At 42.7% G+C, this 71,065-nt stretch overlaps 4 protein-coding genes across 14 annotated transcripts; 2 read left to right on the plus strand and 2 right to left on the minus strand.

Moving 5' to 3' along the window:
* Positions 1-532: 532 nt before the first annotated feature.
* On the plus strand, positions 533-7,448 carry LOC112260043 (G protein pathway suppressor 2). Of its 3 annotated transcripts, none has more exons than XM_024434823.2 (10): positions 533-657; positions 991-1,108; positions 1,253-1,362; positions 1,463-1,575; positions 1,993-2,072; positions 2,285-2,364; positions 2,624-2,828; positions 6,144-6,304; positions 6,520-6,615; positions 7,014-7,448. In XM_024434823.2, the coding sequence occupies exons 2-10, from the start codon at positions 1,015-1,017 to the stop codon at positions 7,104-7,106; spliced, it is 1,032 nt and encodes a 343-aa protein (XP_024290591.1). In that variant the 5' UTR covers positions 533-657; positions 991-1,014; the 3' UTR covers positions 7,107-7,448. The 3 variants fall into 3 exon arrangements, with proteins under 3 accessions (XP_024290591.1, XP_024290593.1, XP_024290592.1); XM_024434825.2 differs by having other exon boundaries at positions 2,654-2,828; XM_024434824.2 differs by having other exon boundaries at positions 560-633.
* Positions 7,446-18,063, minus strand: LOC112260044 (eukaryotic translation initiation factor 5A-1). 5 transcript variants are annotated; one of them, XM_024434830.2, is made up of 6 exons: positions 17,833-18,063; positions 15,267-15,436; positions 15,001-15,105; positions 13,835-13,966; positions 12,422-12,494; positions 7,446-9,026 (listed from the first exon to the last, which is right to left on the minus strand). In XM_024434830.2, exons 2-5 carry the CDS (start codon positions 15,432-15,434, stop codon positions 12,432-12,434), a joined length of 468 nt encoding a protein of 155 aa, XP_024290598.1. In that variant the 5' UTR covers positions 15,435-15,436; positions 17,833-18,063; the 3' UTR covers positions 7,446-9,026; positions 12,422-12,431. The 5 variants fall into 5 exon arrangements, with proteins under 5 accessions (XP_024290598.1, XP_024290597.1, XP_024290595.1 ...); XM_024434829.2 differs by having other exon boundaries at positions 15,267-15,439; XM_024434827.2 differs by having other exon boundaries at positions 17,679-18,062.
* A 1,902-nt stretch (positions 18,064-19,965) lies between these two features.
* LOC112260047 (Y-box-binding protein 2-A) lies at positions 19,966-24,914 on the plus strand. Of its 5 annotated transcripts, XM_042328441.1 has the most exons (10): positions 19,966-20,143; positions 21,358-21,421; positions 21,591-21,624; positions 21,853-21,954; positions 22,220-22,486; positions 22,874-22,956; positions 23,142-23,349; positions 23,444-23,602; positions 23,766-23,841; positions 24,354-24,914. In XM_042328441.1, exons 1-9 carry the CDS (start codon positions 20,065-20,067, stop codon positions 23,799-23,801), a joined length of 1,032 nt encoding a protein of 343 aa, XP_042184375.1. In that variant the 5' UTR covers positions 19,966-20,064; the 3' UTR covers positions 23,802-23,841; positions 24,354-24,914. The 5 variants fall into 5 exon arrangements, with proteins under 5 accessions (XP_042184375.1, XP_042184374.1, XP_042184376.1 ...); XM_042328440.1 differs by having other exon boundaries at positions 23,766-24,914; XM_042328442.1 differs by having other exon boundaries at positions 21,853-21,942; positions 23,766-24,914.
* Positions 24,915-24,917: 3 nt separating this feature from the next.
* LOC112260046 (solute carrier family 2, facilitated glucose transporter member 4) lies at positions 24,918-57,280 on the minus strand. The gene is made up of 11 exons (XM_024434831.2): positions 56,927-57,280; positions 53,253-53,348; positions 38,784-38,944; positions 29,698-29,822; positions 29,385-29,500; positions 29,042-29,204; positions 28,659-28,846; positions 28,355-28,459; positions 27,128-27,229; positions 26,752-26,955; positions 24,918-26,547 (listed from the first exon to the last, which is right to left on the minus strand). Exons 1-11 carry the CDS (start codon positions 56,957-56,959, stop codon positions 26,329-26,331), a joined length of 1,512 nt encoding a protein of 503 aa, XP_024290599.1. The 5' UTR covers positions 56,960-57,280; the 3' UTR covers positions 24,918-26,328.
* Between the last annotated feature and the right edge of the window lie 13,785 nt (positions 57,281-71,065).

Consider the following 71,065-nt stretch of genomic DNA (forward strand, 5'->3'; position numbering starts at 1 on the left):
ATCCAACTACCTACCTCATCCCCATATTGTTTTAATTGACTTTTTTTGCTCTTTTGCACACCAGTATTTCTACTTGCACATCATCATCTGCACATCTATCACTACAGTGTTAATTTGCTAAATTGTAATTACTTCGTTACTATGACCTATTTATTGCCTTACCTCCTTATTCCATTTGCAAACACTGTATTTAGATTTTTCTACTGTGTTATTGACTGTACTTTTGTTTATCCCATGTGTAACTCTGTGTTGTTGTTTTTTGTCGCACTGCTTTGCTTTATCTTGGCCAGGTCGCAGTTGTAAACGAGAACTTGTTCTCAACTGGCTTTCCTGGTTAAATAAAGGTGAAATCAAATAAATAAAAGTGTAGTTATTGGAGGTGCATCTTGGTCAGTTTAGCTCAGAACATGCAGCCCTAGTCAATCGGCCACCTAATCCTGTATAATGAGCGGGCCGGCCGTGAACTTCAGTCATTCCAAATAATATCATCTGATCAAGGTCTGGGCCACGCGCTAATTATAAACTCCCACGTTTCCCCTGAAGTCAAAACAGGAAGCTCCATTTCACACCGGAAGTGTATTGGTTGGGGTTAACCATGATTTAATTTTTTAAAATTTACAATACAGACAAAAAGTCAGTGTTTTTCGTAGAAAAACGGTAACTTTCCGCTTTATAATTATGCAAAACAACCTAACTCCAAGCGGAGACTCATAAAGCAACGAAAGTCTGTTTACAATTTAACGCCTGCTGGCCGTTCTTCATTGAGTTAGCAATTCTAGTTACCAACTAGCATAGCCAGATTAAACACAACGTTAGCTAGCTGATGGTTAATGCAATTAACTATAGCTATGATTATGTATTTCTATTAGCAACAAAGTAAATGTTTGAAGAAAACAACATGTTCAGTTCCTAGCTGGTAATTGTCACTTTTTCATTGCTGCATGTAGCTAGCTACTATTCAACATATTTTCTCCATTCTGCTGCATTCAGCTGGCCCCTCCACTGCCTGTCACCATGCCTGCTCTGCTGGACAGACCGAAGCTGTCCAACGCTATGGCTAGAGCCCTCCACAAACACATAATGAGAGAAAGGGAGCGTAAAAGACAAGGTGAGATATCACAAGGCTTTGCTTGACTACTGCATTCCTCACCAACCGTAACTGGAAGCCTGATTTGCTTCCACAGTTATCTTGTTGGAATTGGTGCACATTTCTCATTGTTCTCAAGGTGATTTATTTTCTTCCTAATCTCAGAGGAGGAAGAGGTGGACAAGATGATGGAGCAGAAGATGAAAGAGGAAGAAGAGAGAAAAAGAACAAAAGAGATAGAGGAGAGGATGTCCTTGGAGGAGACCAAAGAACAGGTCAGAGAAAGTCATAACAGCATACAAACAGATGGAGATCAATCAGAGAAATAACTTGTTCACCTTAACCGTCTCTTCCCCTCCCTTTTCCTCCTCACAGGTGATGAAGATGGGGGAGAAACTGCAGGGACTTCAGGAGGAGAAGCATCAGCTCTTCCTCCAGCTGAAGAAGGTCCTGCACGAGGAGGAGAAGAGACGCAGGAAGGAGCAGAGGTGAGAGGAATTGAGCCTCTATGACTCCTCAGGTGCATCTCAATAATCTTAAGTGGCTTTCTTTCCTTGTCTTCTTTCCTTAATATTTACCGACATGGAAACAGCTTAGGTGAAAACAGTTTGGATGCCTGGATGTGTCTAGAAATGAGCTTTCACCGGTCAAGCTTCCTTAACATAGTGTCCTTTTTTGTTTTTGTATTAAAGGCTCTTAAAATCCCATGTATTACTATTGTTATTATTATAATGTTTATGTAGGTGTAGAAAAGGTCAAGGTCAAGGATCCACTTTAGATGATTGAAATGCAATACTCCCAGTTTGGATTAGGAATGTGATTGTAGTAAGGCCATAGATATCAGGATTTGCTGATTGTTTGAGTTCTCCTGTCAGATATCTCACCTGTTTTTACCTCTCCTGCAGTGACATCACAACACTGACGTCAGCCAGCTACCAGCCCAGTCTAACCATGCACACAGGACAGCATCTCCTTAACATTGAATGTAAGGTTTAGTCTACATCTGTTCATAAATGCAATCTCCTATCAATTACATAATAATCATAATAATATGGTCATCTACCAGACCTTTTGATTTTCAATATATGTGGCACATTGTTTCTCTCCACAAATGTCTTCAGTGACTTAACTGACACCTGTCACTTCACTATACTCCTCCCTCATCCCTTTTTTTTTGTTCTCTCTTCCCTCTGTCAGGCAGTCCAGTCAGTCACAACAGGGCCGGGGGACTGCTGTCGGAGCGCAGTAAGCAGTTGTTTCCAACACCGGTCAACCCGGTGAGTGGCAACTGGCAAGCCCTCCGCATGTGTAATATCCTTTCTAACCATTTGAGAGCTTTCTATGAAGCACACTTTTCACTTGTGTCTGAGGAGCAATGTGGTCAATAAATGGAGTTCCAGACATCACTATTCGGCCCAAGCTGGAATCAAATTCTTAACTCTGTAGTTCCAAACACCACGCCCCTACCCACTGAGCCATAGAAAATGTCAATGATGCCAACAGACGCATAACCCGTGCTCTGTGTGATTTGCTTAGAGTGACCGTTTCACTCTCCTCGCTCCACAGGGCCGTCACTACCAGAACCAGGCTGGTTTCAGTGCGGGCCCGGCTGAGCATGGCCAGTTTGGGGGTAGTCAGTCGGTCCATGAGAGCTACGGCGTGGCCCAGACACAACACCCCTCCACCTACGCCCCCGGTCCCTCTGTACCTGTCAACTTCGCCAGCAGCTCCCAGATCAGAGGTAGGATGTGTGTGTGGCTGGGATTTTAAAATTTGAAATTCAGTTAAGTTGATTTTCGTTTTCAGACCTGATTTGCTGGTTTTTAATTTAGTTTTAGTTGTATAAAATATTTTGTCTTTGTTTTAGTGTAAGGGAGAAAACATTTGTGGGAGGCTAAGAGCCATTTGCGTTGAATAGTTTGTGGAGATATTGCCAGTGGGGGGTTGTAATACTTCAGGTGATGGGTCAGGTCATGGGTTAGGTTTGAAATATAAAGGAAATCTCAATGTGACTTGGTTTTAAAAGGAATAGCACTGAAGCTGGTGCAAAAAAATATGGTGGAAGGAAACTGAACATAGTTCATGATGGTTTTTATTTGATTTAGTTTTGGAGTGAAATATAATAATTTCAGTATAGCTCTAGTTTTTCAAATGGGTTTGTTAATTATCTTATTTCAGTTTACGAAATAGATTATAGCATCCTAACAGGTTTACTGTTGCCTTAAACTATTCATGTCCATAACGGACATTTTTCAATAGGGGAGAGTGGGATAGGTTCTGCCACTTTTTACATTCCGCATCACTCCGTCAAGGGAAATAAAGTATTCTTTCTAACAAAGATATCTATACTGAACAAAAATATAAACTCAACATTTAAAATTATCCGATTTTTCTGAGTTACAGTTCATATGAGGAAATCCGTCAAAATGAAATAAATTCATTAGGCCCTAATTTATGGATTTCACATGACCGGGATAATCAGATATGCATCTGTTGGTCACAGATACCTTAAAAACAAATATGGCCTCACAATGGGCCTCAGGAACTTGTCACTGTAATTTTGTGCATTCAAATTGCCATTGATAAAATGCAATTGTGTTTGTTGTTCGAAGCTTATGCCTGCCCATACCACCTCCACTATGTGGCACTATGTTCACAACGTTGACATCGGCAAACCGATCGCCCACACATCGCCATACACATGGTCTGCGGTTGTGAGGCCCGGTATAGTGCCAAATTCTCTAAAACGACGTTGGAGGAAGCTTATGGTAGAGAAATTAACATTGAATTCTCTGGCAACAGCTCTGGTGGACATTCCTACAGTCAGCATGCTAATTGCCCACTCCCTCAAATCTTGAGACATGTGGTATAATGTTGTGACAACTGCACATTTTAGAGTGGTCTTATATTGTCCCCAGCACAAGCTGCACCTGTGTAATGATCATGCTGTTTAATCACTTTCCAAATATGCAACACCTGTCAGGTAGATGTCTTGGATCTTTTATTTCAGCTCATGAAACATGGGACCAACACTTTACATGTTGCTTTATATTTTTGTTCTGTTTACATATATTTCAGAATGTTGTGAATCCTTGGAAATAATCAGAATTCATGTAAACAGAGTTTTGAAAACATAACTGTACAAAAAAAAGTGGTCTCTTGGCACAACTTACCCTGGGTATGGGGTAAACTGAGCCGTGGGACAGGGACAAGTTAAGCCACCTACAAATGTCTGTACTTAATTAAATATTACAACTACCTTTTTAAAACCATGTCTATGTTTTATATACAGTGTATTACAGTACATTCAGAAAGTATTCATACCCCTTGACTTATTCCACATTTTGTTGTGTTACAGCCTGAATTCATTTTGGTAATTGTATTGAAAATGTAATATAGAAATATACTATTTCCATAAGTATTCACAACCCTTAGTCAATACTTTGTAGAAGCACGTTTGGCAGTGATTACAGCTGTGAGTCATTCTGGGTAAGTCTCTAAAAGCTTTCCCCACCTGGATTGTGCAGCATTTGTCCATTATTCTTTTCAAAATTCTGCCAAATTGGTTGTTGATCATTGCTAGACAACCATTTTCAAGTCTTGTCATAGATTTTCAAGAAGATTTCATTCAAAACTCTAGCTCGGCCACTCAGGAACATTCACTCTCTTCTTGGTAAGCAATCCAGTGTAGATTGTTCCTTGTGTTTTAGGTTATTGTCCTGCTGAAAGGTGAATTAATCTCCCCGTGTCTGGTGGAAACCAGACTGAACCAGGTTTCCCTCTAGGATTTTGCCTGTGCTTAGCTCCGTTCTGTTTATTTTTTATCCTGAAAAACTCCCCAGTCCTTAATGACAACAAGCATAACCATAACATGATGCAGCCACCACTATTCTTGAAATTATGGAGAGTGGTACTTAGTAATGTATTATATTGGATTTGTCCATAACATAACACTTTCAGGACAAAAAGTGTATTACTTTGCCACATTTGTTTTACAGTATTACTTTAGTGCCTTGTTGCAAGCAGGATGCATGTTTTGGAATATTTGAATTCTGTGCAGGATTCCTTCTTTTCACGCTGTCAATTAGGTTAGTATTCTGGAGTAACTACAATGTTGTTGATCCGTCCTCAGTTTCCTATCACAGCCATTAAACTCTGTTTTAGTCACCATTGGCCTCATGATGAAATCCCTGAGGGTTTTCCTTCCTCTCCGGCAACTGCGTTAGGAAGCATGCATCTATCTTTGTAGTGACTGGGTGTATTGATACACCATCCAAAGTGTAATTAATAACTTTACAATTTTCAAAGGGACATTCAATGTCTACTTTTAAATAGATTTTTACCCAGCTAGCAATAGGTGCCCTTCTTTGCGAGGCATTGGAAAACGTCCCTGGTCTTTGTGGTTGAATGACTAGTGTTTGAAATTCATCGCTCGACTGAGGGACCTTACTATTATCTCTATGTGTGGGGTAAAGAGATGAGGTGGTCATTAAAAAAAAATCATGTTTAACACTATTATTGCACACAGTGAGTCCACGCAGATTACTATGTGTCTTGTTAAGCACAATTTTACTCCTGAACTTATTTAGTCTTTCCCTAACAGAGGTGGATGCCTATTATTTATCCTTTTAATTTTTAATTAATTTGTTAAAACAAATTCTAAAAACGTAATTCCTATGACAAAACCAATCTGAATGTAATCTATAACACAGCAAAATGTGGAAAAAGTCAAGGGTTGTGAATACTTGCTGAAAGACCTATATATGCTTTTAAACAATTTGATTCTTAAATGTATTAAAAAAAAGACATGCTGATCATTGGGAAAATTTGAACAAATAATTCTAAGCACAACTTTGACAGTGGAGGTATGATAGATGACGTCAATGTGGCCTGTCTAGACACTTGTACTAACTATGTTGAAACAATTTCATGAGTTTCCACCAAACAGAATTTGTTCTGTGGCACGTGTTGATATTGTACTAAAGATAGTACTAGGATGTGAATGGGTAGATAATACCCATTATACCCAATCTGATTGTTTCTGTCTCCTGCCTAGGTGTGTCTGCATTCCAGGCAATGCAGTACCTCCCTCATCAGCAGCCAGGCTATGCTGTTCATAGTCACTTCACATCCCAGCCTGGATTCATCCCTGGTGCTGGAATACCCCTTCAGAAGCAGTTGGAACATGCCAACCAACAGTCTGGCTTCACTGACGCGGTAAGACCACTGGTCAGACAGATAGGGGGGAAGATGCACTTTCAAGACGTGCCTATTATATAAGGTTGAGTTCTCTATTCAACCAATACACTTCGTTGTGAATCTGTTTTAATGTTTAAGTGCTTAGTGCACAAATGTCCATTCAAATTGGAGTCCTCACTCTTACCTCTTGTCCTTTACTTGTCTTTCCCTAAACTCCTCTTGTGTTTTTCCAGGGTGCTCTGAGACCCATGCACCCCCAAGCCCTCCATACATCCGCTGCTAGCCTGCTCCCTACTCCCTCCATGGCTGTCCAGATCCCCACTCCCAAGGTACACCTCATTACCCCCTCCCTACCCCACATCTTACTGTTACTGCCCACTGTTGATCCATCACCCCCATCAGAAATATGAGTGCCTCAGAAAGAGGTTATTTTGGAAAAAGTTGGTTATTGCTTTACTCGTGCTCTTTATTAAAGCATAGATTGAAAAGTGATTTGTATTTTTGTTTTCTTGCACAATTTGTCCAAGCTCTCATAGCCAAAGCCAGAGGAAAACCAGTGTGAATCTTGAGTATGAAATAATCTTAACAGTGAACGCAAACATCTTTAATGTGTCAACTATAATATTCAATTTCAATTATTACTTGGTCATTTAAAATATGCATGGTTTAGCTTAAAGGTCTTAGCTGTTGCTTGATAACATTTCATTGGCGTTGTTCCGTCCACCAGGCCCCTTTCCAGAGCCCTCCCCAAGCGGCTCCCCGCAACGCTTTCCTCCCCCACACCCAGAGTGGACAGAGATTCTATCACCACAGCAAGTAACCATGTTTACCTGCCCAAACTACCTTTACCAGGAGATCTTATCGTTGAGATTTCATAGGCTTCTAGAAGACTGGAATTATGGGACAGTAAAACTTGGATTTTGATGGTTGATTGTAAAGCCCAAACCTACAGGCTTGACTTTGTAGTAATATTTCTTGTATAGTTTATTTTGTTAGTGCTGTAGTACTTTAGTTTAAGAGGCCTAGGTGTTCTAGGAAACCATTTTCTCCACTGTGAAACTGTATCGTGTTATACTTTGTAAATTTGATTGTGTCTTTGGATGTAATTACCTTAAACTATTATGTCTGCGAAATAAATAAATAAAGCACACACCATTTCTAACAATTTGTGTCGTCTTTAATTTGTTTTGGGGCGGGGAGACATTCTGCACATTTTGGACTTTTGTGAATGCAAAAACCAAATGCCATAACTTTTTCTCATTCAGGAGTTTGTACAAAGTAATAATGGGTCAAAAACTTGATGCTTCTCTCTATAGGTGACCCAGTGTGTCTACTAGCTAGCTACCTGCCCTGTTGGCAGCCCCTGTCGATAAGGTCTTTGCCCAGGCTTTGAGGGTAATGGAAGATAAGGGGCCGATTGCGCAAAGAAAGGATTTAGTCTTGTGCACGGACTTGATCAGATATCTGAAAGACTGAAATTGACACTGGAATTGGGTTGCTAGTTTCATTTCTCCCAAATGCTACTGTGTGACACTTGTTCAACTCCTACTCAAAGAACTGGCCCCAGATTCACAAAACACTTACATAAGAATATTCTTAAGAAAAAAATTCCTCAATATCTTAAGATTTTATGATTTTCCTACAAACTTCTCATATCTTGTTAGTCTTCTTAAATTGGTTGCCTAGCAACAACATTTATCTAGCAAAGGCAATCCTATTTTCTACTGATATTACTGTTCTAGTATGTTCTTGGGTTTAAAATAATAAATACTGAAACTTTCAGATGAGTTCTGTGAGTGAATTAAACATGTTCAATTGCTTTCATGAGCTTTTTCTCTCACTGCCCTGAGTTCAAGACAAAGGGTTTAGCCATCTTGGAATTAGGAACAAATCCCCCAACTTTATATTCAATAATCTAATTTCTTCTTAACTTCTTACTTAAAAGGAGAAACCTAAGAAATAGCGCAAGTACATTTCCAATAACCTTTTTTGAGGAATAGCAACTGTTTATCTTTCATCATAAGTCTATAGTTAAGGAAAAAATGGCTGTTAAGACATTTCTTCTTAAGAAGGATTTGTGAATCTGGGCCCTGGTCCTAGCATGTAAATCATGACACGTTTTTTTTAACAGACAGGTTTAGGTGCTATACGTTACACAAAATATTGAACAAGACAGAAGGGGCTCATTCAGAAGGGCGGATCGCTCGGAACGTCAGATAGAAATGGAACGTATAGACCTGACACAATCTCCATGTTCTAGAACTGGCACCAATTTCAATGCTGTATGCTATATTTCTATTGTAACATTCCAAGCACAGTGCTCCCGCTGAATGAGCTCCTTAACAGAACAGCATCCATCACTCATGCATAGAGTTGAAGAAGCCCTTGATGAATCGGAAAAATGTACAAAACAAACATTTGTGAGATTCTCACCCCTCCTCCCTTGACTAGGTACAGTAGTTACTTACGCCCTGCCCTCATAGGCGGCAATTTGTGAGAAAACACTTTTTCTCTATTCTAACTTCTCTCTCCGTTTCATCTGTACAGGTGTTGACCTGTGTGTGTGGAGAGAATGTTTTGCCATTTCCAATTATTTATTGAATTGCGTTCCTAATTTAACCCAGAGAAGGGCGAGAAAGTACCGTGAGAGGGAGAGAGATTACAAAAACAAAAGTGGGAGAATAGCATTGACGTGGCCTTACTCCCTCCCTTTTCCAGGTCCAGTGCATCTTGTTAACTCCTGAAAGAGAGTGGGGAGGACAAGGAAAGTACAGGGGTAGGATAGGTAGAAAAGGGGGAAAAAGGGAAGATGAAGTGATTGAGGAAGAGACACGTAGGGATAGGAAGGAGAGACGGGAAGAAAGAAAAAAAAGTGGACAGGATCATTTAGTGTGCATCAATACAAAACAGTTCACAAGTGCATTGAGGTACCTACAGTATGGACTCCGAACATTCAAAAAATACAAAGATCCTTTCACATACCATCAAAATACAGTAACCCACCACACATTTAACAACCTTGACCTCACATAGTGCACATTTCATATACAGTGAGCTCCAAAGGTATTGGGACAGTGACACATTTGTTGTTTCGGCTCTGTACTCCAGCACTTTGGATTTGTGATGATACAATTACTATGAGGTTGAAGTGTAGACAGCTTTGATTTGAGGGTATTTTCATCCATATTGGGTGAACCGTTTATAAATTACTGCACTTTTTGTACATAGTCCCCCCCCCATTTTAGTATTGGGACAAATTCATACGTGCAATGATTAGTTAGATCAAGTTGTGACTACAAACTTGTTTGGTGCATTTGTTGTATGTTTTGGTTGTATTTCAGATTATTTTGTGCACAATAGAAATGAGTGGGAAACAATGTATTGTGTCATTTTTTGAGTCATTTTTATTGTAACTAAGAATAGAATATGATTCTAAACACTTCTACCTTAATGTGGATGTTACCATGATTACAGATAATCCTGAATGAATCGTGAATAATGATGAGTGAGAAAGTTAGAGACATAAAAATGCTAACCTCCGCTGTTATTGTAATGGTGTGAGGTTAGAATGTCTTGGTGGTATGATATTTGTGTAACTAGCTTTCTCCATCATTAATCATTATGCATCCAACAAGTTTGTAGAGTCACAAGCTTTGTGTAATCATTGGGCGCTAAGAATATGGAGCCAAATACTCAATTTTTGACCACTTTAATACACATAAGTGAATTTGTCCCAATACTTTTGGTCCCCTAAAATGGAGGGGGGAATATGTACAAAACGCTTTGTCATTTCTAAACGGTCCACCCGATATCAAAGAAAATACCCTCAAAATTAAAGCTGACAGTCTGCACTCTAACCTCATAGTCATTATCATTTCAGAGCCAAAACAACCAAAAATGTGTCACTGTCCCAATACTTTTGGAGCTCACTGTCCCAATACATTTGGAGCTCACTGTCCCAATACTTTTGGAGCTCACTGTCCCAATACTTTTGGAGCTCACTGTCCCAATACATTTGGAGCTCACTGTCCCAATACATTTGGAGCTCACTGTCCCAATACTTTTGGAGCTCACTGTCCCAATACATTTGGAGCTCACTGTCCCAATACTTTTGGAGCTCACTGTAAATACACCATTACATTCACACAAATACACCAAGCATTGGAATCTATATAAAACAACTCTTTATATATACATGTGCGCATACATAAATACTGTAAATAAATAACAACATATGTAAGCAAGTAATACGTGCATAAGGGGTAGGCAAGTCCATTGCTGTAACAGTACTGTACCTTTCACAGATTTCATATAATATACAGTGCATTCAGAAAGTATTCAGACCCCTTGACTTTTTCCACATTTTGTTACGTTACAGCCTTATTCTAATATTGATTAAATAGTCCCCCCCTCATCAATCTACTCACAATACACCATAATGACAAAGCAAAAACTGTTTTTCTAGAAATTTTAGCAAATTTATTTAAAAAAAATAAAAACTGAAATATTACAGAAACAAGATTCTCTGGTCTGATGAAACCAAGATTGAACTCTTTGGACTGAATGCCAAGCGTCACGTCGGGAGGAAACCTGGCACCATCTCTACTGTGAAGCATGGTGGTGGCAGCATCATGCTGTGGGGATGTTTTTCAGCGGCAGGGACTGGGAGACTAGTCAGGATCGAGGGAAAGATGAACGGGCCAAAGTACAGAGAGATCCTTGATGAAAACCTGCTCCAGAGCGCTCAGAAGGTTCATCTACCAACAGGACAACGACCCTAAGAACATAGCCAAGGCAATGCAGGAGTGCCTATTGGACAAGTCTCTGAATGTCCTTGAGTGGCCCAGCCAGAGCCCGGACTTGAACCCGATCGATCTCTGGAGAGACCTGAAAATAGCTGTGCAGCAACACTCCCCATCCAACGTGACAGAGCTTGAGAGGATCTGCAGAGAAGAATGGCAGAAAGAAAAGAAAGAAACTCCCCAAATACAGGTGTGCCAAGTTTGTAGCGTCATACCTAAGAAGACTCGAGGCTGTAATCGTTGCCAAAGGTGCTTCAACAAAGTACTGAGTAAATACTTATGTAAATGTGATATTTCAGTTTTATTTTGTATTTTATTTGCAAACATTTCTAAAAACCTGTTTTTGCTTTGTCATTACGGGGGTTTTGTGTAAATTGATGAGGGAAAAAACTATTTAATCCATTTCAGAATAAGGCTGTAAAGGTAACAAAATGTGGAAAAAGTCAAGGGGTCTGAATACTTTCCGAATGCAATGTACATGGAAAAACAAGACATCCCCAGTATATTGTATAGTACTCATAAACAATTCCCTTGTTTCAACATGTTTTTCAAAACAGACATATACTGTAGTGTGAATGAAGACTACAACCAGGTAAACCAACAGTAACATTTAAAACACAGGAGGCTGCTGAGGGGAGGACGGTTCATAATAATGGCACATTGTCCATGTGTTTGATGCCATTCCATTTGCGCCGTTACAGACATTATTATGTATTTGATACCATTCCACATATTCCACTCCAGCCTTTCCCACGAGCCCGTCCTCCACCAATTAAGTTGCCACCAACCTCCTGTGATATAAAAAACAAATAAATAAGTCGCCTGGGGGACCAGCCAAAGTGTTTCAGTGCGTCCTTAGGCAAAGTAAAACATGTACCTAAGCTTGGCTGATAAAAAAGACATTCAAATAAATAAGATACATTCAGAAAGACCTTGATCAACATTAACCATAACTCCTGTTGTGCCAACGTCTCTGTAGTTCAAGGTCTTGAATAGAGATGTTCTCCAAAAAGCAGTCTTGGAGTTGCCTTCCCCTTGGTCCATAGACATACAGTGTTATGTACGTGTAACCTGGCAATGCACGTGCATGTTAAAAAGTGTCCTGTGGCATCACACACACACACACACACACACACACACACACACACACACACACACACACACACACACACACACACACACACACACACACACACACACACACACACACACACACACACACACACACACACACACACACACACACACGTGTGTCCAGGCACTTTTGTCACAGGCAGTGTGTGTATGAGGTGACATGTAGTTCAGTTGGGATACAGAAAGCCTTTGCATTTACCTGCAGTGTCTTATTTAGCCATGGCCTTGATGGCAACTGCAGCCTCCTCATTCATCGCAGACAGAACAGTGATCTGGGAAACAAACAAAAATGCATTCATTTTAATTATCAGAACAGTGTAGTAGAAGTAAACTAGGTGTGTCTATCTTAGGCTGTGACATCATCCCTTTCCCTGAGACTTGAAGCAAGTGTTACCCCCAAACCAGTGGAGGCTGCTGAGGGGAGGACGGCTCCTAATCATGGCTGGAACAGAGCAAATGGAATGGCATGTTTTTGATTTCATTCCACCTATTTCGCTCCAATCATTACCACGAGCCTGTCCTCCCCAATTAAGGTGCCACCAACCTCCTGTGCCCTAAACCATAACACTTTGCAGGGTGCTGCTGAGAGCATGGTATCGATTCCCAGTAGAGACTGGTATGTGCTACATACTGTACAGTCTTACTCCCAAATTCCATGTATCCCTAGTCCTGCCAGTCTTCACTGATAAGTGAGGGTATTTGTGTACTTGTGTGCTAATTTTAACTGTTCATGACAGGGACATTCAATTCCCGGAAGTAATGTAAGTATACAGGTTCAATATGACTATAGCAGCTATAATACGTACAGAATCAGTGGTGGAAAAAGTACTCAATTGTCATACCTCAGTATAAGTAAAGATACCTTAGTGGAAAATGACTTATGTGAAAGTCACCCAGTAAAATACTACTTGAGTAAAAGTCTTAAAGTGTTTGGTTTTAAATATACTAAAGTATCAAAAGTTAAAGTAAAAAATATATATATTTCAAAATCTTTATATTAAGCACACCAGATTTTCGTGTTTTTTAATTTACGGATAGCCAGGGACACACTCCAACACTCATTTACAAACAAAGCATTTGTATTTGGTGAGTCCACCAGATGAGAGGCAGTAGAGATGACCAGGGATTGGTGTGCGAATTGGACCATTTTCCTGTCCTGCTAAGCATTCAAAATGTAACGAGTACTTTTGGGTGTCAAGGAAAATGTATGGAGTAAAAAGTACAATATTTTCATAAGGAATGTAGTAAAGTAAAAGTTATCAAAAATATGAATAGTAAAGTACAGATAGCCCCCAAAAATACTTAAGTAGTACTTTAAAGTATTTTTACTTAAGTACTTCATCCCATTGTATGGAATTTCCACCAAACACACACTGGGTAAATGGATCAGAAGAGGAATGGAAAACATGAATCAGATATGTTTACCTACACAACTGCTTATGTAGAGGAGGTACAAAGGACTGAATAAGGATAATAAAATCTCTGGACTTAAGCAAAAGTGCTACTCCCATGCAACACTGTGTCTTACAAAACCGCCATGCTTAATAGCAACGTAGGCAATTTCTTGTCGAAGGGAGAATCATTAAAAAGTAGGATGAGGAACACCACTGACCAGAATCTCCTCTCCAGCGTCGTACTTGGTTTCGATTTCTTTGCCCATGTCTCCTTCTGGCATCTTCAGGTCCTCTCTCACTTCACCGCTGTCCTGGAGCAGAGACAAGTAACCATCCGTGATCCCAATCAACTGCAGGGGGAAGAGAGGAGGGAGGGAAAGGAGGATGACAGAAAAGAGAGACGCATGAAAAGTACTCTCTTTTCATTTCTGACCCTTTTGTGACTGCCCAGTCAATCAATCAATCAATTAGAGCTCCTGTGTGCTCTCTAATCAACTCTGTCATGTCCACCCACAGTGCCAGAGTCTCCCGCCATGAAAGAGGGTAAAAATGAACGCAGGAGAAAAAACAGCTACCCACTTGAGGTTCCCTATCCGGCTCGAAGGACCATGAGAAAGTTTGGAACTTGTGCTGGTGTAGGTCAAAGGCATTCCATCCCAGAGTTTTACTAGAAACACCACTGTGATTACATTCCCCTACAAACTCCATTATGTGTTCCTCCACGCTCATTGACCTTTCCTCATGGCTTAAACAGCACTGGATTGGTACGGGAAAAATGCTAATGTCTCCACTGCCTATTAATAGGCTATAGCATGGTTCTCCAACTGGCGGCCAGCGGGATGAATTTGGCCCGTGGGTGGTTTTATTTGGCCCTCCAAGTTTTCTGAGCAAAAACATAACATTTCACATTTTCATTGTTGGACGTAAAAGACTGTAAAACACCAGTAAATCAGTTCCAAATTATTACATTTTTGGAAATCTGTTCCTAAGTATTCCCACACAGGCAATTTGCCGACTACAAACGATTTGTATTCATGTTCCGGCCCCCCGATCATCCGCTCAAGATAAAATCAGCCTGCGGCTGAATCTAGTTGATGATCCCTGGGCTATAGGGAGGTTCCACCATACTGCTGACACCTAGTCAATCCTCACAAATCTTCCAGTGTGAGTCAAGCAGGGGATTGAGTCAGGGAATTACAAATAGGGAATCAGAATGCACAAGGGACATCTATTACCAGTGACGTGGCCATTTTGTTTGAGAGTGAGTGTTACCTAATTGGCCATCTCACTCAAACCAGCAATACCTCTTTCTCACTACTTCTCCTTCTCTCCCTCTGTGCTTTCTGTCCCCCTCACTGCTTTGGCCATTCCAATGTCCTCTCACCTGGTAGTCTAGTCTCTTGATGTTGGGTACGTCCATGTTGTGGGTGGAGGGACAGATATCCTCATACTTCTTTCCATTGAAGATGTCAATACCAACCATGTGGACCTGCCCATAAAGGAAAGAAAACACAAACTGTTCAGGGAGTTGTAGACAATGCGTACAGACTCAGAAACAAGGGCAAGATAGTATGATGTCAGACACGCCTTCATGTCTGCACACCAGCCAGGGCTATACAAATGGTTACAGTCAAATCGGGCACCACTGACCTTAGCGTGGCCGTGTTTGCCGGTCTTGGACGTGGACATCTCCACGATCTTGCAGGGTCGTCCCTTCAGCACCACAAAGCCGTTCTTGCGCAGAGCCGAGCACTGCTGGGGGAAGGTGGCGGATGCCCCGGCATCGCCTGTCTGGAAGTCGACGTCTGCGTCTGCCATACCTGCTGCCGAGGCAATGATGTCACAGGGGGAGGGGGAATGTGGGAAGAGGTTGGGGAAAAAAAGAAAGAAAAAAAAGATTGCCTTTCATGACATAACACTCACACTTGACTTTTCCCTCCCCCTACTAGCACTGACTTTGCTGATAGCTACGTTATTGGGGGAAAATGAACTTACTATGACTGACATATGTGGTTGTCCAACCCAGCTATCTTATTAAGATGAATGAATGCACTAACTGTAAGTCGCTCTGGCTAAGAGCGTCTGCTAAATGACAAAATGTAAACATAAAATGTTAATGAGGAATAAGAACTGGTTAATGACACCGCTGGTAATGACATCACTGGTAATGACATCACTGGTAATGACATCACTGGTAATAACATCACTGGTAATGACATCACTGGTAATGACATCACTGGTAATGACATCACTGGTAATAACATCACTGGTAATGACACCCCTCAGATACTGAGGAGTCTTGGGATTGGGGCAAGGGGGTCCAATTACTCCAAGTGGTCTACTTACCTCTAACTCCATTCTAATACATATTAGTTATGGCTTATTCTTGGGAAACTACCTATTTGCTGATACATCTACAATAGATGTTGAAAAGGTTTTGCCAAAGAATAAATAAAAAGAGAGTGTATTCCTGTATTCCTATTTCTAGCAATAAACACATTATTGAGCAATAGAAAAATGATGGCCTACTGCACTTGATATGATGTTAACACTGTTTGCAGTGTAATGAAGTGTACAGTAGGCCTACACTGTCTCCTATTGTGAATTTTCAATAATCATTTTAAATGTGTCCAAATAACCACACTCCAGTGGAATACTTGCATATTTGACTTAATAACGTTAAGAAATGCAACATTATGAATTGAATACAAAAATGAATAAAGAGCTGGTTCACTGACATTAGGAGAAAGAAAAAGATAATATCGAGCTAAATAAAGTAACGAGATAGGGCACCTCTTAACTGGACCAGTCAGCCATTGCCTACTCACTATGAGCAATAGGATATAACACTTTTCTGAAAAATGTATAGGCCTTCTCTATGTTACTTTTGTGCAATCGCGGCGGAGGAATGCACGCGATTCAAGGAAAGGCCCCATGCCTGGCCAAAAGCAATGCACGCGTGCGTCAGCCTTGGTTATAATGTCAATAATATTATAACGGTCAACTTGCTGTTCTTGGTTGTAACGTCAAGAATATTATAACGGTCAACTTGTTGTTCTTGTTTATAACGTCAATAATATTATAACGGTCAACTTGCTGTTAGAATAATGGCAAAGGTATTGGTGGAAAGTTATATCCATTTAACAGAAAGAGCTACAAAAGTATTGCATCATATAGCATATTCCAATTAATTTACTGTGATTTAATTCGGTCTGCAGCAATAGCCTAGGCCTACTGGGAAACGACTGATTATACTGGTAGAGGCTTAACCACGGCGCTTGACACACACAAGGCCAATTTGAGACTATCGGTTGCACGTAAACACACATTCATAATAAGGATATGTTCATTGACATATTAGTAACAGACAAACTGTCGCTGTCACATTTTTATAACACGCGTGTCTTCTCCGCAGTGTAGGAGCCTAGCGCGGCCTAGTGCGCACAAAACGTGAACCGGCTGTCAGTGACGGCATCGTTGCATGCATGCGCACTGCTAGGGGGCTGAGGCCCACTAACTAATATGGGGGCTCCGCTCCAGCCGAGGCAAGTGTAACATTGTTGCATGAACCACACAAGGAGAAATCGTGGTCTTGATACACTGAAAAGGCTACGTCGCACATTGCTGATAGGAATGTAGGCTACTAGAGTAAAATGACTAAGCTAATGCGCATGATAAGGCTACGGCGAGCATAGCGGTAGGTTTGAGTTTCGGTCCCAAGTTATTTTGGTCAATCTCTATGTGTAAAATCGTCCCACCGAAGATATGCATGACATTATACATTTGATTGGCTGATAGGTAACGGAAACTTTATCAGTGGGCATTGAGCAAGGGCAATTTAACAGCGTATTGCTTATAGGCTATCAAACTTGATAGCCTACAATACAACAATGCAATGTTGTTTTATTGGTAGGCTATCATCTCATAATGCTCACAAGTGAGCAGCTATGTAGAATGAAAATATGGTGACAGCTATGAGCAGACGAGCATAGGCAATGTTAGTTAGTTTCACGCAAAATCACACCCGTTATATTCACGTTATGATAAGTAGGCTTAACTTACCCGGTGAACTAACGTTTCCACAATTTGTTTACTCTGTTCGCTTTACAAAACTGTCAAACCTTCCCACTTTTTTATGTCTTTCTTTTTCTCCCTTCGTCCTTAGCTACCGTTGTCTAGTTGGTGTCTACCGCCGCGATGCCTCTGTCTGTCGTACCTTATCTCCTAAATCAGCTCTCTTCTTCTCTCATTCCAGTCGCTTCCACTATCCTCCCTATTTTGTCCTGCGGCTCCGTCGAAATCGTTCTCGTTGGGGGAGGGGAGGGGGGGGCATACGCTTGGGTCAGCAGCCAGCCTAAAAAGAGTGGGAACCTTAAACCCACAATGTCCGTAGCCTAGCACTCTCCGCCTTTCGCTCACTCCCTCACCCAGCCTTTCCAAATACCCATGAAATGAACCTAGGCAATATTGTGCTTAGTGCGCAGGCGTGGTCAGCCTCAATTCTCAGATTCTAGAACAGGGAGGGGGCGCAATCACCGGAACATCGAATGGAACCTCTCATTCACTGAGCATGGGGCCTCTCTCATTCATTCTAAGGACCGTTATTTTGGGCATAGGTGATATGGGCGCTTTTACGCACCAAGTAAGCACTCTCGGATAATGACCGAAGCCTCAATAAAAATGGATCCCTTATCCTTCACCATATGTCACTTTCAAGGGAATATTAGGATTAATATTGTTTTTAACCTTTTTTTTAAAGTAGATTGTGCTTTTAGGGGGTTCTGGTTTTAATGCTCAATACATGTTTCTGATGTCGGCCTAATAACAGCGTCTCATCATTGCCAAAACTATTTGCTCTTTGTAATAGGCTACCCATGGTGGTATTGCCCCCATGGTGGTATTGACATGGCGGTAGGCAGTCAAAGTCAGTGCGCAGTGATTGGCAGTTCGCGGAGCCGCTGGGTTAAATTTAGCCCAATGAAACATGAATCCGATGACCTATGTGTGGAGGGCTCGAGGGCCAGATGGGAGCTAAGATAAAATGGAGGGATGGGGAGTGTTGAGAGACTGGTGGGCATGCGAGTCAGGGCATGGGTCGGAGCAAAGACGGGGACGGGGACGGGGGTGCTTGTGCTGACTGATTTGGCGCAGGGCCAACCATGTGTCTAATTTATCACTGACGGCTGCACGAGCTGAAATATCCGCAACAGAGAGACAGGTGCACACAGGGGAGTGGGCCTGTAGTGTGGCCTGTAGCAACAGACGAGACAAGCAGGATGTGGGGCTATTTAGCTTTATTGACTGACCAATTAAAGTACGCCTAAGTAGGAATTAGGCTAGCCGACTTTGTACATAATTGTTGCATTTAAAGAAATAGAAGCCATTTTCTCATAGGAGAGGGTAACACCTAGTAGGCATAGTAACCCATTATGATAGACCAGCACACATGAATTACACTTTTGACAATGGCATGCTATTGACAATTTCAGAATACTTTATCAATCATATAGGCTATGCCCTCTGGTCAACACAGCCACGAGAGGCTACATGCATAACACCCAGTGGTTTAAAGTACTTAAGTAAAAAATACTTCAAAGTACTACTTACTCATTTTTTGGGGGTATCTGTATTTGACTTTACTATTTATATTTTGACAACTTTTACTTCACTACATTCTGAAAGGAAAATAATGTACTTTTTACTCCTGACACCCAAAAGTACTTGTTACATTTTGAAATGAAAATGGTCCAATTCACACACTTATTAAGAGAACATCCCTGGTCACCCCTACTGCCTCTGATCTGGCGGATTCACTAAACACATGCTTTGTTAGTAAATTATTGTCAGTGTTGTAGTGTACCCCTGGCTATCCGTAAAAACAATTAAAAAACTAGAAAATTGTGCTATCGGGTTTTCAAAATATAAAGAATTTGAAATTATTAATTATTTTACTTTTTATACTTAAGTACATGTTAGCAATTCCATTTAATAGTGATACTTAAGTATATTTAAAACCAAATACTTTGAGACTTTTATTCAAGTAGTATTTTACTGGGTGACTTTCACTTTTACTTGAGTCATTTTCTATTAAAGTATGTTTACTTTTACTCAAGTATGACTTGTGAGTACTGTTTCCACCACTGATAACACCTCATTCAGGTTATCACCTGTCTAGTCGCTTTACAATCTAGTCGCTCCGCTCTGCGCGCTATCATTTGTTCTACTCTACCTGCTTTTATTTTAAACCTGTCTTTTTTTTGCGGCCTACGCCCTTCCAAATGGCTTCCTTGCTGATCTAATGAGGCTCCTGGATTGGCTACTATGAAACCAATGAGGGCGCGGTTAACATTGTGGATCCCGGGAGGTTGTCGGGATAAAAAGTTTGCGGTGGCGGCCAGAGCAAAGTTTGGAGAGGGGGATATTGTTGTAAACGTGTATCCGTGAGAGTATGACCGACGCAGAAGCGCAGAGCGCCCCACCGTCGGCTCCGGTGGAAGAACAGCCACAGCCGGAGAGAAAAATTATAGGTAAGTGAAGTGGAATTACTAGTGACAAAAATATCTTCGTTGATAAAAGTTAGCATAATTTGTGAGCGTTATAAAATTTGTGGATTTACCTATGCGTCATGGCCACGGACTAAAGCCAGAACATGGCTGTGCCTCAAATCATTGCTTAAAATATGTCTGTAGGGCTACAGATTGGGTGGTTGGAAAGTGCGTATGTTTCAGTGACTCATTTCGGTTTTGTAACTCTTGGAAGTTAATCTATGGGAGTAGCGCACATTGTACACCCTGGTCAAGTTGTGCTGATCCTAAGCAGTTTTTGGCGTTTCGTTTCAAGTTCCACGTGCCTCCATGTTTTACGCAAGGACTTGGCTGAATATCATTTTATTAAATGCTTACTCTATTTTAAGACTGACATTAATGTTGATACAAATATATTGTTCAACAAGCGCATATATTTTAATTGTGAGACTAAAAGTAGGACATTTGCTAAACTGACCCCTCGTGGGTTTGTGCGGTTGGTAGTGTGCCGGGCTGTTTAGATGCACACGCGTTATCAAGATTAATTACTTAAACCGACATTTTGAGTTGTCGAGAATGAAAGTGGTTGAATGTAGGCTAATGGTGTCACAATATGACCCTAATTTCACCTCATCAAATGTCACGTGTTCCAAGGGGGAGGGAGTTTGTTCACAGGTGAAAGTCATCTTGATCAGCGATTGACGTCTGATTTCACCACCATTGACCATTTAGGTCAAAATGTTAACGTGACGATAAAGCATTGACAAGTGAACTGGGCTTTCATTAAATGTTCAGTGCGCATTGGTGTAAATTATTTGACAAGTTTCCGTTATACGTTCCAATTGAGGTGTCAGTTGCCATTGATTTGTTACATCAACAAAGTTACTTGGTACGTTAATGTAGGCACTTATTCATCAACTCTCTACAATGTTAAAATGGTAACACCACAACTATGCACAGTAAGCACAACTTGTCCCACTTGACATAGTCAGTAGGTTTCTAGTCAAGTATTGTTAATGATTGGCACAATCACGGCATGTCCTGCAGCCTAGCTTGAACCGTTTTGTTTGATTAAAGTTGCGATGAGGGAGAAATATATTAGGTCGTATGGTAGACGTTCCCTTTCAAGACCTCACATGCAGCTTCACAATCATTGAGTCTTTCTTTTGACTTGACTTTGATGTTTGAGACAGTGTTTAATCAAGCTGTTGTTGCAGCCACTGCAGTCCAAGGCACCGTGAAATGGTTCAACGTGCGCAACGGATATGGCTTTATCAACAGGTACCCTGCTATGTGGTTGTGTAATGTGGCTGTCAGATGTGAAATTGAAAAGTACACTGATTAGCATCTAATTTGACACAATGCATATGCTCTGTAGTACTGGTATGACATGTTAACATGGATATGGCTTGATCATTTTGGATTTGTCATAACTAATCATCCCCCCCAGAAACGACACCAAAGAGGATGTCTTTGTTCATCAGGTAAGCCCAGCAAGATAAAGTCCGAGTGGCAAAGAGCACCTGCTGCTTCATACCACTGGGTTGCATTCATTAGTGCGCATCTTAGCAAAACGTTTTACAATGTGAAATGAAAACGAGGGTTTCTTGTTGGACAAGTTCAGGCAGTCCATCCCTGTTTTAGAATGTTATATTCTGTTTGGTGCCTAGTGAATACAACCCTGTATCACATCATCCAATCCATCTTTTTAGACTGCCATCAAGAAGAACAACCCCAGGAAGTTCCTTCGCAGTGTTGGGGATGGGGAGGTGGTAGAGTTTGACGTGGTCGAGGCCGCCAAGGTAGGCAAACCTGTAAGGACCATCTTTTTTTTTTTTCACCCACCGTATTAACAAGTCTTAAGGATAGTTCAGCCCAAAATAAAACTTTAAGATCTTTTTGTGCTTTTTACACCGTCCTATGCCAATTTCAGTTTCAGGCCATTGTGTAGCTGCTGCCTTATCCGTTTGTTACTTTTCAAATGAATTGGAAATATTAGCTTTTTGGTGTGAACTATCCCTTTTAATTTGAGTCACTGTTTGAATTGCAAATCATTGTTTTAAATATCTCTCCTACAAGCTCCCTCTCTCCCCCTCTCAGGGCTCAGAGGCAGCCAACGTGACAGGGCCTGGTGGTGTTCCCGTTAAAGGCAGTCGGTACGCGCCCACCAAACGCCGTTTCCGCCGGCGTTTGTCCTCTCGCAGCCCCAGGCCCGGTGACGAGAAGGGTGACGGCACCTCAGGCCCCACTTCGGAGCATGGAGGAGAGCACGACGGAGAGCGGCCCGGAGACAGGCCCCCACCGCGCCGGCGCAGGCCCCGCCGACCCAGACAGGAAGGGCAAGAGGTGATGAGTAGATGGCTAAAAAGCTGCAACCCTACATGTTTAAAGTCCGTTCTCCATTTTGACTTATTTGAAGAGGAAAAAACAGACCAACTGAAAGTAAAATGGTGAATGGAATTTACTGCCACTTTTTCCAGGAAGTTGCTTCCGCCTGTCCAGTTCCTAAATGGATGTCCCCACCCTAAACCCTACCCTTACCTTAACTGTATTAAATTGAAACTTCAATGGGGTGAAGTCAGTTGGGACGTCCCATGGGTCCCTTTTAGACTTTTCCATTCTTAAATGTTTGCAAATGGAGGCGTAGTTGAGGATTGGATTTCCCACCTGTGCATATCAGTTGTGTAATCTGTTTTCCCTCCTGAAATGTTGTGTGGTCTGTTCTCTCCCCAGGGCGAGCCAGGGGAACAGGAGGGAGGCGCAGAAGGCGACCAGCAGAGGCCTCCACCACGCAGGTTTAGGACCCAGTACCGCAGGTGAGACTGACATGGCATTTTTGTGTAGGCTTTTTTATGTATTTGGGATGTTCTCATGTCAATAGATCTTGGCAATTTGTGGATGACTTTTTAGCCCATAGGCTAGTATTCCAAGATTTGATTGAGTATTTTTGGCCCATTTGGCTGTATATTTGACTTTGTCCCATGCTATCTAACCTTCTCAGGCCATTCCGTCCTCGCCCACCTCCCGGGGAGGTTCAGGCGGGTGCTGCCACCTCAAAGGGCCAGGCAGCAGAAGGGCAGGAGGTGGTGAAGGAGGCCCAGGAGGGCCAGCAGACAAACCTTGAGCAGGCCAACGAAGACGGCCAAAAGCCCCGCCGACAGTTCAGCCGCCGCAGGCAGAGGAACTCCGAGTCTAACTCTGTCTCTAAAGTGAGCGGCTCAGTGCTTCCTATGTAATGTTGCGATACAAAATAATACAATGACAATATTATATTGCTACGTTTCCCCTCTGTTCATATCTTAGGATGGGACAGAGAAGCCCGAAAAGCTAGCCTCGGAACCTAGCACTCCCCTTCAGACAGCCAAGCCAGCCGACCTCAAATCCTCCCCCAAATCCTCCCCCAAATCCTCCCCCAAAATGTCCCCCAAAATGTCCCCCAAGTCCTCCCCCAAATCACCAGAGGTAAGAGGCACCCTGACGTCTATTCAATACTCCCTCTTGCTTTTACTAAATTGTATTAACTTGGCTATTTTACTGTAGGTATTCCTGCATGTAGTCATTATATTAAATTTGACTTAGTTATGTTCCAACAAAGTTTTTTTTAAAAGGGGTCCTTTTTTTTCAGCCACCTGCCACGACAGTTCCCGCAGACACAGAATGACGCCCATGATGGGACGGTGTAACGTGACCCCAGACAAGAGGTGGGACCCCGCTCTAAACTGGCGCATCCTTTAAGGGTTTGGGTGGAGGGTTGCGCTTCTTGCATTACTACCGAAACTGTGACGCGGCTATCTCGTATGTTGTCACTAGTATGTGATATTTAGGTACTTTTTCAACGTATGGGTTTTCAGAGGAAGTGCACGAGTCTTCTGAAGGATGGTCAGCACCTGCGGTCCGAATGTGTAACCGGGTGTTAAAAATGCTTTTCCTTATGACTTTATATTTTTGGGATGTTTGTGTTCAATGAAAGCCCACCTATATTGCAGTTGTAAATTGGTCGCCAATTGAAGGCTGAAACCCTGTGGGGCCCACTGCCTGTTAGAAGTTTTAATTCTTGGCATTAATTGTGTTCTATTGGTTTAAGTGTTAATGTCTCTCTCCCCTTGTCCTCTCTGTCGGTCTTTGCCCCCTGCCTGTCTTTTTTTCACCTACCTGCCTTTCTCCCCTTATCTTCTCTGCCCATCTGTCTCTCTCCCCCTGTCGCTCTCTTTAGGTTCCTAGGGAGGGTTAGCTGGGGGACCGAGCCCCTCTCACCACACCCACCACTGTGCACTACTCTCTAATCCCCCATCCCATCTTACCGACCCCCCTCCCCTCCCCTCCCCTAGCTAGACACTGCATATGGGAGAAGGATGGGAGGGAGGGAGTTACGTGTATTCATAAATGTTATAATACGCCTAGAAAGATCTAGAGGAAAGAAAGTATTTAAAAATCTGCTTGGATGCCCAGTTACTCCACAAACCCCCAGCTAGTTTACTTTAATTGACTGAGAATGGGCATGAGCAGTAGAGGACCCAGCCGCTATTTTAAGTTCGATGATGTGGAAAGCGAAGCGTGTGTGAGGGTAGTGGTCCAGGAGTTGCGACGTTTACCTTGCCACCCCCCCTAGTTTCTAACATGCTGCAGCCCACACCCTATTTGGAAAATCAAGGCCAGGGGTTGGTTTAAAAAAATATACATTTTTGTTCTACTTATTTTTGTATGTGCTTTTCTTTTGGAGGGGATTATGTGCAATGTCAGTAGTTAAATGTCGATAAAATGTTTGCAAAAACCACAATGCAGTCATATCTTTAATGTCCACAATACACAGTCCAGGAAATTTTAAAACATGTCTGCCTTGAATCTCATTTTAGTGGGATAAAACCAAAGTAAGTAATTGCATTTCTTAAATTCCAACTCCAGTAGAATCTGAAAACGTAGCATCAGACACTTGATAAAAGCTGTAACATTAAATTGCAGTATATTTGTATTCAGTATGACCCTTTTCTCGGGATGGTAGTAACTAAAGTCTCACTGACATGTTGGGGCATCAACATGCTCATGTTTGAAATGGGAACAATTGTCATACAAACCATACAGGATACTTTATCAATATTCACACTTCATATAAATTACAGATTCTCTTTGTTCAATACAAATCTTCAAAGACAACTGTACAATCACAACCAGTACGTACAGAAGACAGCACATGTGTTGTAGTTCAGGGACAGATTGCTGATGCAGTAGCAGTCAAAACCAACCAAATCAACTAATATTGTGCACAACCCCATAGAAACCAAAGACATACTCATATTGGAGTGGGTAAAGTTTGAGTATTTGAAGACCCTTGTACCATTTTGTTTTTTTCACTCAAACCAGCACGCTATATACATTTAAGTACTAAATACATGATTTGCTCTCGTTAAAAGGAACTTCTCTGTAGGCTGTGCAATGAGTCATGTTAAAGCTGTCCATCTTGTGAAATCAAGTTTAGGGACACTTCCAAAGGGGAAGTGGGTTGCTAGCGGTAGACTGGTTAGCCCACTGAGACAAACTTACAGTAACTCGTAAATAAATCACTCAATGCCACACACCATAGCTTTGCTCACTAAAAATGTACATGGGTTTCCACACTAGCTGTTATTGTAACCAACTATCAATCTGAAAATTGCTGACATTTTTGTATATAAAGTGCAGGAATACCTCCAAGCCCCTCTCTCCATAGAACATCTGTGCGCAGTCTCTCTCAATCAAATCTCCATCCCCCATCAGCATATGTACACCGAGGTGGGGGTAATGCCTCAAAGTTCAGGAACCTTATTCTTTTTCCTGATCATCCCCTCTATCACCCATTATGGGTTGCCCTGGTAATAATCACTCACCCGCCACCCTTTCTGGGGTATGTTAAGTTGGTGCAATGCTTTAATGTTGCACAGCCTTTTCCTCGAGCAACCCGTTCCTGTCAACATATCTCCCTCAAGCTCCATTTCCCAACTACGGGCCCAGTTCCAAATCCATTCCACCTCCCTAACCCTTGACCCACACGCCAACCTTGCTCGGTATGCCTAGACACAACTCAAAGGATGTGTTTGAATTAGGCCCAAGCCCACCCCTTAGTATCCAGTTGTAGCCCTCTGCGTTTCCCTGCCTAACCAAGAGTCTGTCTGGCCTCCTCAGCCTGCCCTCCCCAGTTCCCCCATGGGACCCCATTAGTCAAGGCTTCCCTCCCCCCCCAGGTAGTCCAGCTCTGTACTCCGCTTGCCCAGCTCCATGTCCAGGTCCATCATGGCGGGTGGGTGCTTGCTGAAGGAGGCGGAGATCTGGTCGAACGTCTTGCCCCGTGTCTCCGGCACCCGGAAGAAGGTGAAGATGAGGAAGAAGACAAGGAGCACTGCAAAGATGAGGAAGACATAAGGCCCACAAAGCTCCTGTGGAGCGGGAGGAAGGAGAGAAGGAGGGGGGCATATATTCATTAGTGTATCATTGAGAAGACATTTACTTATCAGTCCATGTCTGTCAGACGCCATCCAATCCAGAGTATATCAGCTTCGCCTATCATTAAAACCAATACTTAAGTCCTAAATGAAGGTTCCTGGTCAAAAGAAAAAAAAACACACAAATTTATCACTTACAGCGAGATACTGGAAGCCAAAGCCAATAATGAAGTTGGCCGTCCAGTTGGAGAATCCGGCCACGGCCATCGCAGCGGGCCTGGGGCCTTGGGAGAAGAGCTCAGCCACAAAGAACCAGGGGATGGGGCCAGGCCCCACCTCAAAGAAGGCCACGAAGCCAAAGATTGCCAGCATGCTGATGTAGCTCATCCAGGGAACACTGTCCTGCCAAGGGAAAGGTGGTGATGGTTCAGCCAGAGGTACATGAATAGAAATAGCCATACCACCCATTATGGCCTCTGTTTTGAATGGGGAGCCCCTTCTAGTATTTTATTTCTATGGGTACATGATTCCGTGAATGGGCTAATGAGTTTGTTGCTATTCATTAAGGACTGACCAATAAGGCAAGAGCTATCGTCATGACAATAGCACAGCCGCACATTCCGGACAGCCCCAGCATGTGTAGCGTCCGGCGGCCTGTCCTCTCCACCAGGAAGAGCTGTTGATTGGACGAGAGCAAGATGACAAACAGTTAACAACAGGCCTGAATCATGTTCACTCATTTCTAATTGAGACAAAACTTAGCAGATGATTCTGACCGAAACCTTTCCAACTGGCGTTTGTCTCAAACCTCTACTCTGGGACCCCCAGCCGTTCCATGTTTCTTGCACCTGATTCGACTTGTTAACTAATCATCAAGACCTTGAATTGGTTAATCAGGTGAGCTAGTTCAGGGCTACAACAAAATTGTGAAATGTTTTGGGTCCCCGACGAGAGGTTTGCGAACCACTGGTCTAAGGCATTCTCCAGTCTGGTTTGGTCATGGATAAAGACTATTGTAAGTGGGAGCTTTCTCTACAGAATGCAAACATAAAAGTGAAGCTGATGATTTAAAGAGGTGTTTTCATTTTTAAAATCAAAGGTCAACCCTCAACCCAGCCAAGACAATCAATAAATCAATCAACAAATCTGACCTTTTTGGATGAAGGCAGAAAGACTAAAGGCTCTATTCTATCTGAAGCGTTACAGATTGTACAATATAAATGTAAAGGTAATTTCGGATTGAGCCGACATATGCAGTGTTTATCGTGAATGCAGACTCCACTAACGTGTGAACATTGACCTTTAAATATACCCAACTTTGTAACTGTAACTTCCACGGTATGGATTGAATAGAGCCCTAGGTTGGGATAACCTCATCCCACAGCGCATATAAACCTGGGACATCAACGATTTAAAGTTGGCCTTAGTGGGAGTGACCTATAGAATTCCTAGAGTGACCTTACTAAGTAAGGTATTAATCATCATTTCATTTTAGTGAATCACAAGACTGCGAGGCGTGGCACCGTAAACAGAGTTGCACAAGACATGTACAGAGAAGGGGCAAGGTGTTCTGGGAGATGATTAATTGGTAGATTAAGTCGGGAGTTTCTTCCGTTCTGTATTGGCTCAGGAAGGCCAAGTTTGAATTGTTGGTTCACTAGACTCTGCGCATGTGAGCGGGAGTGTCTGGGAACGAGATTAAGGTTGGGTCGACCCACTACGTTATCTTGTTTGTTCAGTGATAAAGGTGTACGTGTTAAACAGTAATGGAGGTGCCTGGAAACAGGGCCTGCTTATGTACCGAGACCACGGTGAAGGCACAGTTGACCACGCCGGCTCCTATAGTGGCGTAGACGGGGCTCTGGACCCCTGCCTTCTGGAAAATGCTGGTAGAGTAGTAGAAGATCTGGAGAGAAGAGAAGAGGATGGTTGGTCATGGAATGGGGTCAAGCTTGAAGCAATGATCCCAATGTAATTGTGTTTCTTTGTCATTCTTTCACTGTTTGATGAAATCTAAGTACTCCAGATATAGAATGTATTTGAAAATACTCATCATCAGGTGATACACACACCTACTGCACTACCCTGCCCTCTCTAGTACTCACAGCGTTGACCCCAGAGAGCTGTTGTGAGAGCTGCAGCAGGATGGCGATGATGATGGGCTGCCGGTACATGGGGGAGCGGAAGAGCTCTGCGATGGACACCTTCCTCTCCATGTCCATCCTCCTCTTCTCCTCCTTCATCTCCGCCAGCATATCCCCCACCTCCTGCCTCCCGGTCAGCCTCCTCAAGCCTGGTGAAGAGTGGGAATGAGAGTCATGCTGAGCGGAGAACTTCGGATGGGTTTTGGGGTGTGTTTGTAATTCAATCCCTGCTCCTGATCTACTTGTAGTCCTCTCCAATCAATCAAAAATAGGAAAGGAGATAAGGGAGGAAAGGAGGCCACTAGAAAGTGTTGGGACGTGGCCGGTCGTGACTTGATCCTCACCGCTCTTGGCGTGGTGCTCCTGGCAGCGGATGATGTAGAGAAAGCGGGGGCTCTCGGGGCAGAAGGGTAGCAGCACCATCTGCAGGACAGTGGGCAGAACGGTCACACCCACCAGCACTGGCCACAACTCCTCACTGCCCAGCAAAGACTCCAGACCTAGGACCTAGGGATGAGGGGGGAAAGAGAGAGAGGAAAGGAAAGAGAAGAGTGATGAAGATAGGAGAGAGAGCATGAATGAGAGAGAGAGAACATTAATGCAGGTTCAGATAGCAATATATTGTGTAGAACAAACAAGATTCACTGTCATGTTGTTAAATACATTGTGCAAGCTCAGCTTCTGTACCTGTGCTATGAGAATCCCTGTGACGATCGCCAACTGGTGGAGCGTGCCCAAAGCACCTCGCAGACTTGTAGGCGCTATCTCGCCCACATACATGGGCACTAGCCCTGATGCCAACCCTGGAGGAAAGATCATTAGGCTAAGATTCAGAAACTGGTATGCCAAGGTCTGGAGACAAAAAAAATGAGCAGCGATAGTGATTCCTATGAACTATTTCACCGGTTATTGGAATTTCAGTACTATTCATAGAAAATAATATAGGCTATCTACTGCACCACTGAAAAGTATAATTTAAGTCTACAGGATGAGTGCTCACCACAGTATGCACCGATGACGAAGCGTCCCAGGATCATCATCTCAAAGGACCGGCTGATTTTGGCCATGCCCATCAAACCTCCTCCGATGAAGGCAAACAAGTTGTTTATGAGCATGGCTTTCCTCCTGACAGAGTACAAAGGAATAAATACGTTTTAATATTATTAGTAGTCATAGTTTACAGAAACACTTCATAATTGTGGTTTTTCGGCCTTCGACTGTTCTATAATTTATGGCAGACTTACACCACAAAACAGACACTGTTACGAATTGTCATAAAGACAGATGTTGTTTCTACAAGGAACAGCTATTGTCACTCCTTAAGAGTCACCCGTGCGTCAATCTAAGTAACATAATAATTAACTCCCCATCAAAATCCGTCAATTTAAACTGGAGATAACAGATTTAGCACGTACTGCGTCTCAACCCACCGCATCCGCCTGTCGACCTTCCACGACAGCGGTGGAAAGTGGCTGAGACAAAGCGGTGTTTGTCAGACCATGATGAGACAAACCGAAAATCGGTCTTCTCACGAACACTTTGGCCAACAAAACTAATATGAGACTCGCACGAACACGATGGTGTTCTCCGTTTTGCGCTACATCCCCCACAAGTGTCACGGGACTCGTTTGAAGGGAACCCATACAACTGAATGGAAGTATGGAGGGAGTTCTTATATCTCTTAGATATAAGATCTCCTAGATACAAGACAGACACTTCAAAACCTTATGATACATTTTTTGACTGCCTTTTTTTGCCGGTTATGAATGGGTTATTCAATGCGTTTCTATGGGCTATAGTAGTAGTCCAAATTCAATATTTTATCAAATAATATTATTCTATTTCTTGTTGATACCTAAAGGGGTCATAACATTCTACATCAAATAGCTAAATGAGCCATGGTATGACCATCATAAAAACAATTCCATTTCATAGCTTAGTAGAACCCCCCCCCCCCAACTGCTTAAACTTTTAGAGGTTAAGAATGGCATAGCGAATTTCATTAATTTTGTAATACTCCAATAAACTTTATGTGTGTGAAATGCATAGAATACAGAGCATTCCTCAAGTAGTGTGTGTGTACTAAACCTGCTAAAACAGAGATGGGATCTGTAACAGACGTCATGCTGCTGCTCAACAGTAAAGCTTCCTTCCTCATTAGCCCACACTGCTATTCAATATTAGAACCTCGGTCTCGCATACACATGTGACCGCCCACCAAACACCTTTAGCCAGCTGCGCCACAGGAAAGCTAGCAATTTGATGGTGCGGGTTGTGGTATTTCAAGCTGAGGAGTGAGATTTTTTAAATTTCAACTTGGTTATATTTACACGTCAAGAGTGTTTCTTGCCACCCAGCATGAGAAACCCGAGCAGAGGGAACAGGGGCATCATTTGAAACAGTCTGAAACACCTCAACACTGGTTCAGTCTTCCTTACTCAGCAGCTGTGACCTCTGCCTTTTGAGAAACACCTTGTCCTAACTGTACCCATGCTGATTGTTTGACTGACTGACTGACTGACATTCTCCAAAGGGAACCATGTTGGATCCAACTGACTGACACTATCTATAGGGAACCATGTTGGATCTAACTGACTGACACTATCTATAGGGAACGATGTGGGATCTAACTGACTGACACTATCTATAGGGAACGATGTGGGATCTAACTGACTGACACTATCTATAGGGAACCATGTTGGATCCAACTGACTGACACTATCTATAGGGAACAATGTGGGATCTAACTGACACTATCTATAGGGAACCATGTGGGATCTAACTGACACTATCTATAGGGAACCATGTGGGATCTAACTGACACTATCTATAGGGAACCATGTGGGATCTAACTGACACTATCTATAGGGAACCATGTGGGATCTAACTGACACTATCTATAGGGAACCATGTGGGATCTGACTGACACTATCTATAGGGAACCATGTGGGATCTAACTGACTAACACTATCTATAGGGAACCATGTGGGATCTAACTGACTGACACTATCTATAGGGAACCATGTGGGATCTAACTGACTGACACTATAGGGAACAATGTTGGATCTAACTGACTGACACTATCTATAGGGAACCATGTGGGATCTGACTGACACTATCTATAGGGAATCATGTGGGATATAACTGACTGACACTATCTATAGGGAACGATGTGGGATCTAACTGACTGACACTATCTATAGGGAATCATGTGGGATATAACTGACTGACACTATCTATAGGGAACCATGTGGGATCTAACTGACTGACACTATCTATAGGGAATCATGTGGGATATAACTGACTGACACTATCTATAGGGAACCATGTGGGATCTAACTGACTGACACTATCTATAGGGAACAATGTTGGATCTGACTGACACTATCTATAGGGAACCATGTTGGATCTGACTGACACTATCTAAAGGGAGTGACTGACACTATCTATAGGGAACCATGTGGGATCTAACTGACTGACACTATCTATAGGGAATCATGTTGGATCTGACTGACACTATCTATAGGGAACCATGTGGGATCTAACTGACTGACACTATCTATAGGGAACAATGTTGGATCTGACTGACACTATCTATAGGGAACCATGTTGGATCTGACTGACACTATCTATAGGGAGTGACTGACACTATCTATAGGGAGTGACTGACACTATCTATAGGGAACCATGTGGGATCTAACAGACTGACACTATCTATAGGGAATCATGTTGGATCTGACTGACACTATCTATAGGGAACCATGTGGGATCTAACTAACTGACACTATCTATAGGGAACCATGTTGGATCTGACACAAAAACACCACTAGTTTCTTATGAGATTTTAAGATGGTTAGCAAATAGTCCCCACAAAAAATATAATGCGCAAAAGGTCAACAGCACGCGCCGCTAGGCCGCATGTGCATTGATTGAAACAAAATACAGAGAGGCTATATAGTTTAAGACCATCTGCTCTAATTCGAAACAGTCATTCAAGAAGATCTAAATGCATACGCATTGGCAGTTCTAGTATGTATGGCTCCCTTCAGCGCCCCCCTGCCAAAAAAATGGACCATTCTGCACGACCTGTAATTTTTATTCCGACATTTGAAACAACACACATAAATAATCCTAACATTTAAAACTATATAAATGTAAAATAATATATAAAAAAGAAGACTCGTAAATATAAAAAAGAAGTAAGGAAGACAAATATAAACAAATTGTATAAATACAAAGAGAATCAAATTATTACACTATCAATCAATCAATAAATCAAATGTATTTATAAAGCCCTTTTTACATCAGCCGATGTCACAAAGTGCTATTCAGAAATCCAGCCTATAACCCCAAACAGCAAGCAATGCAGATGTAGAAGCACGTTGGCTAGGAAAATCTCCCTAGAAAGGCAGGAACCTAGGAAGAAACCTAGAGAGGAACCAGGCACTGAGGGGTGGCTAGTCCTCTTCTGGCTGTGCCGGGTGGAGATTATAACAGTACATGGCCAAGATGTTCAAACGGTCATAGATGACCAGCAGGGTCAAATAATAATAATCATAGTGGTTGTAGAGAGGGCAACAGGTCAGCAGCTCAGGAGTAAATGTCAGTTGGCTTTTCATAGCCGATCATTCAGAGTTAGAGACAGCAGGTGCGGTAGAGAGAGAGAGTCGAAAACAGCAGGTCCGGGACAAGGTAGCACATCCGGTGAACAGGTCAGGGTTCCATAGCCACAGGCAGAACAGTAGAAACTGGAGCAGCAGCACGACCAGGTGGACTGGGGACAGCAAGAAGTCATCAGGCCAGGTAGCCCTGAGGCATGGTCCTAGGGCTCAGGTTCTCAGAGAGAAGAGAGAAAAGAGAGAAAGAGAAAAGAGAGAAAGAGAGAGAACTATTGCTAACAAAAAACACACAAATAAATTTAAATTGCACAAATCCTATATCACATAAATACACAAATAGAATAACACACTTGTAAAGAAGATAACCTGATTATTCCAGTATTGCACTTCAAACAAGAAACACACAACTTGCACAACTGCCATCTAAACCCTTACCTTTCTTGCATTCCTTGATGCAAAGTCATCAATTACATTGTCATAAGAAATATTCCCAGCAATTGCATGGTTAATACTGATGACAGCAAGGCCACTAAGGCGTTCCTGTGGCATGGTGGACCTCAGGTAGGATTTGATGAGCTTCAGCTTTGAAAAGCTCCTCTCTGCTTCAGCTACGGTCAATGGAAGAGTAAGACCAATTCCGAGAGTGGTCCACAAATTTGGATACATTTCTGAGAGCTCCCTATCGTGTATAAATAACTATCAGCAGCTCAAGCAGGGTCATGGTCTTCGATGGCAAGTCAGGCAAGTTCTTCAGTTCCTGTGCAAGCTCTCTGCCATCCAAGTCTGAGTGTTCTTCATAGTGCAGTGTCATACTAAGGGCCTCACATTGTTTTGTCAGCTCCTCATTTGAGAAACTTTGGAAGGTTGACAGCACTCCAAACTTCTCTCCCACATTTTCCAGTGTGTAAAATCTTTCCCGAAGGGCTGTTGCAACATCAACAATGACATTGAAAAATGTCACATCCATCTTCTTCAAGGTATCACTCAAAGGCTCATCAAATGATTCGTATGAAAAGTGACGGTTTGTGGACCTCAGTCTTTTCTGCCTCTACATTCATTCCCTCGTAAATATCCTTGGCTGAAGTTTGTGCAGTCATAAAGCCTGATGCTCTGTAGTTGCTGAGACCTCTCTCTGTCTTTCTGAGACGACTGACTGCAAAATCCACATGCACACTGGGAGACGGCATCAGCTTGCTCACATGTTGGATCTGGCTCAAGATGTCATACCACGCCACTGTACAGATGCTGAAGTGGTATAATCCCACCTCCTCTGACAAGGACTGGGCCTCAATCTTTATCACAGGGTCTTTGGTTTGATTCCTCGCCTCTCTCACCGCTGCTGCCTGATACCTCAGTGGCTCGACACTCTTAACATTACTTTCCCACCTTGTCTCAGTCCACATCTTCAAAGTGATGTCAAAGTGATTTTTTCAGGATGGCCCATCGTTGTGTGGAGGCTGAGAACAAGGTGTCTGTTTGTGTAAGATGCCAATCTAACCTGTGGCATCGACAGAACTTTTAGCAGCATCAGCCACAACCAGGTTCAATGTGTGAGCCCCACATGGCACAAATAGAGCTCTTGGATTCATTTCCAGGAGTCTGGCTTGGGCACCTTTGTTTTTGCCTCTCATGTTGGCCCCATTATCATAAGACTGTCCTCTGCAGTCCTCAAAATGAATTTTTAGCTCATCTTTTGAGAATCAGGGATGCCAAATGTTGGCCCGTGGACTCCTCTGCCTCCAAAACTCACGTAAAATGTTCCTTTATCTGGGGCTCCTCCTTCAGGGACACAATTTTAATCACAACTGACAACTGTTCAGTGTGGCTGACATCTGAGGTGCAATCTAGAATGATAGAGAAGAATTTTGCTAGCTTGATGTCACTCACCATTATTGAAATGCTGCTCAACAAATCAATGAGTTCATTCTGTATTTGGTGGCCAAGGTGGTGTGACTTGAAGTCCCTTTTTGGACACGGTTAAGGTTCTCTTTCATGACTGGATCAAATTGTGCCATCAGTTCAAGCTCTTTGAGGATATTTCAATTTGATGGAGAGTACAGTGTTTCTGTGTGTCCCCTTAGTGCCAGATTTCGAATTGCCAGAGACTGCACAATAGCAGTCAGATGTGTCAACACCTCTCTCCATCTCATCCTCTCAGCCTCCATAAGTGCCATCTCGTGCTTATCAATTGTTTCCCCTTTCATGTTTTGGTGTTCTGGACTGCTGCCGTATGAAGTCAGCAAAGAATTTGCATGTTTCCAGTCTGTCAAACATGAGTTTGCTAAATACATTTTCTTCCTAGAAAAGAGTTTGCAGCAGAAGCAGAAGAGGCTGTTGTTTCTTTCAGAATACACCAACCAACTTCTAGGGATTTTTTCAACACTCATCAAGGTCTTCCTGAAATACTGGTGGTGGCAACTTCTTCTATCACTCTCATTACTTGGGAAAGCAAAGTTAGGTGGTACCTCACTTGGTCCTCTGCAAACAAGTTCTGTCAGTGAGAACTGAAGGCCAGTCAGTAGGGTCTGTAGACAGTGGTTCATCCTCAGCAGCAGGGTCTGTAGACAGTGGTTCATCCTCAGTAGCAGGGTCTGTAGACAGTGGTTCATCCTCAGTAGCAGGGTCTGTAGACAGTGGTTCATCCTCAGTAGCAGGGTCTGTAGACAGTGGTTTATCCTCAGTAGCAGGGTCTGTAGACAGTGGTTCATCTTCAGCAGCAGGGTCTGTAGACAGTGGTTCATCCTCAGTCAGCAGGCTCTGTAGACAGTGGTTCATCTTCAGCAGCAGGGTCTGTAGACAGTGGTTCATCTTCAGCAGCAGGGTCTGTAGACAGTGGTTCATCCTCAGCAGCAGGGTCTGTAGACAGTGGTTCATCCTCAGTCAGCAGGCTCTGTAGACAGTGGTTCATCCTCAGCAGCAGGGTCTGTAGACAGTGGTTAATCCTCAGCAGCAGGGTCTGTAGACAGGGGTTTATCCTCAGCAGCAGGGTCTGTAGACAGTGGTTCATCTTCAGCAGCAGGGTCTGTAGACAGTGGTTCATCCTCAGCAGCAGGGTCTGTAGACAGTGGTTCATCCTCAGTCAGCAGGCTCTGTAGACAGTGGTTCATCCTCAGCAGCAGGGTCTGTAGACAGTGGTTCATCCTCAGCAGCAGGGTCTGTAGACAGGGGTTTATCCTCAGCAGCAGGGTCTGTAGACAGTGGTTCATCCTCAGCAGCAGGGTCTGTAGACAGTGGTTCATCCTCAGCAGCAGGGTCTGTAGACAGTGGTTCATCCTCAGCAGCAGGGTCTGTAGACAGTGGTTCATCCTCAGCAGCAGGGTCTGTAGACAGTGGATCATCCTCAGCAGCAGGGTCTGTAGACAGTGGTTCATCCTCAGCAGCAGGATTTGGTGGGGATGCTGCTACAGGCATTTCTAATGGACATTAGTTTTCAAAACATTATTCACAGCATTTATACTGGTGGAACATCCCACATACACACCCAGTAATAATAAAATCATCATTGTTACTTACAAAATGGAAACTTAAAACTTGGCAAAGGGAAATTATTGATTTTGCTTATGTTATACAGGTATGCACACATAAACACATGTACGTGTACCCACACACACACCTGTAGGATCCTGCAGAATCCTGTTGGGGAGAAGTGGAAGCAAATGGGTCTTTATCCTCAGTCTCAGACAACATTTGTGAAGACACCTGTGTGGCTGAGGAGGTGGATGGCTCCTCATCTTGAGGCTCTGAGATAATTTCTGAAGAGGCCTGTGTGGCTGAGGAGGTAGAGATGCCTCCTCATCCTGGCCAGTGCCAGAGGGTGCTCCAAAATATTTCAGAAGTGCCCCTGAATTTGCATTGAAATACAGTATATAAGTCTGACACCCTAAATACATTTGTTGCACAATTAAATATACCTGTCATTATGCACAATTGATCAAACTTTCAGAATAGGAACCAAATTAACCATACAACCTCCTTGTCTAATTCTAGGCATAAGACACCCCTTAAGGCTCAATATATCACAAAAAATACAAAATATCAGCATAATATAGACGTATTTTAAGTTAGCCTACATTGGAAATTCCCCTTACTGAGCTCAGGACCTAGTCAATACAATCACAGAAAACCTTTACCGTCACCTCAATGAAAGTTAACCAAATCAATAATGTGCTAGTTAGGTTGTAAACGTTCTGCTGCAGGCTACACACATAATCATGATGAAACTGTGTGAAATTATTTCCAATGTTATGTAAGCTAGTTGGACAGAAAACGGAATATTGTCCCCCTATGTGTAATAGGGGTGGCAGGTAGCCAACTGGTTAGAGCGTTGGGCCAGTAACCGAAAGGTTGCTAGATCGAATCCCCGAGCTGACAAGGTAAAAATCTGTCGTTCTGCCCCTGAACAAGGCAGTTAACCCACTGTTCCTAGGCTGTCATTGTAAATAATAATTTGTTCTTAACTGACTTGCCTGGTTAAATAAATAAAAATAGCAAAGCAAGCAACATAGTAACATAGGCTAACAAACATAAGTGTTATTATACTCATAAAGAGATGACATAGCTGCAAACCTTTATCTTTTGTACGTTTCTCCTCTTCTTCTTTCCTCTTTTTCCTAAACTGGGCACCTGATGGCTTAGACCTTTTCGTGTCCATTTATGTTGTTTTGGCACTCGAGCATCAATACAGTACCCATCCCCCAACACTGTCAACCAAGAGTAGAGACTACATTACCCATCCCCCAACACTGTCAACCTAGAGTCGAGACTACATTACCCATCCCCCAACACTGTCAAGACACGAGACTAAACCAATTCACCTTGGTGGTGTGCAGACTCGTTTTATATTATTCTTAATGATTTTGCACAAACCAGAAAAAAATGTAACAATATGTGTGTGAAACTATATATTTGCAGTTTTATGAATGAATTGTGGTTCATTTCGTAGCATTTCATAGTGTGACTGATTTTACTAATTGCATCAGTACTGTACAAAGTTAGAGGTGTGCAATTTGATAGATTCCGCCGCTCCCCCTACCTCGGGCTTCCAGTGGGGAGACCTGAGGTCAACCTACCCCTGCCCACCTCCCCATCTTGTACTTCTGAGTGGGAGACCTTTCCAGGCAGTAGCTCACAAACTAGAATCAGGGCGCCCACTCCGACAAGGTTAATTGACCCACAGTCCCACACGGTGACATGATATCATTGACATGACGTGCAAACGAGCAATAGAAAACCGCTCGCGCAAAATGTCAAATTCACCATCTGCCCATGTTGCCCATACCTAAATCCGCTACTGTGCATATGCAAATGCTGCCAAATGTTTCATTCATGTAAGCAACACTGTCCAGTTAATGTCCTGCAAAATCATCCTGTTGTCCTGCATTTTGAGGTTTTTAATGTGGTCACCCTAGCGTGTGCATGCGTGTCTGTGCGTCCGCTTTCTCGTGTCTGAGTGTATCATCTCCCCTACCTGCCCAGCCATTCTGAGATGACGCCCACACAGAAGGAAGAGATCATGCCTCCTATAGAGAAGATGGCCACCGACAGGGACCACAGAGTGGTGAGTGTAGCGGTGGGAATGGGCTCTCCATACCGGTGCACCCATGTAGCATTGTAGTCCGCCTCAATGATCTGGAAAGGCAGGAGAAGAGAGATGAGATGAGACCATGACAAGACAACGGGGAGACAGATGAGCCATCCAATAGAGCTAACCTTTTTCCTTAGTTATAGCAGGATGACTGTAACCTGGTCCCAGATCTGTTTGTGCTGTCCCAGCATGACAGGGATCATAGGAGTTGGTAAGACAGCGCAAACAGATCTGGGACCAGGCCAGGAAGACAACAATGTCAAGACAAAATTGATTTATGAGCTTTGTTCAAATTGGTTCTGTTATTTGGAGTGTTGTGCATCCTTCCAACACCATAGTTCTTGGTTTGGTTCCCGCATGGCATGGACCACATATACTAAATCTAGGTAAGTGTATACAAAAGTGTTACTTCCTTGAGATAAATGCTTTGGCAATGGAACAGAGAGAAATGTGCTTTGTGTGAATACTATGACAAACTGTTCTGTGAAGGCCGGGTATAACCACCATTCAATACTATGTGCTTCTTGCAAATAAGGTCTATCAAAATCGAAAACTTCCCAATCATTAATAATCCCTTACCTAGAATTTAACGCAAATAGATTGTCTTTCAATGGATTGACTTTCAACGAGTAGCACAGTTGTGTCAAGAGGTTCTTTTGGGCCTGAAGGTTTCGCCTGTTGAATAGATGGCACAGGGTTCAAGGTTTTGGCTCATGTTTAAAGAGGTTCAAGGGACCAGGACTCATGACCAGAGAGTACATACCAGCGGGGGCACGTCGGTTGTAAGGCCTCTCTCGTAACACAACTCACCTGACTATCTCCGTCTGTTCCTCTGTCTGACTCACTCCCTGTCTGTATCTAAATACAGATACTATCAGATTCCTAAGAATCTGCTCAATATACACTGAACAATAATATAAACGCATATAAAGTGTTTGTCCCATGTGTCATGAGTTGAAAAAAAAGATCCCAGAAATGTTCTATACACACAAAAAGCTTATTCCTCTCAAATGTTGTGCACAAATTTGTTTAAATCCCTGTTACTGAGCATACCTCCGTTGCCAAGATAATCCATCCACCTGAGAGGTGTGGCATATCAAGAAGCTGATTAAACAGCATGATCATTATACAGGTGCACCTTGTGCTGGGGACAATAAAAGGCCACTGTAAAATGTGCATTTTTTTCACATAACACAATGCCACAGATGTCTCAACTTTTGAGGGAGCGTGCAATAGATGCTGACTGCAGGAATGTCCACCAGAGCTGTTGCCAGAGAATTGAATGTTAATTTCTCTACCATAAGCCGTCTCCAATGCTGTTTTAGAGAATTTGGTAGTACTTCCAACCGGCCTCACAACTGCAGACCACGTGTATTGCATCGTGTGGGCGAGCGGTTTGCTGATATCAATGTTGTGAACAGAGTGCCCATGGTGGCGGTGGGGTTATGGTATGGGCAGACATAAGCTACGGACAACAAACACAATTGTATTTTAGTTTTTGCAGTTTGAATGCACATAAATACCGTGACGAGATCCTGAGGAGCATTTTGAGGAGCATTTTTTATACGGTATCTTTGACCAACAGATGCATATCTGTATTCCCAATCATGTGAAATCCATAGAATAGGGCCTAATTTATTTATTTCAATTGACAGATTTCCTCATATGAACTGTAACTCAGTAAAATCTTTGAAATTGTTCCATGTGGCGTTTATATTTTTGTTCAGTATAAATTTGTTAACTTGTCAGATGAGGAGTTGAATGATACTGCTGTCTACACAAAATGCAATATATACAGCATGAAACTGATTCTACATTTGATATAATATACTGTTGATATATGTACCTATATATTTTATGTGTAATAGCTGATACACAGTACCCAAGCTAGCACATAAAGTTCTCAGAACCATATGTTTCTTAGAGATTGGTAAGAGCGTGGTTGTTCTATGGTTATTTTGCAAACAACCATCCCACAACTTTCTAGGAATGGTGCTGGATAATTGCTTGCTTTGGAACATTCTCAGCACATTTAAAAAATATTATTTTATTTTATATTTCATTACTTTAACAGAACGTTTGATTAAAAGTTCAAACATGGTTACATTTCATTTCAATTTTGGCAACGGTCTAGGAGCTTTCTCCAACTGGTTTGACATTGGGAATGCTGTCAAATTGTTTCAAGAACGTTAAGAAACAACGTTCTTCTGTGGGAATTTCAGTACTTCAGCAAAAAATTTCCCACAGGTTTCCTCGTGGTTCCATTTAAAGTCATGTTCTCAAATTGTTTCCGAGAATGTCAAGATATTTTTCAATAAAAACTACAAGAACAAGGCCTGTGGTCTAGGGCACTGCATCGCAGTGCTAGCTGTGCCACCAGAGACTCTGGGTTCGAGCCCAGGCCCTGTCGCAGCCGGCCGTGACCGGGAGGTCCATGGGGCGACGCACAATTGGCCTAGCGTTGTCCGGGTTAGGGAGGGTTTGGCCGGTAGGGATATCCTTGTCTCATCGTGCACTAGCGACTCTTGTGGCGGGCCGGGCGCAGTGCGCGCTAACCAGGTTTTCAGGTGCACGGTGTTTCCTCCGACACATTGGTGTGGCTGGCTTCCGGGTTGGATGCATGCTGTGTTAAGAAGCAGTGCGGCTTGGTTGGGTTGTGTTTCGGAGGACGCATGGCTTTCGACCTTCGTCTCTCCCGAGCCCGTACGGGAGTTGTAGCGATGAGACAAGATAGTAACTACTAACAATTGGATACCACGAAATTGGGGAGAAAAGGGGGTAAAATAAAAAATTTAAAAAACTACAAGAACACTTTAGTAATATTCAGAGAACGCTCTGAGAATGTTATTTAAAAACGTACATTCCATTCTCAGCATGAACAAAACTCTCTCTATCCTCTATCTTGTTAAGTGTGCTCTGTTGTATTGTCCACGCTCATTAATTGGCCACTCCTGATCTTAATGAGTGCTTGTCCAGGCTGTTTCACATCCGGCTGTGATTGGGAGTCCCATAGGGTGGCACACAATTGGCCCAGCATAGTCTGGGTTTGGCTGGGGTAGGCCGTCATTGTAAATAAGAATATTGTCTTAACTGACTTGCCTAGTTAAATAAAGGTTCAATAAAAAAATAAAAAATAAAAATGTTTTCCTTTGAAATGGTCTCTGTTTTAATAGACTAAAATGAACAGTTTTGAAAGCTTAAAAAAACATGGCATGCTAGCCCCATCGTGGTAGCATGGGTACCAGTTTCTTTAGCTAATCCACTCACTGTACTCCATGCCATGTGGCAAAGAGACTGGCCTTTCTGCTATCTTCAAATATGAACATTCTATCATTAATGAGATCAAGGAGAACAGAGGATTTGATGCTGATTCGATCACCCTCACATCAATCTTCCAATCACAACGATTATGCAAATATTCAAAGACCTATCACTTTTTCCGCCACAAAACACGTTGGTATCTGGTTGCTAAGCAACCGTTTTTTGTTTGTTGCTAGCTCAAGTCTAAATTCTCAAAGTAAATACAGTAATTCCAACCGCAAAACATCTTAGATTTGATTTTATGCCTCGAAATAGAACCTGCTTAACAGCTAAATGTTTGTTTTTGACTTTACTATAAATTCTAATTATATTTTCCAGGTACCACATGTTGTAATGGAAAATATTATTTCCAACAACCAATGAGCAAGTTTGTTGTAAATCCAGTGTATATTGAATGTTGTAGACTGCCAAAGGCCAGTCTCTTTGGCAATGACAAGGAGTGGAATGTTAGCTAAAGAGACTGGTATTCAGACTACCATCCTGGTGACTCAGTGGACTCATTCCATGGCTAGAGAACATTAGATTACAGGTTTGAATCTCACTTATACTGTGCCGCAATAAAAAATATATGTGTTTGCATGATAAATGCCTAAGGAAATACATTTACGTGTTCTATCTGTGCTTGGATTTCAAAACCCAAAATAAGCTAGCAGTGTTATTAAAAGTCTTATTGAAACATTCAGTAAAAGTTTTAAGGAAGTTATTCAAAAAAACTCCAAATAACCTATCATTTTGTTCTCAGAGCATTAATAAAACCTACAGGAAAACTTTCAAGGAACCAGAGTAAAACATTCTCAGAACCTCCCTGCTACCTAAAAATAAATGTTCCCAGAACAGGATACATTTTCACTTCTGTTTTTAGAATGTTTTAAAAAAAATCAGTTTTACCGGGCAGGAAAAAAAACTATGTGAAACCAAAAACATACGTTTTCACAACTTCCAGGAAACAAAATCTGCTAGCTGGGTATGTTTCAATATATTTGATGTAAACTCAGAAAAAAAAAAAATGTCCTCTCACTGTCAACTGTGTTTATTTTCAGCAAACTTAACATGTTTAAATATTTGTAAGAATATAACATAACAAGATTCAAAATCTGAGAAATAACATGAACAAGTTCCACAGACATGTGACTAACAGAAATGTAATAATATGTCCCTGAACAAAGGGGTGGGGGTCAAAATCAAAGTAACAGTCAGTATCTGGTGAGGCCACCAGCTGCATTAAGTACTGCAGGGCATCTCCTCCTCATGGACTGCACCAGATTTGCCAGTTCTTGCTGTGAGATGTTACCCCACTCTTCCACCAAGGCACCTGCAAGTTCCTGGACATTTCTGGGGGGAATGGCCCTAGTCCTCACCCTCCAATCCAACAGGTCCCAGACGTGCTCAATGGGATTGAGATACGGGCTCTTCACTGGCCATGGCAGAACACTGACATTCCTGTCTTGCAGGAAATCAGGCACAGAACGAGCAGTACGACTGGTGGCATTGTCATGCTGGAGGGTCATGTCAGGATGAGCCTGCAGGAAGGGTACCACATGAGGGAGGAGGATGTCTTCCCTGTAACACACAGCATTTTGATTGCCTGCAATGATAACAAGCTCAGTTCGATGATGCTGTGACACACCGCCCCAGACCATGACGGACCCTCCACCTCCAAATCGATCCTGCTCCAGAGTACAGGCCTCGGTGTAACGCTCATTCCTTCAACGATAGGTGAGACAAAACCGTGACTCGCCAGTGAAGAGCACTTTTTGCCAGTCGACAGGACTGGCAAAAAGCGGGTTTGTGTCCAGCAACGGTGGGTTTGTGCCCGTAGGCGACGTTGTTGCCGGTAATGTCTGGTGAGGACCTGCCTTGCAACAGGCCTACAAGCCCTCAGTCCAGCTTCTCTCAGCCTATTGCAGACAATCTGAGCACTGATGGGGGGATTGTACGTTCCTGGTGTATCTCTGGCAGTTGTTGTTGCCTTCCTGTACCTGTGTCGCAGGTGTGATGTTCGGATGTACCGATCCTGTGCAGGTGTTGTTACACGTGGTCTACCACTGCGAGGACGTTCAGCTGTCTGTCCTGTCTTTCTGTAGCTCTGTTTTAGGCGTCTCACAGTACGGACATTGCAATTTATTACCCTGGCCACATCTGCAGTCCTCATGCCTCCTTGCAGCATGCCTAAGGCACGTTCACGCAGATGAGCACAGACCATGGGCATCTTTCTTTTGGTGTTTTTCAGAGTCCGTAGAAAGGCCTCTTTAGTGTCCTAAGTTTTCATAACTGTGACCTTAATTGCCTACCGTCTGTAAGCTGTTAGTGTCTTAACGACCGTTCCACAGGTCCATGTTCATTAATTGTTTATGGTTCATTGAACAAGCATGGGAAACAGTGTTTAAACCCTTTACAATGAAGATCTGTGAAGTTATTTGGATTTTTACGAATTATCTTTGAAAGACAGGGTCCTGAAAAAGAGAAAATTTCTTTTTTTTTCTGAGGTTATGATTGCTGATGTATGTTCCAATATATTTGATGTATGTTAGCTGATATATCGTAATATTTTTTTATTTCTGTTACATCAAATATATTCTAACATATATTAGCTATTTTAGCTGATATATGTTCTAATATATTTGGTGTATGTTAGCTGATATATGATCTGCTATATTTGATATATTAGTAATTAGCTGATACTGTATATGTTCTGATATATGCCATGACCACCAAACCGCAACTAAAGCCCCCTTATGAGAAGAGGGCTTTACGACAGTGAATCTAAGAGATTGTCTAGATTGCAGCGAGAGCATCTAACTATATATTGTTCAGGGAGGCTGTACGTGCACTATGGTGTGTCTCTCTCCGAACGCGACACCGCCCGCCCTTGTCTGAGTCACAGCGTGAAGCCTCAACAAACCTTTTGAGTGTCGTCCTAAAAAAAAGCCCAAAATAGCCCCTCTTTCCCATGACACCAGATTCGTTGCCTTAAACCCCTCTGCCTCCAATTTCACCCTTGGCTGTTAAGGATATCTGAGATGTGGGGGGGTTGAAGTGCAGGAATGGGGGTAGATAGATGTGTGAACTGTGCTAGGCTTGCGGATGGGTGAGGAGGGCGAGGAGGCATGAGGAGGGCGAGGGGGTATTTTTTGGCAACGCTGTGTGTTTCCTCATGCGGCTCGTGTTGACATTACTCGGATGCTCCCCTGGCCACTCTCTCTCCTGCTCTTTCCCTCTCTTGTCTCCAATATATGTCTTCCTCCTGCTCTCTTTATCCATCTCCTATTCTGTAATAGTTCATCCATCCTCACAGTCTCTCTATTCCCCCTATCTCCCTCTCTCTTCTATATCCCTACATGTCTTCTTTCCTCTATCCTGACATTTCATTTTGCTTGAATCCTTAATTGATTGCACTGACATTAATTTGTTGCTTTTAAAGCCTATAGACTCTACTTCATTGTGAACGGGACAAACCTGGTCCTGAGAAAAAAGACAACAATAGCCTGTTTCCGAAAAGGTCATATTAATCATTTATTCAAGCGCTATTCATTACATAAAGAATATCAAAGCGCTTTAAAGCAACACAAAAAAGACAAGCAATTTAGAAATTCATGAGATGGTAGATCATGAGAGGGTTGGAAAGTTCATGGCTTGAGTGATCATTGGAGGGAGGTGGTCAAATGAGATGAACGATAAAAATAAAAAATAAAATCCCTCTCTACTTCCACAGCCTCAGCATACGACACTTTCTGCACTACTCTGACCACTTCAACCTGCCTCTCTCGCACCGGACACTTCCGATCCCCAGCGGCATGGTCACCCCTACAGTTAACACACACAACCTTATCCACTGAAACTACACAATCTTCTGTCCCTTGCCTTCCTGCACACTTCCCACATCTTGAAATCTCCTTCCTACACACTGACATGACCATAAACATGGCACCTTAGTCAACACAGTGGATTCAGCACAAAAGCTCTAACAGGATAACTTATATATCCTAACATAACTTTAATTAATCAGTTGGATGGGCATTTGATTTCTATAGGCGGCAAGTTTTTTTCTCATGGGACCTCTTGTTGCAGCAAACCGCTCGCCCACAGGACGCCAGGCACGCTATCTGCCATCTGCATGAGTACAGTTGAAACCGGGATTCACTTTTCCAGCGTGCCACTGGCCATCGAAAGTGAGTATTTGCCCACTGATGTCAGTTACGACACTGAACTACAGTCAGGTCAAAACCCTGGTGAGGAGAACAAGCACACAGTGCATTCGGAAAGTATTCAGGCCCCTTGACTTTTCCACATTTTGTTACTTTACAGACTTATTCTAAAATGGATTACATGACAAAGCAAAAACAGTGTTTTTTTATATTGTTTTTTACTTGAAAATAAAAACCGGAAATATCACATTTCAAATCAAATGTTATTTATCACATGCTCCGAATACAATACTTTACTGTTAAATGGTTTGTTGCAAGCCCTTAACTCTTTCTTGAACTGCTTTGTTGGTTAAGAAAATATTTACTAAATAAACTAAAGTAAAAATGGTCAAATAAAAATAAAAAGTAACACAATAAAAATAACAATAACGAGGCTATATACAGAGGGTACCGGTACCGAGTCATTGTGCGGGGGTACAGGTTATCCAAGTTATTTTGTATGTAGGGGAAAAGTGACTATGCATAGATAATAAACAGTGTGTAGCAGCAGTGTAAAAACAAAGGGGGTGATTAATTGTTCAGCAGTCTTATGACTTGGGTGTAGAAGCTGTTAGGGAGTCTTTTGGTCCTAGACTTGGTGCTCCAATACCGCTTGCTGTGCGGTAGCAGAGAGAACCGACTATGACTTGGGTGACTGGAGTCTTTGACAATTATTTGGGCCTTTCTTTGACACCACCTAGTATATAGGTCCTGGATGGTAGGAATCTTGCCCCCAGTGATGTACTGGGCAGTACGCACTACCCTCTGTAGCGCCTTACGGTCAGATGCCGAGCAGTTGCCATACCAGGCGGTGATGCTCTTGATGGTGCAGCTGTAGAACTTTTTGAGGATCTGGGGACCCATGTCAAATCTTTTCAATCTCCTGAGGGGGAAAAGGTGTTGTCATGCCCTCTTCACGACTGTCTTGGTGTGTTCGGACCATGATAGTTTGTTGGAGATGTGGACACCAAGGAACTTGAAACTCTCTACCTGCTCCACTACAGCTCCGTCGATGTTAAAACTTCTTAGAGGTGAGATGGGCTGAAATCCCGTTAACGGGATCGATTTGACAACAGCCAGTGAAAGTGCAGGGTGCCAAATTCAAACAACAGAAATCTCATAATTAAAATTATTCAAACATGCAAGTATTAGGCATAATTTTCAAGGTAAACTTGTTGTTAATCCCACCACAGTGTCCAATTTCAAAAAGGCTTTACGACGAAAGCATACCATGCGATTATGTTAGGTCAGCACCTAGTCACAGAAAAACACAGCCATTTTCCAGCCAAAGAGAGGAGTCACAAAAAGCAGAAATAGAGATAAAATGAATCATTAACCTTTGATGATCTTCATCAGATGACACTCATAGGACTTCATGTTACACAATACATGTATGTTTTGTTTGATAAAGTTCATATTTATATCCAGAAATCTCAGTTTACATTGGCACGTTATGTTCAGTAATGTTTTGCTTCCAAAAAATCCGGTGATTTTGCAGAGAGCCACATCAATTTACAGAAATACTCATCATAAATGTTGATGAAAATACAAGTGTTATACATGGAATTAAAGATATACTTCTCCTTCATGCAAGTCAGATTTCAGATTTCAAAAAAGCTTTACGGAAAAAGCACACCATGCAATAATCTGAGTACAGCGCTCAGGCACCAAAACAAGCCATACAGATACCCGTCATGTTGTGGAGTCAACCAAAGTCAGAAATAGCATTATAAATATTCACTTACCTTTGATGATCTTCATCAGACTGCACTCCAAGGAATCCCAGTTCCACAATAAATGTTTGTTTTGTTCAATAAAGTCCATCATTTATGTCCAAATACCTCCTTTTTTCGCGCATTTAGTTCACAAATCCAAATTCATGAGGCGCAGGCACACTTAGTCCATCAATAATGTTTCAACCGGACAATTCCTTTGTCTTTAGAAATGAAAAGGAATGCAGCTAGCTCTCACGGCTGCGTGCATGACTTAGCTCATGGCATTCTGCCAGACCCCTTGGTCAAACAGCTCTTATTCGCTCCCCCTTCACAGTAGAAGCCTGAAACAAGGTTCTAAAGACTGTTGACATCTAGTGGAAGCTTTAGGAAGTGCAATTGGACCAAATTTACACTGTATCTTGGATAGGCAAAGAGTTGAAAACCTACAAACCTCAGATTTCCCACTTCCTGGTGGATTTTTTCTCAGGTTTTTGCCTGCCATATGAGTTCTATTATACTCACAGATATCATTCAAACAGTTTTAGAAACGTTGGAGTGTTTTCTATCCAAATCTACTAATAATATGCATATCTTAGCTTCTGGGCCTGAGTAGCAGGTAGTTTACTCTGGGCACCTTATTCATCCAAGCTACTCAATACTGCCCCCCATCCATAAGAAGTTAATGGGGGCTGTTCGGCCCGCCTTTTCCTGTAGTCCACGATCACCTCGTTTGTCTTGCTCACATTGAGGGAGAGGTTGTTGTCCTGGCACCACACTGCCAGGTCTCTGACCTCCTCCCTATAGGCTGTCTCATTGTTGTCGCTGATCAGGCCTACCACTGTGTCATCAGCAAACTTAATGATGGTGTTGGAGTCGTGTTTGGCCACGCAGTCATGGGTGAACAGAAAGTACAGGAGGGGACTAAGCACACACCCCTGAGGGGCTCCAGTGTTGAGAATCAGCGTGCCAGATGTGTTGTTGCCTTCCCTTACCACCTGGGGGAGGCCCATCAGGAAGTCCAGGATCCAATTGCAGAGAGAGGTGTTTAGTCCCAGGGTCCTTAGCTTAGTGATGAGCTTTGTGGACACTATGATGTTGAACGCTGAGCTGTAGTCAATGAACACCATTCTCACATAGGTGTTCCTTTTGTCCAGGTGGGAAAGGCCAGAGTTCAGTGCGATTGAGATTGGATCTGTTGGGGCGGTATGCGAATTGGAGTAGGTCTAGGGTTTCCGGGATGATGGTGTTTATGTGAGCCATGACCAGCCTTTCAAAGCACTTTTTGACTACTGGGGTGGTAATCATTTAGGCAGGTTACCTTCGCTTCCTTGGGCACAGGGTCTGCTTGAAAAAAGTAGGTATTACAGACTCGGTCAGGGAAAGGTTGAAAATGTCAGTGAAAACACTTGCCAGTTGGTCCGCGCATGCATTGAGTTCATGTCCTGGTAATCCGTCTGGCCCTGCGGCTTTGTGAATGTTGACCTGTTTAAAGGTCCGATACGGCTGGTGCTCTCATGCATGCTTCAGTGTTGCTTGCTTCGCAGCGACCATAAAAGGCCTTTAGCTCGTCTGGTAGGCTCACGTCACTGGGCAGCTCACAGCTGGGTTTCCCTTTGTAGTCTGTAATAGTTTTCAAGCCCTGCCACATCCGACGAGTGTCAGAGCTGATGTAGTAGGATTCAATCTTAGTCCTGTATTGACGCTTTGCCTGTTTGATGGTTCATTTGAGGGCGTAACGGTATTTCTTATAAGCGTTCAGATTAGTGTTCCGCTCCTTGAAAGCGGCAGCTCTAGCTTTTAGCTCGGTTCACTGTAATCCATGGCTTCTGGTTGAGATATGTATGTATGGTCACTGTGAGGACAACGTCGTCGATACACTTATTGATAAAGCCGGCGACTGAGGTGGTATACTCCTCAATGCCATTGGATGAATCCCGGAACAAATTCCAGTCTGTGCTAGCAAAACAGTCCAGTAGTGTAGCATGCGTGTCATCTGACCACTTCCGTATTGAGCAAGTCACTGGTACTTCCGGCTTTAGTTTTTGCTTGTACACAGGAATCAGGAGGATAGAATTATGGTCAGATTTTCCAAATGGATCGCGAGGGAGAGCTTTGTTTGTGTCTCTCTGTGTGGAGTAAAGATGGTATAGAGGTTTTTTCCCCCTTTAGTTGCACATGTGACATGCTGGTCGAAATTTGGTAAAATGGATTTAAGTTTGCTTGCATTAAGGTCCCCGGCCACTAGGAGCGCCGCTACTAGATGAGCATTTTCTTGTTTGCTTATAGCGTTATACAGCTCGTTGAGTGTGGTCTTAGTGCCAGCACTGGTTTGAGGTGGTAAATAGACTGTTTTGAATAATATAGATGAGAACTCTCTTGGTAGATAGTGTGGTCTACAGCTTATCATGAGGGACTCTACCTCAGACGAGCAATACCTCGAGACTTCTTTAAAATGAGAAATCGCGCCCCTCGTCTTACCAGACATAGCTTCTCTGTCTTGCCAATGCACGGAATACCCAGCCAGCTCTATAGTATCCGTTCAGCCACGACTCAATGAAACATAAGATATTATAGTTTTTAATGTCCCGTTGGTAGGTTAGTCTTAATCATAGATCACCCATTCTATTTTCCAGTGATTGCACGTTGGCCAATAGTACGGATGGTAGTGGCGGTTTCCTCATATATAAGTACTCAGACCCTTTACTCAGTACTTTGTTGAAGCACCTTTTGCAGTGATTACAACCTAGAGTCTTCTTGGGTATGAATTTGGGGAGTTTCACCTGGAAAAACATTGGACCACTGCTACTAAACTTTTTTTTCGAAATGCCTACATTTGCCCTCCCTTCGGCAAATCTGATCACGACTCCATTTTGCTCCTCCTTTCCTATAGACAGATTCTCAAACAGGAAGTACCTGTGCAAAGTCTATTCAATGCTGGTCTGACCAATCGGACCAATCCATGCTTCAAGATTGTTTTGATCACTGGAATTGGGATATGGTCCGGGTAGCCTCTGAGAATAACATTGACAAATACATAGACACGGTGACTGAGTTAATCAGGAAGTGTATAGGAGATGTTGTACCCACTGTCACTTAAAACCTATGACAGTCAAACAGACAAAACGTCAGTAGTCGCATTTCAACGGCTCAGACACAAGACGTATGTGGCAGGGTCTACAGACAATCACGGACTACAGAGAGAAAACCAGCCACTTTGCGGATACCGACGTCTTGCTTCCGGACAAGCTAAACACCTTCTTTGCCCACTTAGAGGATAACATAGTGCCACCAACGTGGCCCACTACCAAGGACTGTGGTTTCTCCTTCTCGGGAGTCGTCTTGAGTAAGACGTTAAAGCTTGTTAACCCTCGCAAGGCTGCTAGCCCAGACGGCATCGCTAGCTGCGTCCTCAGACAATGCGCAGACCAGCTGGCTGGAGTGTTTACAGACATATTCAATCTCTCCCTATCCCAGTCTGCTGTCCCCACTTGCTTCAAGATGTCCACCATTGTTCCTGTACCCAAGAAAGCAAAGGTAACTGAACTAAATTACTATTGCTCCGTAACACTCACTTCTGTCATCATGAAGTGCTGTGAGAGGCTAGTTACGGATCATATCACCTCTACCTTACCTGACACCCTAGACTCACTTCAATTTGCTTACCGACCTAATAGATCCACAGGCGATGCAATCGCCATCGCACTGCGCTATTCCATCTGGACAAGAGGAATACCTACGTAAGAATGCTGTTCATTGACTATAGCTCAGCATTCAACACCATAATATCCTCCAAACTCATCATTAAGCTCGGGGCCCTGGGTCTGAACCCCGCCCTGTGATGGGCCGCCCCCAGGTGGCGAAGGTAGGAAAGAACACCTCCACTTCACTGATCCTCAACACAGGGGCCCCACAAGGATGTGTGCTCAGCCCCCTCCTGTACTCCCTGTTCACCCATGACTGCGTGGCCACGCATGCCTCCACCTCAATCATCAAGTTTGCAGACGACACAACAGTAGTAGGCCTGATTACCAACAATGACGAGACAGCCTGCAAGGAGGAGGTGAAGGCCCTGGGAGTGTAGTGCAAGGAAAATAACCTCTCACTCAATGTAAACAAAACAAAGCAGTAGATTGTGGACTTCAGGAAACAGCAAAGATAGCATGCCACTATCCACATCGACGAGACCACAGTGGAGAAGATGGAAAGCTTCAAGATCCTCGGCATAAACCTCACTGACAATCTGAAATGGCTAACCCACACAGACAGCGTGGTGAAGGCGCAACAGCGTCTCTTCAACCTCAGGAGGCTGAAGAAAATTTGCCTTGGCCCATAAAACCCTCACAAACTGTTACAGTTGCACAATTGAGAGCATCCTTTCGGGCTGTATCACCGCCTGATATGGCAACTGCACCGTCCACAACCACAGGGCTCTCCAGAGGGTGGTGCGGTGTGCCCAACGCATCACCGGGGGCAAACTACCTGCCCTTCAGGACACCTACAGCACCCGATATCAGACTGTTAAATCAACATCACTAGTCGACTTCCTCCCGGTTACGCAACCCTTCACCTTAGAAGCTGCTGCCCTATATAAATTACTTGGAATCACTGGCCACTTTTATAATGGAACACTAGTCATTTTAATAATGTTTAAATAACGTTTACATACTGCTTTACTCATCTCACATGTATATACTGTATTCTATTCTACTGTATTTTAGTCAATGCCACTCCAACATTGCTTGATCTAATATTTATATATTTCTTAATTCCATTCTTTAACTTTTAGATGTGTGTGTACTGTTGTGATTGTTAGATACTACTGCACTGTTGGAGCTAGGAACACAAGCATTTCGCCACACCCGCAATAACATGTGCTAAATATGTGTATGTCACCAATAACATTTGATTTGACACCAAACATGCCCCCTGACAACATTCTAATTGGGATTCTATTAGAATTGTACGGTCTTGAATGTACTGTAACTTTTGGTGCCAAAGTGGGCCTGATTTTGTCAGAATCTGTTTATCTATGACACTGGTTAAAGGGAAAACTAGTATGGTGCTGGAGATAATAAATATGAGGTTAAAAAGTGGTGGAATTCCCCTTTAATGAAATTGCAAGTTGGTCTTACCTTCTGAGGTGCATTGATGACGCCGATGTTGTATCCAAACTGAAAGGAGCCCAATACAGCAGTGAACACTGAGAGAGCAAGGGTTCCAGTCACTGTCTGTAGTGGACACACACAAGAGGAAGACAACACCTCTGTTATCATGGTGAAATTGTGTGGTTGCTTGCAGAGCCATATATTTAGATTTAAATATGTGTCTCTGGTTGTTCATAAAGGGAAACAAGGACTGTTGGATTGTGCCCATTGGTGAGGGATACAGAGAGTATGGATAACCTAGAAAGGCATGGTTTGTTGCAAAAACAACCTAACCCCCCAGACACACACGCGACAGCCTCTCTAATATCCACTATTTATAACTGTGATACCAATGGGAAAGGATCTTTCTAGCTGTGGCCAGGACTTAACTGTGTATCGTGTGATTGGGTGACTGAACGCTGAGTTCCATCCTAGTTCCCGTCTAGGTTGAAGATGACAATATATATACAGTATATATAAAGTATATTTGCGTTCTATGTTCCCATCAGTCCACAGGCACCTGTTACCATGGTGACTGACAGCTTGGGGCTCTGGGAGAGACTGACCAGGCTTTCCTAGTGCTTACATCTGTTTACCTTCGACACAGCAAGCTGACTGGCTCGAGCAGCCTTCCCAACATACCACTGAATTCACAATAGTTAAACATGGGCTGTAATGCACAGTTACTTAGTTCTTATCCGATATTAACTAGATAGGGTTAACAGTTTCCTTCTCCAAAAATGTTATCAATATGTTATGTTATTAATGAAAACATATACATGGTGTTCACTGTTATGTTTTATTTAAACTATACAAGACTGTGCAAAGCATTTCCCCTCTGAGGACATCATTCTATTCTATGCTATTCTGAAAAATGGTAGAATGGTCCATTAATAAATGTCCAAATGTGTGTGCATATTACATTAGAATCCTACACCTGGTTGAGTTTGTGTCGGAGGTGTGTCTGTCTGTGTTGCTGTGACATGATGACCTTGCAGTGTTGAGTACCCAGATAGGGCGTGTTTTGTCAACATAAAAGCAAAACAAAGGTAAAGTGTGTGCATGTGTTTGTCTAAGCAGTGGCGTAAGGCAACAAAGTAAAAATACTTTGAAGTACTTAAGTTATTTTTTGGGGTATCTGTACTTTTACTTCTTATATTTTTGACAACTTTTACTTTTACTCCACTACATTCCTAAAGAAAATATGTACATTTTACTCCCATATAGTTTCCCTGACACCAAAAAGTACTTGTTACATTTCGAATGCTTAGCAGGACAGGAAAATGGTACAATTTACATAACATGTGGTCATCCCTTCTGCCTCTGATCTGGTGGACTAACTAAACCCAAATGCTTAGTTTGTAAATGATTTCTGAGTGCGGCTCTGGCTATTCGTAAATAAAAAAGTAAATTGTGCTGTCTGGTTTGCTTAATATATTGAATTGATTTATAGCATTTACTTTCACTTTTGATACTGAAGTATATTTGAACAATTCCATTTGCTTTTTGATACTTAAGTACATTTAAAACCAAATACTTTTAGACTTTTACTCAAGTAGTATTTTACTGGGTGACTTTGCACTTTTACTTGAGTAATTTTCTATTTAGGTATCCTTACTTTTACTTATGTATGACAATTAGGTACTTTTTCAGCCACTGTGTGTGTGTGTGTGTGTTAGTGTTTCTGTTAAAAAGGCCCTTATAGACCATGATTGACCTGCCAACGAACCAATCGCTGCTCCCATGTGTCCTCTAATTACCTTGCTGGGGCCTGCCTACTGGGCGTGGCTAATCTGATAAAGTGAGGGAAATGGACACATGGGAGCAGAACTAGCAATAAAGAAGTGTTTGCTGTGTTAAATAGTGTAAGTAGCTATATTTGAGAGTTGATAGGAAAATATGTTTTGCAGGGATTGATGTTTGTACTCGTTTGTGTGCTAGGCTAATCATTTGTTAACATGTAGCCTAGCCTGCTACATGTTTGTAGCCCACTGCGAATCATAACGATGACTACATGGGAGCTGTTCAGTCTGATGCCATTGTCTCACACTTCGGCCCTTATTATGCAGATATAGTGCATATTTTACTGGTATAATTGTATGTTACAATGATGGTGCCTGAGTCGTATAGCATACCTGGCTAATGCTAGCTTCAGACCCTACCTGGGTCTGTTTACTATGTAACCACACTGTTTGATTCAGGCACTGCAATATGATGCATGTTTTATATTTATAGTGTACAATTGAGAACATTATTTAGTTTAACTTGTGATACAGTAGTGAGTATACATGTATGCCTAATTGCCTTGTCTAGCCTAACTTTTCATGTTTAATTTAGATTTCCATTTCTCTTCCCTCCTAGAAACCACACACCCTGTTGTATAAGTATCCAAAGTGAAATGGAGTGCCTTGTGGTGACAAAAAAAAACGTGTCCTGACAGGCGTTTGCTCTGTTGCCCGACATCCCTGTGGTCCTTCACACATCCCTGAATCTAGTGTTTTAGTAGAGGTTGTCCAGACACTTCCTGTTTTTTTTGTATGCCCGGGAGACCCACATTGTACAACAAAAAAAGAACCTAAGGGTCGTGTTCCATTTCACTTCATAGAATGGGCTTTACAACATTTCAACTGTAGCCTGCATATGTAGAACATATTGGGAAATACATATTGGGAAAGAAATGGGCTGATGTTAAGACCTTGTTTTCATCGTCTCCAGTTCTCTGAAGTGCCTTTTCTTGATCTTTTCTATTTTGCCACAAACTATGAGCAGGGAGAAAAATACAAAGATGCTGCAATTCTGATCATATTTTTGAATATATGTACTAGTTTAGTGTTTTTAGTATGAGCTGTGGTATGTAACACAAACCGGTGGAACTGGGTCACCTACCAACCCATATTCATCTCAGACCTGACCTGTAAGCAGGTATCTCCTGGTCAAGGTCACTATAGGACAAATAAGGGCTCACATTGTTTTGACAATCTCCCTGAAAGTAGAATGTTTGTTAGAGCCATATATTTAGAGGGTCTGGACTACTTTTCGAATGTGAAAGTCTAATTTGAGACATTCAGTTACATAGCGTTATTTCCATATTCCCCATGTAACGTTATTGGGGTTCTAAATGTAAATGCTCATAATGCCGATTCTGATGGATGAATAGCAATTGCTATAATTATTCTAAAATCACAACGTTTCATTCGCGGAAATTAGTTCACATTTTTAATATTCCATATTTCACTGATGACATAAATTTTTCGAAGGCGTTCATATGAACCAGTCATTTCGTCAGGTGTGGAAGAGTCATCCCTCACCTGAGATAAGAAAGTGAAAGGGGATGAGAACGAAGAGATAAAGAGGCAACTTTTAGCTGGGTGGAGATATCAATTAGCCTATTGTAAAAGTTCTTAATGGATCTCTAAAACGTGGATTACAAAATGTAAACAATGTATGTATTTAATGGATATTTATACTTTTATAGACTTTATATAAACAAAATATACATTTTCATTCACACATGCAGAGACATGGGTTAGGCTACTGAAAATCGATCTCAATAGGCTATAACATATGCGTAAATTCTACTCCATGCATCAGAGGCTACTCATTGTTAGTGAGCATGAAAACATTTCATATTTTCTTATAAAAACGAGTAATGTTGACAATACCTCCACTCCAAGTTGCTGAAACCCAGGCGGCATGGCTTTGACCGCGTGAGACACCAATTACAGTCCGTGACAGTTGTCCCGCTCCCCCACGCACACTCCCAACTGGACACGACGTGAAAACCCTCACTTGGAATATGGACAATAAACCTGGCACTTGTGTTAAATGTTGACCGGTAAAGTCAAATCCAAGGCTAGAATTGAAACACAAGTGAAAAGCGACAAGGTTGCAACAGTTCAAAAGTTTGAACTCTGAGTCTCCTCGCTTTGAAGTTCGTGGCGAGTCCGGGTCTACCTTGGATAGAATGACATTGGCGCACACCTCTCTTGGTATTTTCTAAATGAGAGAGGGAGGGTGTGAGGGGTGACTGGAGGGAGTTTCAGCCGTCACAGAGGTCGTCTTTTGCGGCAAGATGAAAGCAGGAGCTGTATTGACCTTATTCACCATTGGCTGAAGTCAAGAGGAGTGTTATCTCTACACAGAACGGCCAATGTGATTCCTACTAGGTTTGCACTTTCAGATTTCATAAGTCGCCTTTTAAATATTGGACATATGTAAGTATGTGAAAAAGCACCAATCATGTGATGAATCATGCAATTGTTAAAAGCACTATAAAAAGTGCAGTAGGCTAGTTGGTCTAATTTTGAAGTATTCCCTAACTCTTAAACCTTATGTGACGGTTTGCACTACCAAGAAGAATGGTTACAATTGGATGAAATGCAATTGAAGAGAACATTTCATTTTATTGATTAGATTGATACCTGGCAGAAAAATGTGAATCTATGAAGAAGGGACTGTCCAAATTTGTTGGCCACTGTGCTGCAGGGAATTACCTGCAAAGGTTGAACGCCTGGCATTTTGGAGATAATATGGAACTCAAGCCAATGTCCATCACCACCTATCTGGACTTATAACTCAACACTTCTTCTGGACAGCTCGGGGCTTGTCTGCATTGGACTGGCTCCCATTGTCTGTCTTTTCTGCGGTCCTAAATTCTTTTGCTATTTTAGAACACATGCCAAAGGGGTCATGCTCCCCACCAGTACACTGCAGCGAGCTCACCCCATCCACTACAACCCCACCCCCCAAAATATGAATTCCCAAGGCAACAGGTGGGCCCTAAATTGGGAACATACCACTTGGGGACATACCACTTGGGGACAGCAAGCAGGTGTGGATTAGGAGGTGTGTCTCAGAAGGGGTGGTGAGGGGCAAAGTAGGACCTGCCAAAAACACAATGGAAAAATGTCTGGTCTAGACACAATCCAACTTGCGCTCTCCCTCACCCCCTGTGAACACACCCCCAACTCACACCACTCTCTCTTCCTCCTCACCCTCCCCTCCCCTGCCTCCATTCATCCCTCCCTCTCTCCCTTTATCTACTCTGATCTAAGGCACAGATTGAGAAAGAGGGGCCGAACCTGACACCACCTTCCAAAGCCAGGGCACCAGGCCAGTGAGTCATGTGTATGGCCCACACTAAATGAGGAAGAAACTCTATACCAGGAGAACAGTGGCCCAATGACTCCAAACCACTAGACCACATAGCATGAGGGTATTAGGCATCCATGGACAGACACACTGATGTATAATACCTGTTAAAACCAACCGAACTAGCCCAAACAAAGAGAAACTCTAGTTGTGAGTGTCAAAAATATATAGGGGGATGATGCACACACATCAGTGCTTAATTTGTAAATCAGGTGGTGCCGGAACAAAAAGTGTGCAGGAGAGGGGGGTGACCTGGGGCTCTCGGAGGTACTGGAAAATCACCTTCATAATAAAGCATTGCATGCATTGCATATCATCGCATTTGTGTAGTGGTCTAGACTAGTGTCGTAACTTTACTTTCATTCATCTCATGGCTGTTATTTATCTAATCAACTAACTATGTTTAATTGTTACCCGATTAAATTAATCATGTGACAATTAACTCATTAGGATCTGGGGCACCACGAGAGCAGTTCTTTAAAGAGTTATCATCTCCCGAATTAAACTCTAAAAGGTCTTTACCAATTATATCCATAAACTCTTATTAATCATAACCCCGTATCATATCGTCATTCTGAACAGTCGTAACCTCCTGCATCTGCAAAAAACCCAGCCTTGCATTTGATTCAATTTCACACACATTGGTTTCATTATTTATTTACTCGCTAACTAAATGGTAACACAGGAATACTTAATACGTTAGAAACAGATCCCTAGCGGACTGACACAATATGGCGGCTTGTTACAAAAGACATGGATAGGGCGAGAGACAGAGACACTTAATGTTGGTACATTTTAGAAACGACTCTCATAGTAATCATACACTTGCACACAAACCGCTGCCCGTTTGGAGTAAGAAATCATGAATTTATGTCTTGGTTCTTTGTGTATTTCTGTCGTAACCAGTCCTTCTTGGAAAGGGTGTTGGGCCTTTTTGCGGCACGCTTGTAAGGCTCCGATTGTCCAAAAGGGGTCCCCACCCATCTCATACTGTTGCTCTCCTCTGCAGTCGCCCGGCATCCGGTGACCCGCTGTGTAGTCCCGAAAAGAACGACAGAGCTCACTCTGCTTCCACTCGCTCTGGAAGATAATTCTGTGAAGATAGGCTAGCCAGCCGTGTCGATGGTTCTCAGTGGGGCGATGAGAGTAGCGCATTACGGTGATAGGAGAAGAGTAGTAGAATGGTCCCACTTAAATGAGCTTTTCTAGATAAATCGGCCATACCAGTGATTGTCTGGGATGTGACTCTTTTCTACCTCGTGTTGCGATTTTGGACTTCAAACCACTTTGAACGTGAGCTGCAGCTCGACACCTTTCTGGTCTGATATGTTAATTCTTAACCCATCGTTTTATACAGTTTGTTCAAAAGGGGCGGTTAGTGAGGCTGACAAGCTCTCTGACCTCACTCAAGGGGGCGGTGACTACTTACTTGTACAAAGTTATAGGAACAATTTCCTCATAGTTTCTAAGATCCCACCTCTCTCAAAATAACAACCAAACAACATTAGTGGTCTTTGGGTCTCCTCTCACCATTCCCCACATTGTCTGTTAGAAATATTTTTCCAGTATTTACTTTAGAACGTGTTACGAGTTTCGGTGGAAACATGTCTGTGAAACAAAAGCACATTCCTGTGTGAATTTAGAAAGGGAGATGTCTGAATGTTCTTGTCCTTGATTTGCAACAGGGTGTGAGCTGTCAACCCACCGCCAGTTCCCTCCTCCCCCCTATGTGGGTGAGAGAGGGTCTGGTTGAAGTAATTTATTGGCAAGCTGATCTGACCTATTTGGATCCTTACAGTACAGTCATGACAGTAGAGTAGACGTGCTTGCAGATTTTTGTTTTGTAGCCTAGGGCCCGGACAAATTGTGCCTTTTTATAAATTCTATGTAATTTTACATGACTGGACACTTTAGCAGAGTCTTATTTTAATAGCGCACAAATTATTTAAATGTGAGGCTATTTTGACACTGACAAACTGAGAATGTGAGATCATTAAAAAAACGACCTCGTTTTGAATCCATCAGTAGCCTAGGTGTGTGAAGGAAACATACATATTGTATAATATGAGGAGTAATTTATAGTCCTAAAAAAGCTTTCCAGTTTCAATGACTCACCAAATTGCACACAGCTCACTCATCAGCGATGGTCGATGAGCTCGTGCCAAAAGCCTCTCTCTCTTAGTTTGCAAAAACAATGCTGTTCACTCAATAGGCCTATTTGGAAGTAGCTTACAGAGAGAGAAGTATTTTTGTTTCAGCAGGAGCCATTTGCTTTCCAAACTGTGTTTTCCCATGATTGTATTTGAAATATTGCAAAAGGCCTGTTTTGGCTGCATGCTGTTCACTGACAGATTTGCCACATGCTCCCAACTGTAGGCAATGCCGTGTGATTGGGCTACACACAATCCAAGCTAGGCTATAAAAAAGAAATATGTAAAAATTAAAATTCTATTGATCCTCAGTGGCTACTCCTGGTGTAGTCTTCTGAATGAGTTCACTTCTGAACAGTTGGCAAATGTATTTCAACTTATCAGGGGTGCTGTGGCACCACCAGCATCCTTCCCATGGCTATGATTCTATAAGGAAATAAATGATGAAGTATGACTCTGGAGAGATGGTAGTGGCAGGCTCATGTCTATCAGAGCAGAGAGAGGGAAAGCGATCATAGAAAGGGATTCTGGTTCTGAGAGAGATAGGCACGTTTTTCTCACACACCACAGCACCTGCCACTAGTTGGTCTCTAGGCTACAATGTTGCGCAAATCATAAACCCTGGATGGCCCAAGCCGAATCAATTCTTAGAATATCAGGAGCGGGTTGAAAATCTACGTTTTCACATTAGGCAAAAAAAATTTAGGGGGAAGGAGAATTACAGAGGCAGGTGGAATGAACTCTGATCGCTTTCATTAAAAATGTTACATTGCAAACAGTGAAAATTATGTTTCATGCCACGAGAGGTAAATAGGTACCGGAACGAAACAGTCCAGAACTGAGGTGACGTAACAAATTAAGCGCGGACACATATACAATGTTTGGGTTGTCACTGCACATATCAGTTGTGTTGTCCCAAAATTGGAAGTGCCACCAATCAGAGAGCGTTACCTGAGGATAAGTCACACTGCCATACCGACGCACACAAGCCATGTGACTGACTCACCGTCAGTCAAACTGTGTGAGTCAGGCGACGTAAATACCATTCCGCTAATGACTCTCTCCCACTGTGTGTGTGTGTGTGTGTGTGTATTAGCAAAGGGGGGCTGCCAAAGTGCCAGTTCATAATCATGGTACAGTAATGTGAGTGACAGAAAACAGGTGTTGCATTATAGTCTCATGCATTCAACAAGTCTCAAGACTTAGAAAGCAATGGTGTCTAAATAGAAGACTCTGGTTGTAGCTAGTTAGACTTGCGTAGGCATTAGAGAAGGTATGAGCAAACACACTCTATGATGCCATAAAGGCCTAGACCCCTTTGCAGAGACATGGTAGGTTATAGCTGACAATTGGGAAGAAAATACTAGTGTGAAGAGCTAAAATATGGAATTGTTTTAAGATCATGAAAATTCAGCAAAAAAAGAAACGTCCTCTCACTGTCAACTGCGTTTCTTTTCAGCAAACTTAACATGTGTAAATATTTGTATGACGATAACACAATTCAACAACAGACATAAACTGAACAAGTTCCACAGACATGTGACTAACAGAAATGAAATAATGTGTCCCTGAACAAAAGGGGGGTCAAAATCAAAAGCAACAGTCAGTATCTGGTGTGGCCACCAGCTGCATTAAGCACTGCAGTGCATCTCCTCCACATGGACTGCACCAGATTTGTCAGTTCTTGCTGTGAGATGTTACCCCACTCTTCCAACAAGGCCCTAGCCCTCACCCTCCGATCCAACAGGTCCCAAATGTGCTCAATGGGATTGAGATCAGAGAGAATAAAGTAGACCGCACATGTCAAACGTATGATTTATGACCCTATGTCCGGATGACATGTGCATGCCTATATTTGGGCATCCGGTCAGGACATCCTGTCTAATAAACAAATATATTGTATACATTAATAATATTATTTTGTCAGAAATTCAAGCCGTTCATACAGTTGTGTACTCTATCGCACGCCCTGCTGATTGTGCTCTATCTGAACTACATTATGCTTTCATTATTTTGCATCAAATCTTTATTGACCTTAAATTATTCTAGAATACGTGTAAAAACTGTGTATATGCTGCTCTTAACATTGATGTTTTGGTGTCTCTAGGGTAACCTCTAGACTGTTGAATGAGGCCTGTTACAACTTTCTTACAAAACCTTTAAAGGGAGTTTGTGAAACCATTCAGTCATGGATGTATGTAAAACATATTTAACACGTATTGCAGGTTACAGAAGACTCCTGTTGTACTTTGAATCGCCACTCATCCCTGTTAGATCTTGATGTGTTGGCTCTCTATGTATGTACATGTTTATAATCCACATAGTGTGAATATTGTTTTCCATAAAGTTAATAACCCCCTAAACCGAAATATGAATTTACCTTGAGGATCTTTCTTACCCCCTATTACTTTTAGGGTTCTAATCTCCCTCGTAAGGCTTGCTAGTTATGTCAAATGTTAGGAAGACCTGTTGGTTGTAGCAAAAACCAAACATAAAAATTACATTTGACCCCATCTTTTCACATACTTTTTATATGGGTGTTTTTTAATTTAGCATGTTGTATGGCTCCAGCCACTTGGAGGCTCGGTGCATGTACAAAGAAAAAGTACCCAACTCAGCCATTGCTGTATGTTAACTGAAATAATGGCAATGCATGTAGTCCTGCTAAGGTTTTCATTGTTTTCTTGTCAGAGTTTTATGGTTTTGTATATGACTGTGCATTATATGCTGTCGTAATAGGGTTGAGGATCAGATCAAGCCTATTGGGCATTCTTGATCAATTATTGATCCAAAAAAAGACACACACCAGTTCTGGGTTAATTCCATAGCTGTTTGCATGGCTTGGTAGTGTATTAGCCGGGTATGAGACATGATAAATAATACAATTTAAGTAAAGTAGAAAATAAACAGTATTATCCTAAATTGAGAGATGAATTAAAAATCACATCAACATCATAATCTTACAGAATGTACCTGTTTTCCGTATAGAATGACATGTACACAGATTGTATTACAACTTTTTGTGTTTTGTCTTAGTGGTTGTTCTTTAGTAAATAGGAAACTCAACAGTGTGTTAGTCCGAGAAACATTATTGAGATGGTTGGTTTATTGTTGTTGAAAGCTTGAAATGTACACATTGAGAAGTGATATTGCAGCAACAGTTTTAAAGGGGGTAATTGTATCAAATATATATCCTTGCATGTTTGAATTAGAGCTCCTTTAAAGTGTTTTCATCACAGCCTGGTAAACACTTTCTTGTAAGTTGTCTACGTTGACATTTCTGGTTATGTCTCGCATGTAACATAATAATACTAAAGATTATGATAATAATGTAATATTATTTTTTATAATAATACATATCTGCATACCAAATGTATTTCTGAAAAGCCCTTTTTTTTGCATCTTCAATAGTTGTAGATGTTCCAACGTTCGTAGATGACCAGGGTCATATAACAACCAGGGTTGCTGTAGAGTGGGCATAAGTTCAACACTCAGGAGTCAATGTCCTATCTTTTGTCTTTTTTATAGCCTGAGAGAGAGAGAGAGAGAATATATTCCACACCTAAATAATAGGTCATCATTCACGCACACACAGCCCTGTCTTCATAGATGTTTATAGTTTATTATCATAGTTTTGTCATAGCTTCTAATTATCGTTTCTAATCACGGATTTAATATAGTTGGCCTTGGTTTCTAATCATACTTTCTAATCAATAGGGCCTGTTGCACAAAACTAGGATAAGGGATTAAGCCAGGATATCTTGGTGATCCTGGCTCAATTGATCCGTAATCCGGTTGCACTAAAGATGGATAGGGGGCAGGAGGATATGTTATGGTATAAATTACCATGGAGATTTATTCTGTGGAGCTAGCCTGCTCCAGACCAGGCTAAATTCCAGGATCTATTTAATCTCATCCCTAATGTCAGTCAGCAGTCACCACAAATGGAAACCAATAGTTATTTCACTGCTCACTATACATTGTTATCACATATAACTAGACCCACTGTTATTATTTAAACGTTTGTGATCATTAATTTCAATGATTTTGGATAAAAAATGATTTTTAGATGATGTTGCTATCATTAGATAATTTACAGTTTCCCATAGACTATAAGGCTATATATAAAATGATAGAATATTAGGGCCACAGAGGGGAAAAAAACACAAGTCATAATATTGTAACCAGTTGTTTTAAAGGAGGACAGTTGTTAAAATGACAGATGTGGGGCATTTCGTGAAATTGTACTTCAGTATGGTTTCATAAACAAAGACATGCTGATGTGCCAGAATATTAAGTATCACATTGTCATAAGTATCAAAACTGTAAAAACAATATGTAGCTTTTCTGCAGAAAGAACCAGCCTCATAAATGTATGACTTTATCCTTTTTCTTCAGTGTGGCCCTAGTACTCTGTCATATAAACAAATACACATTCCATATGAATATAAAAACACAATGTGTAACATTATGTTCCTTTATTGAATAAGGACAAAACAAAGCAGGTAAACCATCAGCTCCTTTCGAAACTGAAGTCACAGTGACTCTACAAGATGGAAAGCACAGAATCCAAGCATATTATACAAAATGATACATACACATTCAAAGGTCTGTATATAACACACCCTGCATGTCTGCACACTAAAATAAATGCAGGACAAATCCATACACATCAACTGAACAGACAAATGAATGGATGCAGTAGCCTCCCTGCAGCCTTGTATTACACACAGTATACCGCACAAACATCATAAGAGGCCAAATTCGTCAAAAACGAACCCAAAAAACCCAAATTCCTCTGCCACCGCAGGACATATTTAACCAAAATTGAAAGCACACATACTAACTAAAATAATTCAACACATATTGGTCCCTCAGCAGCCGACCACTGTCGTCATCAGGGAAGATTGCCGGATTGTCCCAGTCCATGGCTGGTGGCACTCTGGGGGCCCTCTCCTTCCTCAGGCAGGCCACATTGTGGAGGACAGCACAAGCCACAGTAATATCACATGCCCTAACAGGGCTGACCCTTAATTTGTGAAGGCAGTGAAAGCGTGCCTTCAGGAGGCCAAAGGTCATTTCAACTCTGGCCCTGGTCCTGGCATGGGCATGGTTGTAGGCCTGCTGTGCTTCCTGGGGGTCTGTGAAAGGTGTCAGGAGAAAAGGCTGGCAGCCATACCCCCTGTCTCCCAGCAACACACCAGAGAATTCACCTGTCAACACAAAATCTCATCATTACTACCTCATAAACACAGTGATATTCTTGACACAGCCATGATGGTTATAAATAGGGGTTGTGTGGCTTACCTTGTGATAGGCACTGATAGATTTCAGAGGCCCGAAAGATTCTGGAGTCATGGACTGAGCCAGGCCATTTTGCCACAACATTGCTGATCACACAGTCAGCATTGCAGACCATCTGAAATCATAAGATGAGGAATATTACACCAATCAATGCACATCACTGGCAATGCAGAGTGTTCGTCAATGGACAATATCAAAAAGTTATGTTCACCTGAACATTAATGCTGTGAAAGGATTTCCTATTCACAAAATCGGCCTCATGGGCACCTGAGGGGCTTTTATCCTTATGTGTGTGCAGTCCACTGCACCAATGACATTGGGGAAACCTGTCACACAAAGTAATGAGTATCCTACTATGTGTTAACAGTTGTCCTGTAATTTGTAGATCCTCTTACCTGCAATCCTATAGAACTCCTCTTTGATGTCACAGAGTCTTCTGTGGCCAGGGAAGGAGATGAAGACATCTGCTAATGCTTTGATAGCCAGACACACACTCCTTATTGTGCGGCAAATTGTGGCCTTGTTCAGCTGTTCTGCATCCCCCACTGAGTACAGGAAGGCTCCACTAGCAAAAAAGCGCAAGGCCACACAAACCATTTGCTCCACACTCAGTGCATGGCTCCGTGCAGTGCGGTGCGGTGCTTAATCCTGGGACCCAGTAGTCTGCATAGATACCTGATGCCATCTGCAGAAAACCTGTATCTTTCATATAGATGGTCATCAGGGAAGGCCAGTGGGTCCAACCGGTCCCTGAAGACCCTTTCTCGCCTGAAGGCTCTCCTCAGCACAAGTGCTTCTTCATCCACCACATCTCGCACGAATGGGCATGCCATTGTCAGAGCAGAAAGGAACACACAATTTTGGGCCTTCATATAGGCTAGTGGCCACACCTGGTGCTGGGGGGTGGGCAAAAGAGGGCGATGCCTTATAACGATGACTTGGTTGTACTGATTGCTGGGAAAATAAAAAAACCTTAGAAAGATGCCACCGTCCTGTGTGCTCACAATAAGAGCTCATATGTCATGGCTCACTTGACTTTACGAGAATATACCTAATTTTTATTTTGAGCTGTGTCATCTTCTTGGAGCTGGGGGAGGAAAGAAAAATAATGATTAATACATTTGTGTTACAGTTAGCATACAGTGTACATTGAAGGCATATCTCACCTCCCTCTCAAGTTTTTTTATTTCAAGGTCCAGTTTCCTAATTGTCCTCTTTTTTATTTCGAACTCCAGTGCAAGATTTTCCATCTTTTTCTTCTTGTACTGAATGTCTATGTCTGCCAGTTCTATTTGGCGCCGGAGGTGGTTGCCATACAACTTTCTGATAGCTTGTGAGCTCTGTGAACACAATACAATTAGCGCAGCTGGAATTTGGCAGGATGTGGTGTCCTTTTATTAATACGCACTATGTTGCCAGGCTGGTTTTCCCACTGTATAGCATCTGGGTCCTGTAAAAGAAATTAGATTTTTTGATTTTGATGAGGACTCCTCACCATTGTAGAGTAAATAGTACTTTCACAGTCTTAACATGATACCTCATGCCTTCTGGAATCCAGAGAGATGGTCTCCTCCTCATCATCGTCTCCATCATGTGCTGTTGCTGCTGCACTGGGGCCTTCACCCTATCACATTTAATCGGATTCATATTGAAGCTAGTAGACAAGACATGCCAGGCCTACAGTATGCCTTTGATGGAGTACTCACTGGATCAGCATCGTCTGGTGCTTGTGCTGGTGGCTCTAACAGGAACACAGTGCTGCCAGACACTGCAAGGCAATAGGTAAACCAAAGTCAGACAGTCCAAATTGATTCAATATGAATGTGGTTGTATCCCATGTAGAGATGGAAGGACATACCTTGAATGAAGCGGGTGGCATCTTGGGAGGAACCTATGCTCGTCTCTTTCCCCCAGGGATCCCCTCTAAGACGGGCCTGCCTTTATTTAGCTCCAAGGCCATGTCCTCTGCTGGGGTAAGGTCAGCCTTTGGTGACCCACCACCCGTGCCTTGTCTGTGGGTATTCTTTTTCACTGCTAAAACAGTACAGACAATGTGTGAGCAGGCACCTTCTGGGTACAATATATGCTTGTGCTTTGTTAAATATTAGTCAGGGACCATACCATTCTGCAGAATGTTCTTGTATTTGATTTTGACCTGCTGCCATGTCCGTTTTGGCCCGTTCATGTTTAATCTACACACACACACACACACACACACACACACACACACACAATGGAGTCACACTGCAAAAATTACTTTGGTATTTTTGTCTTGTTTTCAGTAAAAATATCAAAAAATGTATCATAGCTTTATACAGTGTGATGGAGTTACTTTACACAATTTCACTCATATCTGCAGTGCATTTCAATAAAAAATTTAACCGTTTCATAATTACAGTACAACTGCATTTTTGGAGATGTGAATTAAATATTTGAATTGTAATTGTGATGTTTCAGCGGAGCGGTGAGTGTGTAATTGTGCACTACTTACGCATTCAGGCGGTCTGCAATACTTTGCCACGCTTTTTCTCTTTTGCTTTATCACTGTGGCGGTGTTGCCTTTCTTCTTAATTATATCTTTTACCTCCTCGTATGCCTCCATGAGGATTTGTGCTTCCGACGGGGAAAAGTACGCGGCTCTAGTTGCCATGGTAAATCAGTTAATCTGTGATCTGTGGCGGGGTCTATTTGAGTGAGCCGTGAGCGCGCACCTATCCAGGATTGGTTTCACCTGGCTTAATGAATCCGTGTCTGCTCATCCTGGCTTGGTCTTTGTGCAACCAATTAAGCCTGGACGCACATGTTTTGGCTTCATTGAGCTCAGCTGAGTCATTTATCCCGGATGTCTTAATTCTACTTTTGTGCAACAGGCCCCTGGTCTTAGTATTTTGTGTTTTCTTTATTATTTTGGTCAGGCCAGGGTGTGACATGGGTTAATTATGTGGTGTGTTTTGTCTTGTTTTTTTTTGTAGGTATTGGGATTGTGGTATAGTGGGGTTATCTAGAAAAGTCTATGGTTGCCTGAAGTGGTTCTCAATCAGAGGCAGGTGTTTATCGTTGTCTCTGATTGGGAACCATATTTAGGCAGCTATATTCTTTGAGTGTTTCATGGGTGATTGTTCCTGTCTCTGTGTTAGTTTTCACCAAATAGGCTCAGTCACTTTGGTTTTTCTTTTTTCATTGTTTTGGAAGAGAAGAGAACGTGAGCCGGGTGCGCCATTCTCCTTGCGGAGATGGTGCTAAATCCATCAACACGGTCCCTGGGATTGGGCTGGCCAACACGATTCGGTTTGCTTGGAAGGAAAAGGAGTTGGAGCCTTTAGGACGGGAAACTTTTGGAAGGATAATATTGATGGGGATTCTAAAGCTGACGGTGAAGGGCGTGTTTTGTTTCCAAGGCAACTCGTTGGAGGGAGCATAGGACGTGGCACTATATACAGAGGAGAAACACGATGATATCCTGAGAAGGGCAAGAGCAGTGGGAGGTGAGAGGCCGATGAGCCACTATGAAATAACAAGCCTGGCGAATAATAACTTTAGGGTTGTAACTGTCAACATTTTACAACCCATACGTTAAGGATGAAGAGGTGAGGGCCTTTCTGGGGAGATACATGGATAACGTCTCCTCAGCAAGGCACCTCAAAGACTCCCTTGGGTTTTGGAATGGGAGGAGAGGCTTCCAGGCCCTCCTCAGGGAGGACCCAAAGGGACATGGTGGCTACCTCCATCCTCCTGCTATGTTCTCCCTAGGGGCTGACAGGGGGACGTTGTTTTATGCACGTCAGCCCCCATTTTGCAGGCGCTGTATGGCCTACGGCCACATATTCGCTTCTTGCAGCACAAGAAAATGTAGATTTTGTGGATCTGAGGAACACGAGGCGAGGGATTGTGACAAGCCTAAGGCGTGCCACGGGTGTGGCTCGTCAGCACACCTGTGGCGGGGGTGCCCGGCTCGTCAGAGGTCATATGCGTCTGCGGCTGGGGGGGAGCAGGAGCGGGGGATGGGGGAAGAAGAGGAGGGGAAGGAAGCACGCCTCATGACCAGAGTACAGGTCCAGAGGGGAAGGCCGCAAGGAAGGAGGATGAGCAAGAAGCGGCGGATGGAAGGAGAGAAGGAAACGGAAGGCACGGGAGTAGGAGAACCAGGAAAAGCGGCGGAAGAAGGCAACCGAGTGGAGGAGCATGAGAGAGAAGAAAGCGAGGGAGGAGTGTTGGAGAAGGAGACGGTGGAAGAGCAAGTGGACTGGGGGAAAGTGCCCTGGTGGAAGAGATGAGGGGTATGGTCGAGGAGCTGGCGGGGGGGGGGGTGGTATCTCTCCACTGCCGCCATCACCAAAGAAGAGAATGAAGAGGAGGGTGCGATTGGCCGACAGTGAGAGGGAGGGGATGGCCAAGAGAGTGATGGGGGTGGGAGAAACCTCTGGGTTGCTGCTGGTTTCCCCAGGCCCTCAACTTCTGTTGGGTGGGGACACACCTAACAATACTCAGGACTGGGTACAGGAGGAGGTGGGGAGTTTTTTGTTTGGGGACTCAGCCTCCCTGATTTTTTTTCCAAACCAGCTGCAGCACTGGGGAGGGGGAGGAGTGTGGGGGTAGACCCAGGGTGCAGGGCACCCCGGAGCCAAACACTATTCCTGCATCCTGGGTTGGTTAGATAGAGGAAGAGGGGGGGATGTCGGTAGTACGGATGGTGTTCTCACCGGTAGATATGGAGCAGGGGAGCATCGGGTGAGTCTCCTGTTTCTTTTTTTTTTTCTGTCTGGGTTTAGAATTTGAGTGTATTTCATGTTTTTATTTTATTATTTCATGGGGTCTAATTTTACTTTTGTTAGTTTAAATGTAAGGGGTTTAAGGGATTTTGTTAAGAGGAGGGCGGTTTTTAGTTATTTGGAGGGTGTGGGGTTTGATTTTTGTTTTTTACAGGAGGTTCACCTGAGGGATGACCTGAGGGATGTTAGTAGGTTTAAGAGGGAGTGGGACAAGGGCGAGGTCGGTTTGGGGTATTGGGGGGGTGCACTCATCGGGGGTAGGGATTTTGTGTGGGCACAGGGAGGTAAAAGTGGAGGATTCTTTTGTGGAAATGCAGGGGAGGGTTATAGGGGTGGATGTCACGATAAGGGATTGTAAATTTAGATTAGTGGTGGTGTATGGGCCACAGGTGGTGGCAGACAGGAGGGAGATGGTGGACTGTCTGAC

Source organism: Oncorhynchus tshawytscha, linkage group LG10, assembly GCF_018296145.1.
Source record: "Oncorhynchus tshawytscha isolate Ot180627B linkage group LG10, Otsh_v2.0, whole genome shotgun sequence".
Classification (NCBI taxonomy): Eukaryota; Metazoa; Chordata; class Actinopteri; order Salmoniformes; family Salmonidae; genus Oncorhynchus; species Oncorhynchus tshawytscha.

Bases quoted from the DNA above. Each gene is read 5' to 3' on its own strand.
- LOC112260043 (XM_024434823.2), top strand. From the start codon at position 1,015: ATGCCTGCTCTGCTGGACAGACCGAAGCTGTCCAACGCTATGGCTAGA. The intron at 1,576-1,992 runs GTGAGAGGAATT...CCTCTCCTGCAG, and splicing joins AGACGCAGGAAGGAGCAGAG to TGACATCACAACACTGACGT. The intron at 2,073-2,284 runs GTAAGGTTTAGT...TCCCTCTGTCAG, and splicing joins GCATCTCCTTAACATTGAAT to GCAGTCCAGTCAGTCACAAC.
- LOC112260047 (XM_042328440.1), top strand. From the start codon at position 20,065: ATGACCGACGCAGAAGCGCAGAGCGCCCCACCGTCGGCTCCGGTGGAA. The intron at 22,487-22,873 runs GTGATGAGTAGA...TTCTCTCCCCAG, and splicing joins CCAGACAGGAAGGGCAAGAG to GGCGAGCCAGGGGAACAGGA. The intron at 23,350-23,443 runs GTGAGCGGCTCA...TTCATATCTTAG, and splicing joins AGTCTAACTCTGTCTCTAAA to GATGGGACAGAGAAGCCCGA.
- LOC112260046 (XM_024434831.2), bottom strand. From the start codon at position 56,959: ATGCCGCCTGGGTTTCAGCAACTTGGAGTGGAG. The intron at 29,823-38,783 runs GTAGGGGAGATG...GTACTCTGTCAG, and splicing joins ATCTCAGAATGGCTGGGCAG to GAGGAAAGCCATGCTCATAA. The intron at 27,230-28,354 runs GTACATAAGCAG...TCCAATCAACAG, and splicing joins GTGCCTTCACCGTGGTCTCG to CTCTTCCTGGTGGAGAGGAC.
- LOC112260044 (XM_024434830.2), bottom strand. From the start codon at position 15,434: ATGGCAGACGCAGACGTCGACTTCCAGACAGGCGATGCCGGGGCATCC. The intron at 15,106-15,266 runs GTCAGTGGTGCC...CTTTATGGGCAG, and splicing joins GCAAACACGGCCACGCTAAG to GTCCACATGGTTGGTATTGA. The intron at 12,495-13,834 runs GTCAGTGGTGTT...TTTGTTTCCCAG, and splicing joins ACGCTGGAGAGGAGATTCTG to ATCACTGTTCTGTCTGCGAT.